This window comes from Lactuca saligna, chromosome 8, assembly GCF_052625555.1.
Source record: "Lactuca saligna cultivar CGN05327 chromosome 8, ASM5262555v1, whole genome shotgun sequence".
In the NCBI taxonomy this organism is placed as follows: Eukaryota; Viridiplantae; Streptophyta; class Magnoliopsida; order Asterales; family Asteraceae; genus Lactuca; species Lactuca saligna.
The window spans coordinates 7,331,771-7,403,859 of record NC_136424.1 but is presented as its reverse complement, the minus strand read 5'-3'; the positions used below and the strand labels follow the sequence as shown (position 1 = coordinate 7,403,859).

Sequence of the window (72,089 nt, the reverse complement as noted above, 5' to 3'; positions counted from 1 at the left end):
ACTATAACGGGTATAGTTTAGAGAGTCAGTTCATACTAGATACAATACACTATAGCATAAGAGAACACACAATAAAGAGAAACTAGGAGGAAGATACAATACACGATAAACAAAAAGAACATACAAAGAAACTATAACAGAACAAACATAACAAGGTGCTATAGCATGGGACAACTACAAGATCTAACTATACCAATGAATCACTAACGCATTATTCTAAACAAAAGGTGATACTTATATTGGGTATACATGATCACATAACTTTAATGTGAAGTTACACAACCTGACAACTCGTTTACTGAAGTCGCGTTTGGTTCCCATAATCTTTTGATAGGGAGAGCGTTTAGTATGGGAACTAGCCTTCACATTATGACCATACTAAAAAAACATGTTTTAAGGTAATTAGAACGATCAGTTTGTCAATTCATAAGACAACTGAGTACTTATATTTTCCCATTACTTTCATAAAGTGATAGTTCCACTTGAAAGTTAATGCAAACTATTTTCGAGTCAAGATAGTTATAAACTAGGGAAAAACTTACATCTTTTCAAACGACAAACAGAGCAGTCGGGCGTAGTACATTCAGTAGAAAGGGACCATAATGCTAACCTTATGATTCCTTAATATATACATCAAGAGATATATATTACAAATATTTGATAGGTAATAGGATGTATGCTTTCTGCTTCATTTCCTGTTCCTTGTTTGGTTGTGGGCTTAGAGCGGATTCACCCAACCTATTATCCATTCAATATTAGTTATATATATGCTCCGTATACATTAAGTCATCATAAGGGGTACCAGGTATGGGTCAGGTCATAGGACGCTGATTCAATGCACAGTTTTATAGTACAAAACATACTTTTCAAATAAGAACTTTGGATATACAAAACTAGAAACTTACCAGTAAAGGGTTTAATCCATTTATTAAACCATCATTTTAAAGGGCCTTAGGTAGTTAACTCTACGATACCTTAGTTTATACATCAAAGGTTATATATAATTAATACCAATAGGTAGTTGGATGTGTGCTTTCCGCCTCATTCGATGTTCCTTGTTTGGTTGTGGGCTTAGGGCAGATTCACACAATTAACTATCTGTTAGATATTAGATTACATATAGCTAGTATAAACTTAGTGATTATAGAAGGAACCACCGTGGTTACTAAATTATTATAAGAAATAAGGGTTTTCTTAAAGAATATTTTCATAAATTATAAAGGAACTATTACAGTTAACTCCGTGAGTACCAAGGGAATATATCAGGGTTATATACAACAAGGATCTAACAACCAATGAAATGTGTGTCATCTGCCTCATTCCCTGTTCCTGGTTTGGTTGTGGGATTAGGACAGATACACACAATTGATTGCTTGTTTACTCTGAGTTTTATATAACTTGTATCCATATTGTACTCATAGAAAGGATTGTAGAGTCATTTTTACTTATCTTTCACCAAGGCAGGAAATATAGGATCTTCTGGAGGAACAAACGAACTTTTCTAAACATAACTTACAACTTCCATAACTTACAACTTGCTACATTGTACAACAACTTTATACAACTTACTTACATCACTAAAATCTTATAAACTCACCAACTTAATTGTTGATAAACTCTTTCAAATAACTTGTATTCTTAGGGAACTAGTAGACAGGTACTCGCGCTGAGAATTCAGAAGATGGAGCAGTATAGCTCCAAATCTTGTTTTGTTATTTGCTTATGTACTCTATGTTTTTTGAACACACACATTGTAAACACTTTCTTTCTAATGAAATGGTTTTTCATTACTTTGCTTACTAGGATATATGTCTTGTGATACTAAACATGACGTCCTCCACCCCGAACGTTTCTGTCGTTCCAGTTTTGGGGTGTGATAGATTAGTTTCAGAGCATTGTTTATAGTGAACTAAGTATATCAACCTATAAAAGATATACAACTATAAATACAATGGGGCTTAAGTGCTCTGGATAATAATATATTTTAAGAATATAACAATAAGTTATAAAAATATACCTACTTGCTTATACATGTACTTACTAGAACAAGTATCACAAGAAGAACAGAACATAAGTATTTAAAGGTTGAATACTAAGGTCAAATCTGAGTAGTTATGTAATCGTATATAGGATCAATATAGCTTGGTCAACTATATTCATTCGAGATGCGACCGACATGTGCTTGGGAGTGATGTAGTGTTGCAACGGTGTTTAAACTTACCTAACTCTATACAAAGGATTTCTAGATCAGAACATGAAAGTTAGAATACTATAGGAGTATTCTATGATACTATAACACGATAACTAGTTTGAAACATACTAAGTACATTACATTAAAATACTATAGGAGTATTTTAAGCACTATATAAATTAACTTATGTGATAACTTAAAAGACCCTTATGGATAGGTCTATAATCTTGTAGTGTATACTTCCAAGGTTTTATATAATTGAGATTTTATAGACTTAGATTTTGTGATCTACGCTTCACTACTTGTTCTTTGTTTGGTTGTGGTTTTGGAGTAGGATCACTTATTCGAAGTCCTATTTAATCTTAAATTATATACAACTTGTATGAATTGTACGATTATAGAAGGACTCTATAGGGATCACCCCATAAAGTTACCTTTAATCTCGTAGATTCTTTAGACACTCCCAATCTCGCACGACAAACCCAAATAGATGTAACCACTTCCTCATAGTAGTCGGCAAAAGAGTCAAGAAGGAACAAGATTAAGTTCAAAAGAAGTTCTCAAGGAGGGATCAACCGAAGTAACCAGAACGTCATATGCGTCAGACTAATAACTAATAATCTTGGTTAACTTAATGAGCTAGTGGGAACACTACTCACCCTATGTGTTAGGATTATTTTCTTTTCATGCAACTGGTAACAGTTATTCAGGTAACATATATTCATTCGAGGATAGCCTTTCTTACTCATAAAGTTTATTCGGTATAAAATCTTTTAAGAATTGTTTCCAGAACCTTGTAGAAGTCAGGACCTGATACATTCAGAGCTAGGATATCCTTGTCTTTCAGCTTTCGGCTTATCTCCACTGCTATAGACTTATCTCATCTCATCTTTGTATTCTTAGCAAAATATGCCTCGCGGTAGACCAGTGAAACGCGTAGTCAACAGTACGACAGAGGATCTGCCACCACAGTTCGACCTAGCTACTTTCCAGGCAGCGATAACGGCAGCAACGGTAGCCGCCCTAACCCAAATTCGCGCAAATGGTATCAATGGATCTGGTAGCGGTGCCTAACCAACCAACCATGGAGATGCCCATGAACACCCCCAGGAGTGTTCATACAAGGACTTCATGAGCTGCAAACCCAAGTCCTTCAATGGAAATGGTGGAGTCATCGCCTTGATGCGATGGTTCGAGAAAACCGATTCGGTCTTCGCAATCTGTTCATGCCCAGAAGGGAGCAAAGTCAAGTTTGTTGCCCACACCTTCTCCAGCAAAGCCCTAACATGGTGGAATAACCATGTTAAGTCACTGACCCTATCAGTGGCAAACTCAATAGGTTGGGAACACCTAAAAGAGCTGATGCGGGAAGAATACTGCCCGATAGGCGAAGTTCAAAAGCTGGAACAAGAACTATGGGAACATACCATGATTGGCTCAGACATAGTGGCTTACACTGATAGGTTTTGCGACCTGGCAACACTATGCCCTAAGATGGTTACTCCAGAGAGTAAGAAGTTAGAAAGGTGCATCTGGGGTCTAACTGACCCTACCCAAGGAGATGTTCTGTCTTCTAACCCAACCGCATTCGATAGTGCCAAACGCTTGGCTCAGCGACTCATCGACCATGGAGGCCGCCATGGCGTGGAAGTCCCAGTTCCCGAGACATCAAAGGGAAATGACTATAAAAGGAAGTCGGGGAACAAGAGGAAGAAGAAGCGAACAACACAGGAACCACCGCAAGAGCAACAAACGAGTACTATGTACGCCGCTACAATGCCTACTGCTCCAGCACCTGCCAGTCGATATGCTGGAACCCTTCCGAAGTATGGAAAGTGAAACTATCACCACACTGGGGAATGTCGGGAAATGCAGTGTCAGAACTGCCACAGAAAAGGACACAAGTCCGTTTCTGCAGGGCACCGGCTCAACCGATCTCACAAATCCCCGGAGTTGAAGAAAACCAAGCCTGCTATGGCTATGGTGAGACTGGACACTACCAGAGGGACTGACCAATAGTGAAGAACTCAGGTGCAGATGGACGCATTCTGATGATCACCGCAGGAGAATCAACCCCGAAGTCGCCAGCGAGCAGCGTTAAGTTTTCGAAATAGTAACTACTTTAAAAATAAATTAATTTATATTTATATAAGATTAAAAATTGGGGAAAACCACTTAAAAAGTAGTTATAGTAACTCACCTATGGAAACAACTCAGAGGATTCAAGAGAACTAAAAGATCCGTTCAGAGAAGCTATGATGGCTTAACATATACATCAGGGTCATGCATAGCTAAGATGTTGCAGACTTAGAGTGAATGATTCCGCCTTAATTCCCGTTCCTTGTTTGGTTGTGGATTTGAGGCAGAGTTACTCAGTCCATAGTCTTATCCATCTTAATTATTCATAACTTGTATATGACAGGCGATCGTAGTGGTACCGAGGAGGATCATGATATCAAGTATCATCACCAGTTATCAAAGCACTTTCATTGGATGTACTCGCACATAGCAGTATGATACGTAGGAGTGTTAACACCAAAGGGAAAAACAGAAAGCACTAGAACATTTACAAAGAATACATTATCGAACACACTAGCGGTACATCATCGTATAACAAACGTTTCTTTCAAATCGGCCAAAACTTTGTTCAGTAAAGAGTCCGTTACTATCATTCGTCATGAGTTGGCGTGGTCCTCACCATACTGAGTTCATATGTTTCTATCACCTCAATCGTCAAGTTCTCGAAACCTTCATCATTCGTATCAGCAGTCCGACCTAAACCTCAGTTTTATCTTTCGCATTCTAAACCCCGAAGTACTTGTGCGAAGGGTACTTTGTCCTTCGAAGCCTTATCGTCAGATGTCCGCAGACCGTCACGAAATACCACTTGTCAAACATACCAAGTTTGATCACAAAGGATAAGGACGAATACCGCCCACCTATCACTATTCAGTGTATACGCGAGGGTGGTATATGATTATGATTACGCAAATCTAGTATGTGTCTTTCCGCCCTCCTGTTCCTTGTTTGGTTATGGACCTGGGGCAGAGTCGCACATCCGACAATCTTACTAATCCTAATTATATACAACTTGTATACATGAGGTAATGATAGATGGATCGAGTATGAGTCCGCTCATGAACACTAGGGCAAAAATTGCCAGGTCTACGAGTGAGTATTCTGCAAATCAGAGGAGCGCAACACCGGTAGTACTTCTAAGAAAGTTAATTTCAGGATGAAATTCCATCTAACGGGGGGATTATGTGACAACCCGGAAATTTTTTGCTTTATAAATCCAACAGTCAACTCAACTGAGTGTCAGACTCGTTCCTGCTATCATTTAGGCTTGTTTAGAGTCCGTTCAAAGGTTCAAAGCTTAGTACATTCAAATGTTGAGTAAAGGATTGGATCGCGTACACGTAAAGCACCAAAATCTAGCCACACACTCCATATGTATGTACTCCCTTCATTTTCAAATCATTCTTCAGTTTCAAGGTCAAGAACATCGATTTCTCTCTCAACTATCATTCGTTTTTCATCTCGATCTTCAAGAAAGTAAGCCTTTCATCCGTTTTTATTTGTTATTTATCCTTTTAAACTAGTAACACCCTCTTGATGCATCCATTAACAACATATTTTGGCTAGATCTTCAAGCCTCACCAAGAACACCAAGAACACACACTTGTTCTTAGTGATTGTGAACCCTTTTGAGCCTTTATATCGTAAGTACTCCTTCCCTATGCTTAATGCTTGTTAGAACACTAGATTATCACATTAAAAATGCCCAGAATTCATGATCATGAGGTGTGTATGGCCATACACCCATGTGTGGTCGTACACCCCTTACAACACCCCTAAAGTGCCTCTAAAATGCCTTTCCAGCTTCAAGACTTGAAGAGAAATTGTCGCACAAGCATTGTTACCCTTGGAAAATGATTTTGTGCACTTGTTACCATGAGTATACGGCCGTACACTCCTTGTCCATACACTCCTCCATGTGGCCGTACACTCCCCTTTAGTGAATCACACGTGATTCCAACACTTGGTCAAAGTGTTTCCTAGTCCTGTGAAGTGTTTCCTTGCATTTGGTTGCTTCTAAACGCTATATTTATGTCAATATATGCCATTATATGTCATTTAGGACTCGTTAAGTCTCGAAAGTTCATTCGTGGAGCTTCTCATCCTTACACGCGTATTCATTTGATTCACCCACATCAGGTGAGTTCATACCCCGTAATCAATCTTTTAAACTGCTTTTAAATGCTTTTAAGAGGGGGAATACAAGTTGAACACAATTGATAATTATGTAATTGTTTGTTAAAACATCTTTCAAAGGTTGCTTATGTCTTTAATAAGGTATTAAAACATTTCAAAATCTCTTTTAAAGTTATGTTACTTTTTAGTTTAACAAAACTCCATTTTTGAAGTACAAACATAACTTAGTAGTAAAATGAGTCTTTTCAATAACAGTTCAAGTAAAACACTAGTAAACTATAATGGGTATAGTTTAGAGAGTCAATTCATATTAGATACAATACACGATAACATAAAAGAACACACAATAAAGAGAAACAAGGAGGAAGATACAATACACAATAAATAGAAAGAACATACAAAGAAACTATAACAGAACAAACATAAGAAGGTGCTATAGCATGGGACAACTACATGATCTAAGTATACCAATGAATCACTAACGCATTATTCTAAACAAAAGGTGATACTTATATTGGGTATACATGATCACATAACTTTAATGTGAATTTACACGACCTGGCAACTCCTTTGCTGAAGTCGCGTTTGGTTCCCAAAATCTTTTGTTAGGGAGAGCGTTTGGTATGGGAACTAGCCTTCACATTATGACCATAATAAACAAACATGTTTTAAGGTAATTAGTACGATCAGTTTGTCAATTCATAAGACAACTGATGTGTGTAAAACGAACTAGTGTTAATCCTAACAAACTCAATTTTAAACAAACACACGCAGACAGTGTACCTATCGATAGTAGTTTAGTTCAAGCAAGTAGGGTATCGAACACAGGGAACGGTAACATCTAAAATTAATACTAATATTATCTAAAGAAAACAATTAATAAAATAGGGAGGGTTTCTCTAGTTTTGCAAGACTAGAAACTTTAACAAGCACTTTAAAACTCAACAAAGACAATTAACAACTAAGAAGAACAAGAAAGGACAACTAGATTCAATGATATAAGAGACTTTTGTTCAGATTTGATTCACGTATTCCTATGGTTGATTTCGTGGCAAGTGCAATGAATTAATATGTCAATGGTTACCGATTCCTAATGTGATTGGGTTCATGTTCATTATTACCAATCCTTTAGTAGACAAGTTAATTCAAACAATGGCCAGTTGATTAAACTAACAAGTTTCCTAGTGTTTAGTTCATGTCAAGTAAGACTTGTAATAATATCTAATCAAATTTGTTCAATTCAATCAACTCATATGTGGTTGTTCATCACACATGCTCACACATTGATTTACCTATTTTCTAGTTAACCCTAGTTTCATATTCATTATTCCCACGCATACAATCTTGTATTCACAAAACTATATGAATCAAGTAATCAAGAAGATGTTCATGCAACTTAATAACCCTAGTTTCATATTCATTATTCCGAGGCATACAATCTTGCGTTTTATTTTCCATCTTTATCTACAATCTTTAAGTATAGAACATTTTATTCATATATTCATTCACTACAGAGTTTAATAAAGGAAACAAGAAACACCCCCTTAGTTTTAATTACTTTACCGATCATCGAGCCTCCATGCAAAGCTTACAGCATAATGAAAAAAACAAAAAACCCTTATGAGGTAAATGCCAATTACGATTCTACCCATTTTCCTCTTGTAGCAATTGTCTCACTTTAATACTTCAAAACATTTGTTTTTGTGTTTCAACATATTATTGATAACATGAAAGATCCAAGCAGTGTTGCATTTTGGTTAATCACAATGCCTCAAATTATGGGAGGATTTAAATATGATGATGAGGTCAAACATAAAATATGATGGTAATACAAGGTTCTTCTTCTTCATATTTATTTATTTACTTATTTTTTAATTCAAATTTATTACAAAATTAAATAGCTTTTTTTATTGATATTAATGTTTCTTATTTAGAAAAATATGTGATATGATCAACTTCTTGATGCTATAGCAATGAGAAAACTTGGATGAGCAGGAAGTGAGATAAATTTATAATTTATTAACTTTAATGAGAAATTAATTAATTACAATTTTGTTATTGAATTTGAAATACAACATAGATTATATCAATGGATCCTGAACGTGCAAGAAATGATCCAGTGATAGCAAAGAACATATGTTATTATAAAACAAAGAGCAAATTAGAGGCAGAATTGATGAAGCTCTATCCACCACCATGACCTCAAAATTGTGTGTGTAGGAGAGGAGGGGGGGGGGGGGAATCAGTATAAACAAAAGTTTTCTCATTTATTTTTAGTAATTTACATATTTGGTCCCTTTATTTAGTTGTCGGTTTTGGTCCCTAAAAGAATCAGGTTGTAGTTTTTGGACCTTGTTTCACTGTTTCATAAAACTTTTATGATTGCCTAAGTTAACAGCCTAACTGTTAGTTTTTTTTTAAATGACCATTTTTCCTTTGAACCAAAACTAAAAAACATATAGCATAACAACAAATTATATATATATATATATATATATATATATATATATATATATATATATATATATATATATATTTCTTTTTTTTTACTTAAGTTTAGAATAAATTACATTTTTGGTCCTTGAGTATACCTGATTTTTTTTTCCAGAAGGTTCTAAGGGGTGTTTTTGGTATTTCAGGATCAAATGATGACTCTAGTTGAGTGCATACTTCTATTATACCGTGCATTCTTACCTGCCCATGTATGGTACCGATTCTTTTTGAACAAAGAATACGGGAGCCTATTTTCATCATTCACAACATGCTTATATTTAACTTTAAAGCTAACATCAATTGTTGAGAAGGTATATTTCTTATTCTTATTCTGTTACTACCGGAGGCATAAGAAAACTTTCTAATGAGGGCTCTCATATCTTTTGTATAATTCGTCTGTTATATTATGTCATGTCATCTCTTGTTTTGTCTATTGATTTTTTACAAAGGTATACACACACATGTAACATCATAATTTCATTATATATAACATCCAATTTTAACATTGAGTTTACTGTTTTCGAAAATAGGATCATAGTTACCAATTAAAAAGATAGACCCAAGAACCAAACACAACATTAAAAAACAACAACAACAACAACAACATTGTACATAGTATTCAACAAAGAACCATACGAATGAGTAAAAACATATAAATTCGTAAACAATATCAAATTTACAAATTAAAAGGATTTAAGGAAGAAGTACATACATTTATTCAACTAATCAGACTGATGGGAAGGTTGAACTTTTTTTTGCATTTGTTTTCTGCAGAGGAATTATGACATAATGTTTGTGAAAATAAATTATTAAAAAGGTTAGATATATATATATATATATATATATATATATATATACACACACACACACACACAAGTGAATATGATGAAAATTAGCAGGTAATCAATTGAAATCCCATTTAAACTTAAAATAGAAGATATCATGCTTCAAAGTGTATTGGTTCATAATAATATCCAAAACTTTTGAAATTTGAAATTAATAGTTTCCGAGATTTCAACATATAATATATTTGGAAAGCAATTTTGAATGGAAATAGAACCTAAATTTAAGGTTTACATTAATAAGGAACCAATTTTGTAGTTGTAAGTTTGGAAAGAATTCAAGTATGATTTTAATTCAATTCCTACATTTAATTTCCTAATATAACGGGTTGACTTCTTGTTGATCAAGGTGACGTAAGCAAATTGATCTAAGGGTGTAAAACCTATAAAGAAAACACAATCAACGGCTCAGATTGTTTTAGATGATGTCATAAGGTTTCTCTTTTAATAATATTTAGAGATTAGAGATTATAGAAACTAAAACAAGAACCAATTTTAACATCGTAATTTCATTATATATAACATCCAATTTTAACATTGAGTTTACTGTTTTCGAAAATAGGATCATAGTTACCGATCAAAAAGATGGAACCAAGAACCAAACACAACATCAAAAAAAAAAAAAAAATCAAAAACAACATTATACATCCAAATTATACGTATTCAACAAAGAAACATATGAATGAGTAAAAACATATAAATTCGAAAACAATATCAAACTTATAGATTAAAAGGATTTAAGGAAGAAGTATATACATTTATTCGACTAATCCGACTGATATGAAGGTTGACGTTTTTTTGCATTTGTTTTCTGCGGAGGAATTATGACATAATGCTTGTATAAATCGATTATTAAAAAGGTTTGAAATATATATATATATATATATATATATATATATATATATATATATATATATATATATATATATATATATATATACAAGTTAATATGATGAAAATTAGCAGATAATCAATTGAAATCTCATTTAAACTTAAAATAGAAGATATTATGCTTCAAAGTGTATTGGTTCATAATAATATCCGAAACTTTTGAAATTTGAAATTAATATTTTCCGAAATTTCAACATATAATATATTTGGAAAGTAATTTTGAATGGAAATAGAGACTAAATTTAAAGTTTACATTAATAAGGAACCAATTTTGTAGTTTTAAGTTTGGAAAGAATTCAAGTATGATTTTCATTCGGTTCTTACATTGAATTTCATAATATAACAGGTTGACTTCTTTTTTATTAAGATGACTTAAACAAATTGATATTAGGGTGTAAAATCTATAAAAAAAAAAAAAAAAAACAATCAATGGCTCAGATTGTTTTTTTTAATAATATTTAGAAATTTATAATTTGTAAGCATACATATACTCGCAACAAGAAAAGATATTTGTGAGTGTGAGCCACACATCTATCTTTTTCCACAAGAATCGTCAATCATGGCTGTTGAATTGTTGGAGACTCTGAAAGAAGCCATAACCGCATACACCGGACTCTCTCCTAATGCTTTCTTCACTGTACTCGCTGCCGGTGTTGCCATCTATTATGTCGTCTCCGTTTTGTTCGGAGGATCCTCCGATCATCAACCACAACATAGGCCCAGGTCTTTCGAAGAAGAAGTACAGCCTCTCCCGCCACCGGTTCAGCTCGGCGAGATTTCCGAGGAGGAGCTAAAAGCCTACGACGGCAACGATCCCGAAAAGCCTCTTCTTATGGCCATCAAGGGTCAGATCTACGATGTTTCACAAAGCAGGTATATCATCTGAATCTTGTTCTGACTTTTCTATATTCGATTTCTAGGTATTTAATTGGATTTTGGATCGTGAAAGAAACTTTATGAAGACTACTTTGGAACATGTTTAATTCCCCCTTTTTGATATTATTCATGCTTCACCTTTTGGGAGAAAAGCATATTTCGTATGAGATTACCATCTCTCCTCTTCTGATCGTAACACACTAACACTTACAAATTTAGCTCTACTCCAAAGTACTTACTTTGATCAAGTATACTAATAATTAGGGTTTTAACCATGATTTTAGGTGAAATTTACGCCTCTCGCCTATTAAATCATAAAATCAAAATTGATTTTATCAGGATTCTGGTAACGGATCCGTAATTAGGGTTTTAAGTTACCCCTTCCGTTTTATTCTCGTTGAAATCAGAAGATGCACTACCACCCAATCTGTTTTGTATCCATGGATCTATGTTTCTTTTTCTTTTCCCTTCAATTACGTTATAGATGTTCTTCATAGCTCACTACATGAGTAGGTGTCTATAATCTCGGGATCTCCTTCCCGGCTTTGCACATTGATTTGTATGAACTGGATCCAAATTCTTCTAAAAGACAAGATTCCTGGATGGATGATGGATGATGAATGATCTTGGCGTACTTGTTTAGGTACTTCTAGTAGGTACACCAGATTCCAGAATGATGTTTAGTTCTCACTTCTCACCTACTCTTTTTTATTAATCGTACAACCGAGTAGATATTCACCTACCATGTGTTGCAGTGTCACAATCTCCATGATTCGTGGTTTTTTTCAGGATGTTCTATGGGCCAGGTGGGCCATACGCACTGTTTGCAGGAAAAGATGCTAGCAGAGCTCTTGCAAAAATGTCATTTGAAGATAAAGATTTGAATGGTGATCTCACTGGTCTTGGTGCGTTTGAGCTTGATGCATTGCAAGATTGGGAATATAAGTTCATGAGTAAGTATGTCAAGGTCGGATCCATTAAGAACTCAGAAGCTTCAACCGCTGAGTCAACTGCAACTGACTCAGCAGCTGGACCCACTGAGTCAACTGTAGCAGAACCTGCTCATGTTTCAGAGCCCACAGAAGAAGATAAAGAGGCTAAGGAAGTGAAAGATGAGTGAAGTATTTTTATGATGGGGGTGAGGTAGGGTTTGGGTGCCTATGAATTTATAGTTGTAACTTCTATAATTAAGTATAGATTAATGACTTGAGATGATCCTACTTATTCCAAATTTGTTGTGTTTCAATAATGTGGAGTTTATGCAGAATCATGGTCCTTCTATGCTAATTGAGTAATTTCAATCTTGGATCAATCTTTTAGATTTGATGTCATCCAAACCTGTATTTTCTGTGCTGATTGTTTTTTTTAAGCAAAAATCTATACAGTTTGCCGACTACCTCTGCAACCCTCTGCAGTAAAAGAGGTGGACCTAACGATTACAGACTGTAATAAAAAACGTGTTTTTTTTTTTTTTTTTTAACATTTGTATGCTGCTGTAGATATTAAAAAATTAAAATAAACTGATTTTATAATCTAAAAATAGTTTTTTAATACCGAAAATTTAATAATGTAGAATATTTCAGCAAGAATTTACGATATTTCAGCAAAAATAATGTTATTTTAATAAAAAATAATGATATTTTAGCATATAAAATAATGATATTTAATCAACAAATTATTATTATTCAATATAAAAAAAAATATACTGAGATTTCAGAAATATATAATCAATATTTTAGCAAGAAAAGAAGAAGATATTGGAAGAAGTAGGAAGAGACAAAACAAGTGTTGCGCCAAGAAGAACACGCGTAAATGTTTTTTAATCTGAAGACTTCTGAAAACCAAACAGTTGCAAGATGAAAAGTGTGCTGCACCGTGCAACAATAAGAGGTCTGAAGAGGTTTTTCCAAAAAACAAACAGCACCTAAGCTAGCGTTTCAATTAAAGTTACAAATATATGGACTTCAATGGTTGCAACCATGCTAGCGTTTCAATTAAAGTTACAAATATATGGACTTCAATGGTTGCAACCAATTTTCTCTGAAAAGACTAAAACTAACAAATACAAGCATATATAAATGAACCGAATTGGTTTGTAAAAATTTATATTAGATAGATGCTATGGTGCATTTGGATTCAAGACCTAGCAAACTTGTAGTACGTTCAAATTCAAATGACTAAAGTCACTAAATGATCTAACTTGCATTAATATATACAAAGATAATATTTTGTTTAATTATAAAAAACACATCATAATCTATCATATTTTTGTAAATGATTCAATTATTCGATTCATTTACGAGTTATTGTTATTGTAGCACCACAGACTACTGGTTTTGTCTTTAGTTGGTCAGTGAAATTATTTAGGAGTATTATGGGTCCCTAAAATTATATATGACTTATTAAATAAGACATCGGCTATGTTTGACATTGGTTGAACGGTTGTGGTTCTTAGGTAGATGTGATTATGGGTCTTACTCTTGTCCACGCAAGAGCCACTTATCCTTAGCTTATTAAAGAGGGATCACAAACCCAAAACCATGAAGCCTTGGTAAATAACAATTGTTTCTTTGTTTCGTTGTACCTCACGGGTTAAAATTGAAGAACCCTAAATTAACCGACAAAAATGTCTTTTCCATATAGTCGAAGCTCATGGATGAACAATGATTTAGAGATTTGTGTAAAAGTAACTATTGAAATATGTTAGTCGTTGTTTTTGTTTTCATAGAGCGAAAGAAAGGATGTCATGGAGCTTCGACAATCCCCCTCGAAGGGTTTTCATTTGTCCATATCATTATTAAGTTGAGAAAAAGTGCTTTTGATGTATTGATTTGTTGTTATGTCCATATGATAAAAACCCAATTTTGTGTTTTTGTTCTTTAGTGTCGCATAAAGCATTGTGATAACTTTGAATGGCTTGATGAACCACTACTTGATGAGCACTAAAAGAACATGACAAGGAAGGTAAAGTTTGAGCTTAACACCATGGAAGAGTCGGGGTCTTGATATGACCATATTTAACGATATATTTTATGTCATTATCCTAATATATTTGAGTAAAAATGTTATATTTTAAGATATATGATACTTAATACGCTTTAAAATGTTCAATTACAGTTAAAATGAGAGTTGGAGAAACGAGCTAAAAAGACACAAAAAAGATGTTGTTGGACAGCTTGACCCTTCGTCAGTGTTTTGACCATATCTCATGACTCATAACTCCAATTGACGAGATTCAAAATGTTCTGAAAACTAGACACAATTTTGAACGACTTTTGTGTTTTGAGAAAATTCCAATTCCCACTCAACACGATGTGGTAAATGGATACTTCGCGATCGTTGAGCTAACTTGGAGAATACGGGATATCCACGAATATCACAACGTGGTGGCTATCAACCATGTCGTGATGACGTTAAGCCTAAAATTACCCTTAATGACATAACCCTAATTCGTTCCCTATTATTATAAACCTCATAGAAGCTGTTTTGAGGGTCTAGAAGGCGGTCAGAGGGCCGTTAAACTGATATGGAGCGAAGATCTAAAGGATTCGAGAGCGGATTCATGTCGAGAATCATTCAGTTTGCTTTATGATCATGATTAGTATTCCAATTGCATTCCTACTGTTTTTACTTTCTGAATTTAGGTGTTAAAACTTGTTTCTTTTGTTTGGAGTAGATAAAACTCGAATTTATGTGTTGATTTCAATGATTTTGGATTTTATTAGTTAGATTATTAATTGTGTTTAATTGATCATCACCTATCGTGTTAAAGTTATGATTTTTATTGTCTATAGCTGAGTTATGTGTATTTAAGACGACCAATCTAATTAAATTAACTTGAATCTTAATTAGATTATTGATGCAATATAGGTTATACTTATCTAGCTTCAAATTTATAAACCTAACTACTTATCTACTAATACACCTATAGGCATTGTACATATTCAATTTATAGTATAGTAAAGTAAGTTGAGTATCGAACACAGGGAACAAATTCAGTATACTAAAATAATTACTAAAAATCAATTTGAAAACAATATATAAAGAAGGGGTTTTATATGATTTTGCAAGTTCAGATTAACTTAAATCACTAAACTAAGAACGGTTGTTATCAAGGTATTAAAATCACTTCCGTTTAGTTTTGAATCCACCTTTTTCCTATAGTTACTTCTTATTTATGGATTAACAAAGTATGTTACTACAATAGATATTATTATCAGTCTTGATTAGATCTCCTAATTTTTTTTTTATCAATTCATGTGTAACGTCCCAAAAATTCAAGACATAAAAATTTTGTTTTCAGGTTAATAAATCGTTAATACATATTTTTCCCATAAAACCAAGGTAAACCTGTTTTAGCTAAACCCCATCAAATCAGAGTAATTCACAAAATGCGGAAACATGTGGTGTGTGCTCTGCAATCATCCCAAGCCCTTCAATTTGAAAATCGGAGTACCTAAAAGATAAACTGAAAACTATAAGCACAAAGCTTAGCGAGTTCCTCAAAATACCATACAACATACAACCACAAATTATCATGCGACATACATATAGTTGCCATGGGCTCCCACCATGGTCTTTATCTGATATGTCATGGGCTCCCCTCGTGGTCTATACCTGCAATGCCATGAACTCCCCCCATCGTCTGATATACAAATGCCACGGGCTCCCCTCGGGGTCTTCCATGCAAGTATCACAGAGACAACTAGCATACCACATAACATGTAATGGGCCGACATTGGTGGCTTCGACCCATGGATATAGTGAGAAGACTCACCTCGCACTATTGTATCATACAGCTTCACCATTGACTGTTGTCCGGCAGATCCCTGAACTATCAATAACAAAAAAAAAAACACCCAATTAACAATTGGGTCCCAACTCATAACCACAACTCCATGACTGGGTAAAAGGACCATTTTAGCCCTAACCTAGCCTTGTCCATATTTATGACCCAACTACAATCCGAGAGGCCCAAAGGGCCACAAATCAACCATTAGCCCAATTTTCCAAATTGAGCCCAAACCTCATACATGGCCTTGCCTTAAGGCCCACCTATTCTCTTTAGGCCCAAAACCAAAGGGTCCATAAAGGCCCACTAATGGTTCAATTTTCCAAATTAGGCCCAATTCCATATGGTCCTTACCCTATGTCCATACTTCACTTGATTACAATTCAGATTACCACAATTACCCCTTAGGACAAACTTGCTTAAAGTCATAAATCAAAAGTCAAATTCTACGGTCCAAGTTGACCTAACTCGTCAAGTTTCTCCTCCCATTGAGCAGATCGGGAAAACTCCCATCAACTCGTCGAGTTCACCAATGAACTCGCCGAGTTGATGTCACACCCCAAAATCGGAACAACAAAAACGTTTAGGGGTGGAGGACGTCATGTTTAGTATCACAAGATATGTATATGGTAAGCAAGTAATGAACAACCATTTCATTTAGAAAGAAAGTGTTTACAATGTGTGTGTTCACAAAACATAGAATTCGTAAAAAAAATAACAAAACAAGACTTGAAGCTATAATGCTTCATCTTCTAAATCCCCAGCACGAGCACTTGTCTAATAGTCTCCTGAGAATACAAGTTATTTGAAAGATTTGATCAGCAATTAAGCTGGTGAGTTCATAAGATTTTAGTGATGTGAGTAAGCTGTGAAGTGTTGTTGAAAATGTATAAGTAAAGGTGATGTAAGCTGTAAGTTCTGTTTTGAAAAGTTCTCCTGTTCCTTTAGAAAATCCTATATTTCCTACTTAAATAAAAGTTAAGTAAATTGACACTACAAGCCTTTCTATGGGTACTAAGTGGGTACAAGTTATATAAGTCTCGGAGTAAACAAACAATCGATTGTGTGTATCTGCCCTAAGTTCACAACCCAATGAGGAACAGAAAGTAAGGCAGATAGCACACATCCCATTGGTTGTTAAATCGTTGTCAAATATAACCCTGGTGTATTCATTTGTTACTCATGGAGTTAGTTGTAATGATTCCTTTATATCTAATGAAAAGTTCTTTAAGAAAACTTATATTTCTTATAGTAAAAATAGTGACCACAGTGACTACTTTTATAATAGCTTAGTTTATACTACTATATATAATCTAATATCGATTAGAAAGTTAATTGGGTGAATCTTCCCTAAGCCCACAACCCAACGAGGAACAGAAATTAAGGGAAAAATACACATTTAACTACCTATTGGATATTAGTTTTATATATAAACATGGTGTATAAACTAAGGCATTATAGAGTTACTCACCTAAAGTCTTTAAAATTGTACCAGTTTAATAAAATGGATTAAACCCTTTACTGGGAAGTTTCTAGTTTTAAATACTCAAAAGTACTGACTTTTGAAAGTATGTTTTGTACTAGAAAACCGTGCTCTGACTCTGTGTCATATAACCTGACCCATACCTGGTACTCTTATGATGACTTAATGTATACTAAGCATACATATGTATAGGATCGGGTAGATAATAGATTGGGTGAATCCATTCCAAGCCCAAAACCAAACAAGGAACAGGAAATGAAGCGGAGAGCACACATCCTATTAACTGTCAGACCTTATTGGTATATATGTATCTTGTGATGTATACATTAAGGAATCATAAGACTAGCATTATGGTCCTATCCTTTAATAGTAGCCTTCTACCAAGGAATCTTCTGATCTGCTATACCCGACTATTCCTTTGTTGATTTGTAAAAAGTATATTTTCCCTAGTTTATAACTATCTTGACTAGAAAATAGCTCAACTTTCAAGTGGTACTGTCACTTTATGAAAGTAATGGGAAAAGTAAGTACACAGATGTCGTTTATAATGACATACGGATGTACTAAATAACCTAAAAACATATTTGTTTTATTACGGTCATAATGTGAAGGCTAGAACCCCTACTAAACGCTCTCCCTGTCAAGAGATTAAGGGAACCAAACGCGGCCCCTGCAAATTCTTGCAAGCCGTGTAATTCACATTAAAGTTATATGATCATGTATACCCAATATAACTATCACCTTTTGTTTAAGACAATGAGTTAGTGATTCATTGGTATAATTAGATCATTTTTTGTGTGTTCTCATGCTATAGCAACCTAACTTGTTTGTTCTGTATGGTATTGTTATGTATCTCTTTTCTGTTTGTTTGATTCTTGCATGAACTGACTCTTTGTGTGCTTCATTGTACTAAAAGTAACGAATAGCATTCTCCTAAACTATACCTATTATAGTTTACTAATGTTCTACTTGGACTGTTATTGAAAAGACTCATTTATCTACTAAGTTATGTTTGTACTTTAAAAACGGAGTTTTGTGTAACTATAAAGTAACATAACTTTAAAGAGCTTTGAAATGTTTTGACAACTTATAAATAACATAAGTAACATTTTGAAAGATGTTTAACAACAAGCATTTACACAATTATCATTGTGTTCAACTTGTATTCCCCCCTTTAAGCAGTTAAAACAATTAAAAGATTCATCATGGGGTATGAACTCACCTGATGTGGGTGATTCAATCGGGTATGCGTGTAAGGATGAGAAGTTCCACGAATGAAGTCCTGAGACACAACAAGTCCTAAATGACATATAGGGACACATATTGACATGAATATAGTGTTTATAAACAACTATATGAGAGGAAACACCTTTCGGGACTAGGAAACACCTTGATTAAGTGTTGGAATCACAAGTGATTCATCAAATGGAAGTGAAATGGCATCTAAGGGTGTTTACGGTTTTGTAACCAACTCCACTTGAGTTTACGGTCGTAAACCCATGGGTTTATGGCCATAAACTCATGGTACTTTGACCATTTTGTGATTTGAAGTCTTACAAGTCATTCCAAGCATTCCTACTTCATGTTTAAGCCTTAAGAAGTGTTTGTGGCATCAATACACTCCTAAATGGAGTTTTCGGACCATAGAACACTTCTCCATGTGCTTGCGGCTGTAAACCCATATGGATGATGGTATTTTGATTGTTTTGAGTCCTAAACACATCAAGGTTAAGATCTAAACTAGTTTTCCAAGGCTTGGTAGGGACTAAGGCACATATTGGCACCATTTTTAGGGTTTACGGTCCAAGAACATTGTAACGACCCAATTTTCACATCAAATTTTTTTTTTGTTTAAAAACGTTACTTTAGAAAATATTAATAACTAAAACATCATTCGATCATCCATAATATAAACTGAACCATGTCTGAAAACCAAAACATACAACTAATCAGAATATCAGAGTATCAATCCCAGAAAAGCTCGTAAATGCGGAAACCGAAGAGTGTGTGTGTGTGTGTGACATGCTGCTACCGCGTCGAATCCTTTCCCCTAGCTGAGGAGGTACCTGAAACCATAACTGAAACTGTAAGCACAAAGCTTAGTGAGCTCCCCCGTAATACCCCATACCATGCAAGCATTTAACAAACAACATGCAATTAGGAGATACGGGCCACGCCCACACTCGTGAAGATACGGGCCCCGCCCACACTTCGCTTTCTGAGAGATACGGGCCCCGCCCACACTCGTGAAGATATGGCCCCCGCCCACACTTCGCTATCTGGGAGATACGGGCCTAGCCCACACTCCATTCTCGGAGAGATACGGGCCTCGCCCACACTCAACCGCCAAATCATATCATACAAGTATCACACAGATAACAAGTGTAAACAATTCTATCATACTGGCATATATCATAATCAACTCAACTAAGAGATACGGGCTCGGCCCACACTCTAATACTAACGTCTCGTCTATACGGGCCGGCCTTGGTGCCTTAGACCCGCTACTACTGGAAGGAAACTCACCTCGAAATAGCTGTTGGTTTGTGTGGGAATTGATCACCTACTACTGCTGCTGCTGCTCCGGAAACTCCCCGGCTGTAATTCCCACAATATACTTAATCATACACTGCTAACTGTCCTTTGGGTAAAAAAACCATTTTACCCCTGGTCTAGCCCTAAGCCAATTCGAAGTCAACTTTTAGTTGACCCGACTCGCCGAGTTGTATGAACAACTCGTCGAGTTCATCTTCATCCGAAGAACACATATGCTAAGACTCGCCGAGTTGTATGAACAACTCGCCGAGTCTGTTCTTGATCTATGAAGATTGCCTTGGACTCGCCGAGTCAGGGCATTGACTCGCCGAGTCCTATCATGAGTGAGTTCAGCTTCCAACTCACCGAGTCACCCCCTGTGACTCACGGCTCAACTCGATACATCATAAAGGGACCAATTCAGTGACTCGTGACCAGACTCGTCGAGTCACATATACGACTCGCCGAGTCGCAGCCATGCATCCATCAAATACACCGATTTGCTCGATTCCAGTCCATGCCATTCACAGATCTGGGCTTCTAGGACACAAATCACACGTAAAGTTTCCAACTTTACGTGTAGATATTCACCAATATGGATTTTAAGGCTCAAAGTGCACCAAAAGAGGTAGATCTAGGCTTTTCATGCAATATAACCCCATAAAGGCATTAGATCCAAGCTCCAGGGACTAAATCATGCCTAGATCTAAAGGCTAACAACTTATTACAACCCACAAAGCACAAACAAGCTTGGGGAAGAGCCCAAGAAGGACTCCCATGAAGCTAAAAGAGATTACAAGCTTGAAAACAGAGGGGAAACGAGCTATACCTCAAGGAAAACGTTGAGATGCACAAACATGCCTGGTCTCCTTCTCCTCTTCTTGATCAACTCTTCTTTCTCCTCAAAATCTTCAAGAACACTCCAAAACACTTCAATCTCTCAAGGAAATAAGGGTATAAACGAGGTTGGGAGTTATGGGGGTGAATGGGGACGAGTTTGGGGCGGAATGAGGGTTTAAATAGGGTGCAAACCCTTGAAATTTAGGGTTTCATCCAGCAGCGGTGACTCGCCAAGTCCGGGATATGGACTCGCCGAGTCGCCAACTTAAACGTGTCCTGATTCTCGTCCCTACTCGGCGAGTCGGACCTATGACTCGCCGAGTCCAAGGCTAAAATAGGGAAATACTCAAATAAAATTCACATACCGGAAAACCAGGTGCTACAAACATCTTGGACCGTAAACACCCTTGATTTTGCCTTTCTTGGGTGTTTTCTTGATGATTAGAAGTGTAACAAGGCTTATGACACTCTAGGATAGAAGTACTTACTAGGTAGAAGCTTGAAATGGAGCTAAAAGTCCAAGAACACTAGTGTGTGTTCTTGGTGAACTTGAAGATCTACACTTTTGGAATGATTTCATGGATGAAAGTGTGTTAGATCACTAGATTAAGGTAGATATCAACTAATTAGGGCTTGAAACACTTACAATTTGAAGATCAAGAAGGAAAATTCGGATGCTACTTGAGAGGATTTGAGTTTGGATCTTGGAATTGTAAAAAAGTGATAAAAATAACTAAGTCTTACTTATATAGTCATTAGGGTTTACGACCCTAATACCATTTGGGCCATAAACTCCAAACTCTTGGGTTTTTTGTAACCTAATTGATGTACAATAAACACTAGGGCATCCTCTCTCCACTTATCTCTTGAAGCACTAACTTTAAACCACTCAAACTTATTTCAAAAAGCTTGACAGTTAGCAGAAACAGTTTTGACTTCTATTGAAGCGGATGGTTGTACATAATATAAATTTTTGGGTTGTCACATCATCCCCCCGTTAGAATGAATTTCGTCCCGAAATTAGCTTTCTTAGCATTACTACTGGGGTTGCTCTCTTCTTATTGGCAGAATACTCACTCATAGACTTGGCAACTTTGCCCTTCCGTTCATAATAGGATTCATACCTGGTCTATCTATAATTACCTCATGTATACAAGTTGTATATAATTGGGGTTAGTAAGAAGGTCGGATGTGCGACTCTGACCTAGGTCCACAAGCCAACGAGGAACAGGAGAAAGGGCGGAAACACAAATACTAGATCTGCGTAATCATAATCATATACCACCCTCGCATATACACTGAATAGTAATAAGTGGGTTGTATTCGTCCATAGTCTCTGTGCTCGAACTTGGTCTGCTGGAAGAGTGGTATTCTGTGATAGTCTGTGGGCATCTGACGATAAGGCTTCGGAGAACAATGTACTCTTCGCACGAGTACTTAGGGGGTTTAAAATACGAAAGATAAAGTTTAGGTTTAGGTCGGACCTTCGATACGAATGACGAAAGTTTCAAGAACTTGTTGATCGAGGCAATAGAAACATATGAACTTAGTATGGTGAGGACCATGCCAAATCATGACGGAAGAAAACAACGGACTCTATACTGAACAAAGTTTTGGCCAAATGAAAGAAACGTCTGATATACGACGATGTATCCCTGGTATGCTCAATTCTGTACTCCTAGTATGTTCGACAATGCACTCCTTGTGATTGTTCTCGCGTTTCCTATTTTCTATTTGAGTTTAACACTCCTACGTATCGTACCGCTATGTGCGCATACATACGAACAAAAGTGCTCTATTAACTGTAAGGATACTTTTATACCATAATCCTCCGTGGTACCACTACCATCGCCCGTCATATACAAGTTATGAATAATTAGGATGAACCAGGCAGTCGACTGAGTATCTCTGCCTCAAATCCTCAACCAATTAAGGAAAGGGGACCTAAGCGGAGTTACTCACTCTAAGTCTGAAACATCGTATTTGTGCACAACCCTATTGTATATGGTGAGCCATAATAGCTTCTCTAAGGGATCTTTTAGTTCTCTTGAATATTGTGACCTATTTCAATCATGTGAGTTGTTATAGTTGCTTTTAAGTGTCGTCCCCAAATTTTAATCTTATATGAATATAAATTAATTTTAAAAGTAATTACTATTTTGAAAACGTACCACTATTTGTCGATAACTCCGGGGTAGATTCTCCTGTGGTGATCATCAGAATACGTCCATCCGCGCCTGAGTTCCTTATTATTGGGCAGTCCTTCTGACGGTGTCCAGTCTCACCACAACATAGTAGGCTTGGTTTTCTTCAGCTCCGAGTACTTGGGAGATCGGTTGAGCCGGTGCCCTGCAGTAACGGACGGTGTGTCCCTTTCTGTGGCAGTACAGACACTGCATTTCCCGGCATACTCCAGTGTGGTGAAAGTTGCACTTTCCACACTTCTGAAGGTTTCCAGCATATCGACTGGCAAGTACTGAATCAGTAGGCATCGTAGCGGTGTACATAGTACTCGATCGTTGCTCTTGCGAGGTGTTTTGTGTTGTTCGCTTCTTCTTTCTCTTGTTCTCCAACTTATGATTATAGTCCTCTTCCCTTGATGGCTCGTGAATAGGGACTTTTACACCATGGCGGACTCCATGGTCAATGAGTCGTTGAGCGAGGCATTTAGCACTATCGAACGTGGCTGGGTTAGAAGACAACACATTTCCTTGGGTCGGAGCAGTCAGACCCCAAATGTATATTTCTATATTCTTTCTCTCCGAGGTAATCATCTCGTGGCATAAAGCTGCTAGTTCGCTGAATCAGTCAGTGTAGGTCACTATGTCTGAGCCGACCATAGTAAGATCCCACAGCTCTTGTTCCAGTTTTTGAATCTCGCCTAACGGGCAGTATTCCTCCCGCATTAACTCTTTTAGGTTTTCCCAACCTATTGAGTTTGCCACTGATAGAGTCAGTGACTTAACATGGCTGTTCCACCATGTTAGGGCCTTGCCAGAGAAGGTGCATGCAACAAACTTCACTTTGATTCCTTCTGGGCATAAACAGATTTTGAAGACCGACTCTGTTTTCTCGAACCGTTGCATGAGGTAAATGACTCCTTCAGTCCCATTAAAGGACAATGGCTGGCATCTGGTGAAGTCCTTGTAGGAGAACTCTGTCGGGCGCACAGGGACCTCACCAACCCACTCTTTAAGCTCACTACTAGCTCACACACTCAACCTTGAAGGATAACAGACGAAATTAGGGTTTTTCTGGACAAGGGGGTTGGTAAAGAGGCCAATCAAGAGAGTTAATGTCTTTAAATAGGGAACCAAACCCGACAATTAGGGTTTCCTTCACAGCCGCCAACTCGTTGAGTTGGGACTCCCTGACTCGTCGAGTTGAAACATTAAAACTCGCGGACACAAAATTCTCAACACGACGAGTTGGAGCTCCCTAACTCGTTGAGTTCCCACAAAAACTCCAATATTTTGAGGAATGAATAATACCTGGACCAAGCATTACAAATCTCCCCCACTTGAATCAGACTTCGTCCTCAAAGTCGCTCTTTACAAACACTCATCTCAAAACAAACAATCTTGAGGAACACAAACAAAAATTTTGCGCAAAGAAAAACTTTCTCAAAACATCTGAAACCTAAACAAAACTTCCATTCTGAAGACACTAATAAAACCTTTAGCCCTTGAAAACCACTTCTATCTTTCTGAGACCCGCAATCTACAATGACCTGACTACCCGACAGATTGCCCATGCTGAAACAAACCATGCTAACTCTCAACGAATAACAAACCAATCCTAACCCTTCCAATTTTGATCATACAACGGCCTATCCAGGTCTAATGAATACAGGCTCAATGAAACTACCCTAACAAATAGTTCTTCAAGCCTGGAAAAGAACGATTTCTCAAACTTTTGAATAAAACATAATCCTATCTCGCCAAAATTTTGAAATCTACAGTCTCAATGGTCTGGCTCCTTGTCAGATCTCTCACACCGAACCGATACCATGCCAATCTCTTAGAGATTCGAACCAGCAACACTTCAAAGGGAATAAGGTCACAGACCATATATAACTACAGAACATTTATACTCGGCAGAAGGCTCAAATAATCCTTCGAGTAGAAGATTCATCCCTACAACAATTAGAATCAGATGAGAGTTGAGCAACAGGTTCAAATCAATTACTCTGTGATTATTTAATCCAACTGTGAGTGACTTAACTTTTCCCAAATGCCCAAATACATCACAAACGAAAACCCAAATCACTAATATTGCCTGAAACACTGATACTACTTTCCATAATCCACCGAGACCTCCCTTGTCCCAACTTGTCTGCCAATTATCTGAAATACCACGTTCCTTCCCGGTTGCTGAGCCAAAAAAGCTCCCACACAGTCGTCCCTCGCGGCTCCTGAAAGAAAGCCTCACAAGCAATAACTACCCAAACCATATCATCATCAACCCGACACTAGGTTGAATGCTACATACCAACTGTAGTCTTACCTCATACTTGGTCTCCCATATCCTACCATATTCTGATTCCAAACACGTCGAGGCCCTCTCACAGGCATAACCAACCCAAAAAACAACATAATGACACAGATGCTATCAAAACTAAACCCATTCATTACCCTCGAACCCTACGATTGATGCCCTTGGCATAAAGATACCCCAATTTATATTTCATTGAACAGAAATCTTGATCAGCATACGTGCGATACACAACTCGATATCTTACCCAAAATTAATTCAGTACTTCGCTCGCAACCCGATATTCACAAACCTGCACTTGCATTTCCCACCATAAGCTTTCGATTCCCGACATCCCTCACCTGACCGATAAATAATTACTCCCAAACCAACACTGAGACTACCAGTCTTGCACATGGCCTAACCACCAGGTTCCTAAGAGTCCAAATAACAAGGCTTCGTACCCGTAACCCTTATGCGTCGCACACCAATCCCTCACATGATCCTGCAACTCAAGATCCAATACCTTGAATCAACGGTTTCTACCAGGACTCACCTGATCTACCATAAACACACGAGGCACAACCATCAAGGCCACTCTGGCTCGTGGGCACCACCCACGGGCCCCAACCATCAATGCCACTCTGACCCGACCCCACGTCGGACTCCAATGATCCTCAACCTAGAACAAAGAATAATTCCTCGATAACCCTGGTCGGCAAGCCTAAGGCACAAATTAATTCCCCTTCCATGTTCGTAACCAAACATAATAATAGTTTACCTCGAGCTAATGAATGCTCCGATCTCATCGTAGTCTTACAAACTTGCCAACCAACCAGAAGTTCGGTTACATATTCAAATCCCACCTCCTACTATGATAACAATGGAGATGACGACTCGCGGTTGGGAGTTTCCTGAACTCCTAGCAACACAAACCTCAATCTGAACAATCACTTACTTCTCCCCCACTTGGACTCGATAAAGCTTTCTCACATCTTAATCCTTATGGAACTCCTATCCATCTCCCTCAAACATCATGAACTGCCCATTCCCTGAGCTGAACCAAACCAACGTTCCATTACTAGCCAAATCATTGATCTCCTAATTCCTGAAACCCTGAAGAATACTCATGAAACCTTAACCAGACTGATATTCCAAATCACCTCCCACGATACCAATTCCTTAGTTCTTACGCTTGCGACTAAAACCGTAACCCTTGCCCTGAACCGACGAACCTTCATCCCGGCTCCCATTCTCGAAGAATTTATGAATCCTAATCGTCTACAACTTGAGAAAATATGAAACTCCCCTGACATTCCGATGACCAAACAAATCATGCAATTGACACCATATATTCATGTTGCCACTCATCTCTTAACAACAGTAGCATATGAACCTAACAATTCTTCCATACGCAACTTCTGCTCTCACTGGAACAAAATACAAAACCAATGAACCCTGCCGATTACTGAAAAACCAACCTGCAAAATCCTGACCAAAGACCTTCTACATAATACCCCTGAACTGATCTCGCCCAAACCAAAATTACAACCGAACATATTTGAATCCGCTACACGAGATACAACCCCTCAATAACCTATAAATAACAGAGGACTAAAAGAAAGATAACGCTTACCCAAAGCAATTCTAGGCACATAAGCATTGATATTAACTGAAGAATATGCAAAATATAACATACTCGCAAAACAACCTACTAGAATACGAGACACTGCAATGACCGGCTTCTCCCTACTGGGCTCTTGCCCTACTCTCACAACTACTAGAGATATGCAAAATAACAGGAGCAGGTGCACTCACTGATCCTCCTTTCCTCCTCGAACAGACGACCCTCTTATGGCCAACTAGATTGCAGATAAAATATAACCAGCTTGCCCCCTGAGGACAATCCTCGTTGACATGATCAATCCTGATACGCTCGAAGCAACTCAGTCCCCTGGAACGACAAACTCCATCGTGCAATTTCCCGCATTGACCCTAGTCGTGCTGACCTTCCAACCCTGATCAGAAGTCTAATATCTCTTTTCATGAATCTCCACTATATGCCCTGATCTAATTGATAAATCATCTCCTGACGTAGCACTAATAACATCATCATCCACCTTACGACCAACCTCTTCTCATCAATCCTGCACCCTGACCTTTAATAGGCAGGAACATATATGACCTTCGCCTCCTCTGGAAAACACTTGTCCTGAATGTGTTAGCCATAACTGCTAACCACTTTCTACGGGGTCCCTTTCCCCATAGAATGCAGGAGCTCCACAAGCACGAAATTCACGGGATGAAAGAGTGCGAGCCCCAACAATAACCATAGCCTCATCACAAAACACTCCCATATACTCATCCAAGATCTCCAAAAACCCTTCCTTTCCTGGGCCAACGATCACAAGAATCTTCACCAAAATACCACGTGTAGTCTCCGACGAGATGAATTCTCGCATCTGCTCACTAATCGACTCAGTACCCTTACTTGAGCTGAAACCAAAACCTAAGCCTCCTTCCTAGAAGCTCTTTACCAAACTGAAATACAATCATGCAGAAAACCACAACATACTCAAGAATCCCTTCCCCTAAATTTCTTAGATTCCCCAAGTTTCTAATCAGTTTAGATAGTTAATTTAGTTGTTAGTTAAATGAACTTTTATAATAAAAACCCATTTTCATTGCTTTCATTTATTTAATGTAACTTATAGTAAAATATTATAATATTAATTCACTATCGTTCCTCTTGAGTTCGACAATCCTACTAATCAAAACTATACTATACTCGATCGGGTTCACTACCTATAAAATATGGTTTAGATGCGATAGACTAGGAATTATAAATAAAAAACTAGTGCATTAAAATAACACATCAGGTATGATGGGAAGGTTTAGAAGAAACTAAAGGAGGTTGGGACAACGTGGATTGAGGATCATGTGAAGGAGGTTTTGAAGCCGAAATCAAAAGTGAATACATTTAAGGCTAAACTAATATAGACTCAAACAATTATGTTTATCCTTGTCTATGATATATGTTGCATTGTGTTGAATATTTGGATGTGAGGAGTTAGTTAGGGTTGAAATGTTCAATTTTGGGATGGGTTAAGTTTAATTTGTGATGAGACCTGATGTGAGGGGTAGTATATGGGTCGAAATACTTAGTTGATGGTTGGTAGTTTTGTAGCGGTTATATGTTGGTGTCCCCTTTGGTTTGGCTGTAAAAAAAACATTTTTGTATATCAAAAACCTAGCTTTTAACATGGTTCATGCATGAAGTTGTAACAAGCAAAAATTTTTAACTAAATTTTCACTTTTAATTTCATAAAAAAAAATGTCATAACATTAATTCTCAAAATCAATCAATAAGTTTTTCAAAACAATTTATCAATCCAGGACCACCATTCTATCTTTATGCAGGTGTAAAATCATGCCGGAGCCTTCCCGCGATCCATGGAAGTACCTGAAACACATACACATAACACGGTAAGCATAAAGGCTTACTGAGTTCCCCAATATCATAACATTAATTCTCAAAATCAATCAATAAGTTTTTCAAAACAATTTATCAATCCAGGACCACCATTCTATCTTTATGCAGGTGTAAAATCATATCGGAGCCTTCCCGCGATCCATGGAAGTACCTAAAACACATAACACATAACACGGTAAGCATAAAGGCTTACTGAGTTCCCCAAGATACCACATACACATACTATCCACCTTAGGCTACAAGACCTTCCGGTCACTGTGTCTCAGTGGGATCTTCCAAACCCATAATCCGACCTTTCGGTCCTACCATGCTGACCTTCTGGTCCTAACCCTATCGACCTTCCGGTCGAATCCTGTTTGACCTTCCGGTCCACCCCATACAACATATACATATCATATCAATCATATAACTGATACAAGCACATAAGACCTTCCGGTCATACATAGTTACCATTCCAGGTAAAGTATAGTGAGAAGACTCACCTCGTAACTAAAAGATAACAGACAAGCTCTTGGGATCCTGAACTAGCCTCAACCTATCATAATAGACAAACATCTTAATCATTATCCATCCTTTTATCCTTTTTACTCCTAAAGCCATTTTGTTCTCTTTATGTCTCTCGGAATCGGGTAAAAGACCATTTTACCCCTCCATGGTCTCATATGCCCCTTATTGACCCATCCCATAAACTAACCGAAGTCTGCTTTATTCAATATGTCTAGGCCGATCTGACTCGCCGAGTCTAGTCACATTTCTTCGAGTTTCGCCCTAGAGTCCACTATGTCCGTTGAGTTGCCCCTCAACTCAACGAGTTCATACTGGGTTGAAGATATCAGGACAAACCTGCTACGACTCGTCGAGTCATCCAACAGACTCAGCGAGTCCATCCCATCGAATCCTCATTCAGCCATTTGAGGTCAGATCCGTGGCTCCTAATCACGTAAAGGTTCGATCTTTACGTCCATGTATTGCACATCTAGCTTTATTTGTCAAAATGACCCTCATAATGGTGTTTTATGCTCAATAATCTTATGTGACTGCATAAAGCTTGAATCATAGGACCCTCTGGACCTCTAAAGGTCCAAATCTGTAGTCTAAGCCTCAAGGGGACCTCTTATACTCAATATCTTCAACTAAAAGAGGGTAAAGAAACCCTAATTTCATGATATCTACTAATCATACGAAAATAGGTACAGATTCATACCTTAAACAGCAACCTAGAATGGGATAAAAGTAGATCTGAGCTCCTCTAGTTGATTTAGCTTGAACAATCTTCTCCTTCCTTACAAGAATGCACCAAGATGATGAAAATGGCTCCTTATTTCTCTCTAAGCTCTCTGGATCGATTAGGGTCTCTCAAAGGGAAGTGTGGCCGCAAATGGAGGCCATAAGGGCCTTTAAATAAGTCACAAACCCGGAAAATTAGGGTTTTCCTCAGCAGCGCTGACTCGACGAGTCAGCTCTCCGACTCGTCAATTCCAGTCATTAAAACACGTCACCAGGCGCGATCATACTCGACGAGTTGAGGAACTAACTCGTCGAGTCCCTCTCTAAAATCCCATATATATAAATAAATAAAATACCATGAAAAATCCAGATGTTACTAAAGTGTTCGAGGAATGATACACCCTAAATTGAGTAAAATCCTTACCAATGAACTCGTGGTAAGTAAATAAGAAGTTCTTGCCATTAGAATAGGTGAAGGGATTTGTAATGTAGAATACTTCTTTGAAGTTCATATCAACTTTGAGATAAAAAAGCATTTGAATTAACATATGATATTCTGCATACAAGCTTTTTATCATTAGAAACGCGTAAGCAATTAAATTTATGAAAAGAGGTTCAAAACCTACAATTACTGACAATTCCAAAAAAGCCCTAACTAGATGTTTTTTTTTTCTTTGAAAATATTTGTGTATATAAATGAGGCCTATTCGACATTAATAGTTTTTTACGGCCAAAAACTTTTTTCAAGATTAGGGGCCGTTTGTTTTGCACTTACCCGGATTAGTTAGAGCTGAATGTTGACTCAGTCAATAGTCAGACTGTGGGCCTCCAAAACTGCTGACTCAGTTAGCAATAGCTGACCAATGGGCTGACTCGGTCCCCTACAAAAATAATGCTAAACGGAAAAAACCCCATCGTCCCATTTGTGCCCTTGCGCCCTCATAGAAATCACACATCTTCTTCCCTTCCTTAATCCGACTTCGGGATTTCCATTCCCTCCACCAGGTTTGTAAATTTTATATAAGTTTTATTATCTACATTATTTATATAATAAGTTTTTCAATCATCTACAGATAAATATTACCTTTGTGATGCCACATACACCAACACCCGTGGATTTATGGCTCACTACCATAATACTAGGTATTGGTTAGTCGATTTTCGAAGAGACATAACTTTAACTAAGGAAGAAAGGCTCAATAATGGTCCTGCACAACTTAGAAATATCATTGAACGTGCATATTGTGTATTCAAGACGAGATTTCCAATTTTAAAACAAATAACTTCTTATTATTTTCCAGTGCAAAGAGATATAGTCATTGCTTGTGTTGCGGTCTATAATTTTATAAGTAAATATAATATTCAAGATGACTTATTTACGAACTTTGAACAAAACACTATGATTATTCCTATTATGGAAGGTAGGAGGAAGTGAGGGCCAAAACATACAAGACATAAAATGAGGTTCAGAACCTGTTGAGTATATAACTACTTTGTGCGACCAAATTGCTAATAGATTAATTTTAAATGGCTAATGTTAAATTTGTATGCAATTTATTAGGTACCTTTTGATTTTGTATGACAAATTGCATTTGGATTTTATATGACACTTTGTATTTGGATTTTAAATGATGTATGTTTAATTTGGATTTTATGTGATAGTTTTAGTTTTTATAATTATTTTATCTAACACAATCGACAATATAAAGGTAATATGATCATTTTCATGATTCAACACAATCAGTCAAAGAAATAATCAAACATAAACTCAGTCAATGTGGACCCAATCAACATTTCTAACTCAGTCAGCTTTAACTTAATCAATAACTATCAAACGACCCCTTAATTATATACATATACTCATACGTGGCTATGAGAATGGTTGAAAATCTTAATGAATCTTAATGACATAGCCACGTAAGTGTTGTTACCAAGTAATCGCATCAATTATCTAGAAATGTCTATTGATTATAGTTTTTTTTGGCTAATTGATTATAGTTTTTTTTGGCTAGGGACCATGATACTCAAAATTAACTTCAATGACCAATTAAAGACGAAATCAATATTTGTGGTGCTAAGATAATAATAATAACGACCCTTCATTTTAAGGGCCAAGTATGAAAACTGAAATTAGATCAGGGTCAAATACTCAAATAGCAGTTCATCTATAGAAGGGGTTAGGGTTCTTCAGTTTCCCGCCAAATTTAGTCCCAAATCGGTCGAACGCACTCCAAAGCCTTAAAAAACCCTAAAATCTACAATTTCTAATTTACATTAACCAGTAAGGCACGAGAGAGATATGGAAATTAAATTGAAGTGCAGCTGCGGCGAAGCGAGTTGCCCTGAGTGGGCAATCATCGAGTTGCAAGGTGTTGTTGAAGTTCAACCAGCCTTCCAAGAACGCCTGCGAAATCTCCAAATTGGTATTCTTTGTCGCCCTTCTTCTCAGGTAAATTAATGTGCGCATGTGTAAACATCTTCAAGTTGTCTAATTACTTGAAGATTAATTGCTTAAAAGTTACCAATTTTACCTTCGATACAAACATTATGTCGTCGATTCCCCTGCACCAAGCATCACGTTCAATTTTGATTTTCTTCTATTTAGAAATTGAGAATGTATAGATCGGAGAAATCTCAAAAGGGTTTGTGAAGTGGTTTGATCTTTAATCATTTGGTTAATTACCACAAACTCTGATCTTACTCTCTTAACTGGTTCAGGAAAATTATACCTTTACTGTTGGTTATCATGAATTGTCCGGGTCAAAGATCCCCATGAAGAAACCATTACTGGTATTGAAGAAGAAGATAATAAAATCTGATATGGAAATAGACCAGAAAGATGATGATGATGATGATGATGATGATGATCATAATTCATCACGGGTGGAACTAGAAGTTATTGGTATCATTCGTCAAAGAATTTTATTCAAGACCAGACCTAAAGCTCTTATCACCAGTAAGTTATAGATTCATGGAGTTTTGCTTAAACTTTTGAAGCATATTATTGAAGCATGATATGGTTAAATTTCCTGGTTGTAAAATTGTAATCTTTGTAATCATTGAAGAATCATATTTCTTGTTACAGAACCACTATCTCCTGTGAAGAAGATGAAAGCAACTGCACCAGTTGCCATTGTTGAAAAGCAAACTTGACTTGAATCAAGAATCTCGGACAAATATTTGTATGTGATGCTGTTCAAGAAAAGTGTGTTTTGATCATAGTTGTAATATGGTCAAATGCCTGCAAAATAACTCAAGTCCAATGTTTGTTCTATGCTTGTAATCTAAATACATGCCATCTTTAAAACCGAGTTATGTTAATCAATCATTACCTTATCTCTCTTTTAAAGAGAATCTATTTTGATTTGAACTACTATGGGATTCACAATGTTTGTTGTTGTATTTTGATTGGAAGATATATATGATGATAAATTCAGATTTAAAGAAGTTAGTAAGATAGTAACAATTAGAAATCATGATTGGCAACATTCAAAAAGCTGAATCTATGTGAAATGAATATGGTTTCCTAAAAATAGAAGGCCATCTGAACATTGGCTAATGGATTGGATGAACTTAAGAACTAAAGAGTGTTCTTAGCTTTAAGGTGAAGTTAGCTGAAGCATTTATCAAACACTCACTGTAGGGTCTATTTGAAAATAACGTTTACTCAATTTTAAAATAAGGTGTCTCAAATAAGTTGTGGAATGGTCCAAAATATCACATACTAGAGTCTAGAGCATTATTTCTCAAAATATTTTTTTAGAAGTACATGGATAAATCTGTCAATATCAAAGGCAAAACTAGATAAAGTAATGTCTATTATTTCCTGGGTTACTCTATTATTTCTTGAAGTGACTTCTTGTCTCATGTTCACTGTCTATTTTTTTTTCACGACAAATGTTATCTACTCCTAAACTACTTCTAATTCGACCTATGTTCCAGACGAGACTTGAATCTTTGACCTCAAAGAGAAAGGACAACATCTAATATCGTTCGATTAGAAGCACTTGAACCCTTGACCTCATGTTCACTATTTGTTATTACAAATATTTGCCATATAGGTCACATGTCCAAAGTAGTATGCTAGGTTAAGAAACATGTAAAATTGAGGTCTTATAACAAGGATAATGTTGAAATTGGTATTTAAACTGCCATTCAACTACTCATTTAGTCACTATGTGATTGTGATCATCCTCAACATCAACATCATCATCGTTTTCACAATCACAATCACAATCACCAACACTAGCACCACCATCATCATAATTATTTTATGATTTTCTAAAGTTCTTTTAATCTGTTTGTTTTTAGTATGTTACATCCTTATGATTTACTATAACATCTCTCTCTCTCTCTCTCTCTCTATATATATATATATATATATATATATATATATATATAACATTTCTTTAACATTTTAGGTTTCTTAAGTTTTGTAATTTCTTTTCGTTTTTCAAAACTTCCGTATTTTACAATTTTATTTTTTACTTTGTTTTTATAGTTTTTTATCAACAAATTGTGTTTACAACTTCATTTTTTTTTTCTAACAATGCATTTATCTAACTTCACTTTTACATGGCTTTTTTTTAACAATGTTATTTTTTCACTTCTTCTATATATGTTTTTCACAACTCTGTCTTTTATAACTTTACACGTTTCCACACTTCATGCTTGAGCAATCAAGTGATCACAATCTTGTAAGGGAAAAAAGATAATCACTTGATGGATCAAGGAAGTGGTGCGACAACATGTAAAGTCATGTAACACAATGTTGTAAAAAAATATATGAAATGAAATTGTGAAAATTATCGGTATATCTTCTAAAAGGACAAAATGAATAAAATTTTAAAATGTGATTTTTTTTGAAGATAATAAATACTAGGTTAAACATTAAAAAAAATCAAAATATAAAATATTTTATAATATCATCCTTTAACTTTATAGATAAAATTATAAAAATTACCAATCTTCTAACCCTTTTATACATAAGTATATAAGTCTAAAGATATTTACACTCTAGAGAATATGTAGAAAAATAAATTACCTTATAAACACCTTACACAATCTTTAATATTATTTTATTTAAAAAATGGAAAACAATACTAAGAGTGTTAATTTCTAATCCTAGTTTATTTTTAACATTTATAATACTAGAAAGAAATTTTCAAATATATTCATTTCTCATAATTTGTAAAATTTTTAGTAATACCCCATCTACTTTATAAAATTATCTAAAATCTATTTGTTATAATAACTTTAAAATCTATATATTAAATAAATATAACCAACAAATAATTCGTATAAAATAAATTTTTTTAAATTAATTATGCTACTAATAAAAAACGTTTTATTAAGTAAAATAATTTAATTTATAACATATTAAAATAAATATACACACTCATTTATAAAAAAATATTATAAACTCAAGAAAAATATCATAAATGGTCTCTGTGGTTACCCAAAATCTGAAGTTTAGTCCCCGTGGTTTAAAACCCTCATAGATGGTCCCTGTGTTTTCAAAACTTTTGATGTTTGGTCCTTTTTGATAACTGGGGTTAAGTTTATTCATTAACTGAAGGGTATTTTTTTCATTTCACAACCACAAGGACCATTTATGATGTTTTCTTGTTTTTTTAAAAAATAGAAAAAAATAAACATAATTAAATATATAAAAGGTCTCTCTCTCTCTCTCTCTCTCTCTCTCTCTCCCTCTCTCAAGAACTAGGGAGATCTTTATAACTCTCCAATCTCCATCCCCATGATGCATTCTAATCACAAACACCAGATCGAAAAACCCATCATTCATCTAATATGTTCTGAAGCGCAAAAACACCATATACTCCACCTCTCATTCCTTTGTTCTTGTTCTGAAACATGCAACTCAAACCGCCATCACCATAGGAGACTGTTGCTTTGTGTGTCTTTGTGTGTTTTCATTTCTAAAATCAATTTGGGTGTATTTTCCTTAACTGAAATCGACAAAATAAAACTGTGAAGCAGAGATCAACCTTTCATTCACCATTATTAGACCCCATTCCATTGTCTTTCCTTCCATTTCTCAACAACCATCACATGATGGCATCGACGGTCTAAGAGTTAACTATTCAATGTGCACTCCGACCACCGTTAATTTGCACTCCGACCATAATAGTTATATCTGATACGAATTTGGGGAGGGTTCACCATCACATCCCTCACCAGATCTTCATCGTTTTAATCATACATCACCACTCCTCTACCTCCATTCGCACCATCGTTTTTCTTCAAGTTGTTGGGATACATACGAAACAACCACCATTGTTCTTTGGTAGTGATGAAGAACACCACCAGAACATCCCTTGTTCAGCATCACTTTTAAACCACATGTTAACTTTTTGCACACAAGACGCAAACAACAAGCACCCTTGATATATAAGCCACCACTAACACCATCATCATCATTTTCAATATGAAATGCAATATTCAATTCAATAATCTGTATAGATAAGAAGAAAGGTACGCACGAAAGGAAGATAACCGAGAGAGAGAGAGAGAGAGAGAGAAATTACTTTCCATTATCCTCAAATCTGATTTAGGGTTGCTAACGAGAAGGGATAGCGGTGGATCTGTCGATTTAATGTTTTGGAGGTGGTTCGTGTGTCATGTCTGACCGGTAGAGAGAGTCAATGTAGACGATAGGGTAGGCGATAATCGGATCGGCAAGATCTTCATATGAGTCACAATCTTGGAGCGTTATTTAGGGAACAAACAGATAGTTTAGGTTCGAGTACATTCCATCAGTACTCAAGCAAGTGGGCAATGTAGAGGGGATGAAGGAAGATGGATATAAGAAATTCAAGTCGCCATTGAAGGGGGTGGAAGGAGAAGGGAGGTGGTGAAGATGAAAGTGGAGTCTACCATATTAGGAGAGAGAGAGAGAGAGAGAGAGAGAGAGAGAGAGAGAGAGAGACCTTTTATATATTTAATTATATTTAATTTTATCTTTTTTTAAAAAATATGAGAAAACATCGTAAATGGTCCCTGTGGTGGTGAAATGATGAAAATACCCTTCAGTTAACGGACAAATTTAACGGAGTTAGTAAAAAAGACCAAATATCAAAAGCTTTGAAAACACATGGACCATCTATGAGGTTTTTAAACCACGGAGACTAAACTTTAGATTTTGGATAACCACTGGGACCATTTATGATGTTTTTTCTAAACTCAAACTTTAAAGAACAAATATATGAAGTGAAGTAAATGTAACTCTAAATTTAAAGTTTACTATTTATAACACTATAATTAGCATAAAAATAGAATAAAATTAAAGTGACTAACTCTATTTTACAAAAAAAAAAAAATAGGGTAACTATAATTATATATGCGAGTTGCAAATGTTCCAAGACATATAATGTTATCGTTTGCATCTTACATGAAATATGCTTATTTGGATTGTAACGATGTAGAGTAGGAACTAGGCCGATCCGACCGTACCCAACTGACTTTCAAGATAAAACCAAGATACCACAACGAACCGAAGAGCGCACTTTGGTTGGATACTTTGGCCGAACATCGTATCAATCAATATAATTTGTCCGTCTGTCTAATCAAACCTACAAATGAGGAAATATGTTTACGATATGAAAAATTCAATACTAACCTTTTACCACTAAAGATACAACGTATTAGCTTCAACTAATTTCTACATTACGTGTTGATTCAACTAATCGTTTCACGTTCTGTGATCACAGACTTGTCGGAACAAGAACGTCTTCGTCCCTAACCAACGAAGTTCCGGTAACATGAGCTTGTTGTTGAAAAATTGATTTTTATTGAAATTCAAGTTTATTATTGATATAGGATTATATGATATGATATAACTTCTTGTAAACACTCTTTCGTTAGCATTTTAATTAAAGTTATATTTCGTTTACTATTTATACTTACATTTTCCAAACAAAACTCGCGAGGAAGATATGAAGCAAGGCAAGTGGATAATGATTCTAGTGGGCCAAGCCGTATGAAATAGGAAACAGCAGCACGCATCTTTTTGTGGAACAACCATCAGCCGCCGCCCACCGTCGATCTTCACGGCGCCGGTTCAACGACTTTATCGCTTCCTTATCGGAGGTAAAATGAACTGATTCTATCTCCTGTATTCCGATTTTTTGACCTAATCGACTCATAAATTTATCCTTTAATTTTTATTCGTTCGGTGTTTGATGGCAATCATTTGTGTATGATGATTTCTCTTCCGAACTATCACTTATAAGTTTTATATAACGTCGGTTCTGGTTGACTGGTTTTGTTTCTTATGAATTTGAGCTATTTGTTATTGGCCCCAATTCATAAATTCCGTATATGTTGTTAGGTTTCCGGGGTTTATATATCTGAATGATTTGATGAGTGACTCTCGAGTACATGTTCAGGTTTCCGAGTTTTGATTTCATTTTTCTCCGGCTGTACTCCGGCCACCTGCAATAGTAGGTTGGAACGGTTGGACGAACTTCCCTTCCTCATCCGAGGGTTAAATATGTTAGAATAGTGTCCATTGCTGGTCGATTACAAGTTCTAGCAGAATCATTTCTATTTATGGTCACTTCCATAGTTCCATTTCATCAAGTTTTGCTAACTATGATCTTAAATAATTCCTTATGTATTTGATCACATAGCAATGTACAGTTGTTTAGTACAAGCTTCTGCTTGCTATGGGCTTTGACACCCACTAGGTTTATTCTAAGAGTCATGTCTTCAGTGATTGATTTCCAAGTACTACCAAAATCATTTTAGAAGAGATGTATGTTCTCCGAGATACTTTTTAAGGGTTTAAGTGCCTTGTTCTTGTTATTATTTCTGGAGAAAAAGTGAGTAATTTGGAAGGTTATCGTGAGAAGCCACAAAACTTTGTCTTCTCAAGTTTATCTGTTTTTTCTTTTTTTTTGAGAGAGAAAGGGAAGGAACAGGAGGAAAATTTGTGTTGTTTTTTCTCTCCTCCCAAATGTGGAAGATTTGCTGATTTGGAAAGTAAGGAATGGAAAGGTTTTTATAATTCATATTTAATCATCTTTCCATACAAATATATTTCAAAGAATAAGGTATAATTTATAAAGTGTCTTTCCCTCCAAAGAACAGGAAAAAAAAGAACAATCCATGTCTTCGTGTCCTTATCTTTTGTAGTGCCTTCTTATGTTTTACATACATCTATGTCTTTCATTCCAGTTCTTTATTTTAAATGCTTTAACACAAGCAAATACACACTTTATTTTGGTGAATATAACTTTCTTATCATGCAAAAACAAGTTTTCTGAGACAATATTGAGCCACAATTATTTTTTTTGCATCAGCAATCGGGGGGTTATTCAGACAACTCTTTTTCAATCTTACAATTCAGAAGCTCAAGTACAACAGACATGAGGTAAAATTGACATAAGCATATAATTATAAATATATATATTCCTTTATGAGTACACCCATACTAAAATAATATTAATATTGATTTTTTTTTTTTATTGTTTAAAAAGCCGTAGGAGAGGTGTGAGATGGGATGAAGCCAACCTTGGTGAAATTGAAGCAAATAAACCTGTAAGACAGAAAATCACAGAACCCAAAACTCCATATCATCCTATGATGCATGATACTGATGGTATTATAATTATACATATTCCCACATTCCATTAAATTTAAATTAATTATTAATTTGTTACGTAAATTAATTCAAGTGTTGTTGTAGGATCTGTATCTCCTATTGGGGGCTCTGGTAGTTTCCTTGAAGGAGATGATAACAGCAACATCAGTCTGAATGCTGAAGCAATTTGTTCAGCACTGAATGAAATGGCATCTTCTAGTAGCAACAGTAACTCTCATTCTGGATGGACTTCTTCAGATGATGAAGGTGAAGCAGATGCCATGGATCATGATCTAGGTTCTTCCTCCTTCCTTCATCCTTTTCTTTTCTTTTATTGAAATTAAAAAAAAAAAAAAAAAAAAAAAAAAAAACTCATGATATGATGAAGGTTCAGGTGGTGCAAGAAGCTTTAGGGAGAAAAGAAAGGCGCACTATGATGAATATCGCAAAGTGAAAGAGTTACAGAAGAAGGAATCAGTGAAAAAGGATGATGATGAAAAGCAATCCATTGTTGATGGTGTGGGAGATATAAATATCACGGAATCTTCCAATCATGCCTAGCAATACCATTCTTCTCCATATATCAAACTTCTACTTTTCTCCATGCAAATTTCTTGTGTTTTTTTTTTCATAGAGTGAATATAATGCTTTTAGAATATTGGGATAAATGAAAAGGCATGCGAATTTCTTGTTTTTATAAGGCATGTGATGATTATGGAAAGGTGACTAGGAAAGTGTCTCACAAAAAAGAGATGGTATGGTATGGTTTTAGTGTGTGCATGGGATAGAGTGGTACTTGAGGCTTTGTGAGCTGTAAATCTTTTGTAAAGTGTTGCTAAACTCTATGTTTAAAATTGGGGCTTCGAAGGTAAGTTTGGGACTGTTGAAATTGATCCAATGCATGCTAGTTTATGCTTAAGACGTGATGATTATAGATTGGTGATACATATTTTCTTAGGATGGTTTATTATTATGTTTTGCTATTGTCCAGGTCTAGAATGAACACATCGTTCTCTGAGTTTTATTTTATTTTATTTTTATATAAATGAAGGGAAAGGGATGGAGGAAAAAACAAATAATCAAGGGTTATTGAGTTGGTTTGGGATGGAATGGAAGGGTGAGATTTAAGTCTTTTTTTTGTCTTACCCTTCTAAAAGTGGGCTGGTAAAAAATACACATACATTGTTTCCCCTTCCCTTCCATCTCTTACACCCCCCCTCCCGAGTTCAACTTAAAGAGAGAAAAGAAAGGAAATGGAAGGAAATGAGAGGAAAGCAAGAGAGAATGGTGCTCCTGAGTTTCATTAAAGGAAGGAAGTAGAAGGAAATGGAAGGAAAACTTTCCCTCCTACCTTTCCTCCCGATTTGGGAGGATTTGAAAAGAAAAAACAAAATGTTTAACTTTCCTTCCATTTCTCTCCAATTCGGGAGCACAAATGACAATTTCTTTTTCCTTTCTTTTCTCTTCTTTTCTCTCCTTATTTTCTTTTCTCTTCTCTTCTTTTCTTTGCTATAACTCGGGAGCAGGGTGTTAAAAAAAACTGAAGAACACATTTCTACGCTAAATTACTTTCGTTCCTTTACATTTCACTTCCTAAATAAATTCAAGAAGAAGGTTGAGCATCGGAAAGACGGAAAGTAATTATATAATAGGTATGAAGCTCACGAGAAGTGATGGCTAAACCTTGTTGTGGAATTAAAGATAATGAAACCAAGGCGAGTTCTTGGCTATTTTGTAGGACTAGGTGCACATGTAGTCGAATCTAATGCTTGATTCTACATTGCCTTATTCTTATGTATGCGTGTTGATTTTTTTTTTTTTTTTAATTTAATTTAATTGTTTTTTTATAATTACAATCGCATGTGATGTTTGCATTATGGTTTGTGATATAGTTTATAGATCGAGATATTGATCATAGCATGACTAAATTTTCATCCCATTGATAATATTGTGCGATTTTTTTTAATCCCGTATTTTTAGTTTTGGTCAAAGAGACCTATAATCCAACCATTATGCATAGAGACCAATGAGGTAGCCAAAATATTAGGTAAAATGTTCTTTAAAAAAAGATAACGACTTAAAGGGTAATTTATTTTTTGATTTGTATACATTTAATCACTCATTTTTTACTATGTTTTTCCATTGAACTTGAATTAAATATTCAAAAATCATCCTTATGACCTGCTATAAAAGGTTTAGCTGATTTCTGACGTATGTGACAATTCCGACAAGGCTTCGATCATCTTCTCTAGTGATTATGATTTTTCCTGTGATCACCGATAGAGAAAATAGGTAAAAATACAGGGTTGGAGAGGGAAACAAGAGAGATCGAAACAGGGGAGGAACCAGAGATCTGATGGCAGAACAACTAGGAGGAAAAGGGTTAGAAATATGTCGACATTGGAGGGTGTTAGGGTTCCGGCCAGATGCAAACAACCATGACAGAGGGTGATGGTAGGTGGTTTGTGGTTATGAAGGTCTTGGTTGTAATGGTGGATTGGAGGTTGAAGAATATGAGCAGTGAACAGTTTTAATGGTGGTTGGAGAAGATGACCAGAACTCGCTGAAAAACACATTTTGGCTGGAGACTCGCTAAAGCTGTCAAATATGTCGAAAACCTACTGCAGCAGATCATAAGAATGTTTTTTTGAACAAATCAAATAAGTTCAATATGAAAATATGGACACAAAAAACTCGGTGACTAAATATGTACAAATAAAAAAACTGATTATCTTTTTAAGTCATTATCATTTAGAGAACGACAAATAAATGATATGCTTTATAAATATTTATGTAGATGATGATAGATGTTTACTTATTACAGAAAATATTAGAAATGTTTTTGTATTCGAAAATTTTGAATTTTTTTTATGTAACAAAATAAATAAACCTTTATAAGAATTTAACAATTATGAATGTTCATATGCATAAATTTTAAAAATTGTAGACAGTTTTTTTCTTCACATTTTAAATTCATTTAATATATATAGTTGAAATGACAAAATATGTGACAACATATCTTTACCTATTTAATTTCTTGTTATAAAGTAACATTACTTTTTGCTTATTAATTTAAATTACTTTGGTTTTAGAGTAAATTACAAGGTTTGCTTTTATATATACTAGAGAAGGATTCCGTTTTGCGGAAGAAGGATTCTGTTTACTTATTACAGAAAATATTAGAAATGTTTTTGTATTCGAAAATTTTGAATTTTTTTTATGTAACAAAATAAATAAACCTTTATAAGAATTTAACAATTATGAATGTTCATATGCATAAATTTTAAAAATTGTAGACAGTTTTTTTCTTCACATTTTAAATTCATTTAAAATATAGTTGAAATGACAAAATATGTGACAACATATCTTTACCTATTTAATTTCTTGTTATAAAGTAACATTACTTTTTGCTTATTAATTTAAATTACTTTGGTTTTAGAGTAAATTACAAGGTTTGCTTTTATATATACTAGAGAAGGATTCCGTTTTGCGGGAGTTGGATTTTGGTTATAGTCAGTGAAGTAGTTAGGACAAATAGAAAAGAACATTGCTATTCTTTCACATTACCAAAACCATGTTAATTCTAAAATTGGATAAGAATTTTAAAACTATAATATACCTAAATAAGAAAAGTTTGAAATTGTAATTACGTAAATTGGAAGATTTTGATACTACAATGCCATAACATGAGGGACACTGCAAATGATTTGGATGCAACACCGATTTCTTTCATGGTGTCATAATAGTGAGTCACTAAAACCATATCCATCACATCTTTAGCTCTTGTCCCATGAACATTAACTGAAAACCCCAACTGACTCTTAAACCATCCACAATTTCATGTCTCTGTCTTTGTCATGCAATACCCAGTCCAGACAAATACTTTGACTCAGCCTCTCCTTCAGCCCTCTTTATCTGAAGTATCTTCTCTACCTCACCTTTCTCAATAGCTGCCAACCTCATCCATGCAGCTATATATAGGCATGCAAATTAAACAATTAATTAATTGATCTCAAAAATTGCACATAATTAATGATGAAAACTTTACCTATTTTGATCTCATTCATTGCTTTCTTCACACGTTCATATGGTTCTATATCGACATTTAATGTTTGAACAATCTCAAACCCATATGCAGACATTGCCTATAACCAACATCTACATCAAAAACGTCACACTCAATGGGGTGCATGAACATCTAATGACTATGTAATCATTCAATCATGTTACATTTTCCAGTTCAATGTCAACAATGTTGGAAATTTCCATGAAACAAATAACAACCTAACATCAATTAAAAAGTAAGATACGCAAAAAAAAACGAAGAATAAGAAACAAATCCTCAATTACTTTTGATAAAGTTAAATTACCATATGGTGGGGGTTGACAATAATACCCAATTGTTGCGGGTGGTATAACCCTGGGAATTGCATATGTCAAGATTGTTACAGTATGTGAACGTAGATACGTTCCATTTGGCGTTTGTGCTGCCATGTTGTAGTATGATGCTGATTAGAGACTTGGAATGTCCCTTGGATTCATCCAAAGTTAAGATGTCTCTGCATGGAATGGAATTAGTCATTGCATTCCATTGTATGAATGGAAACTACTCTTTATGTAAATGTTACTATAAATGGTAAAAACCAATAAACCATGGAAATATGTAATATCGAATGAAAAATGGAATTAAAATTGAAAAAAAAAATGCAAAGTGGAGAAACGAAAGAGATAAGTGGTTGTGGAGAGTAAGATAAGTTATTTGTAAGAAATCTCCCAAACTGATAAAATATTTCAATCCCATTTTTGTTCTTCTCGATCCCAGGATTATTATTGTATTGTATATTAGCTTCTAGTATTCACCCAACTACCAATTTTGCACACATTTGATATTAAAAAAATCAACAAAAAAGAATGGTGAGAATGAAGTTGAATGAACCAACCTTATCAATATCGAGAGTTGGGCGTGGATTTGGATTCAGAGACTCAAGCACCTTCACCATATCTTCAATTTTTGATTTTTTCTCACATGGAATTCCAAAAGTGCCTCAATTGTATCCTATTACAGGAATTCAAAACGAACAAAAAACGCCCTAATAAGGATTCTAATTGTCGAAGAATCAAATCATATTGTTACTTACCTTCCGTAGCTTTATTAATGTCTTATTTAAGTCGAATGATTGTTGAATAATCTAGTGGAGACTCTTTACTTGATGTCTCTTCGTCTCAATTGGCGCTTACAACATTTTTATAAGTTTACTTGTTATCTTGTGTAGTAGAGACCCTCCCTTTTGAATCAAGCCATCTATATTTTTATTTTACCCACATATCCAAAAAAATACATTAAAATAATATTTTTTTGGCAAAGTAATATGTAAAAATGAAATCATTTTTACCAGATACTTTAAATTTGGTCAATGATCAATTTCGTCATTTTGGTCAAAATAATCATTTTAGTCATTTTACCATATCAAACTAGTTAAACGAAATAAAAATAACATTTTTTAGTCAAACCATGTTAAAAGAAAGCCTTTTAATAAACTTGGTAAGTGTAACAACTTAAATATAATTTTACCATTTCAGTTAAAATGACCATTTTAGTCATGTTACTCATATCCAACAGCTAAAACATAATAAAAATATTTTTTTGAGCAAGTCAACCATTGAATAATAGGTAAAAAAGAAAGTATTTTGACCATTTTGGTCATTCTAACCATTTAACTAAATTTTTTCCATTTTTGTGAATTTACTCATTTAAAGTTAGGTAAAACTTAGACCTGACAATCGTATCGTGTTCGGGTTAACGGGTCGCGGGTTGGCGAGTTAAAATATACCAACCCGAACACGACCCCTTTAACTATACAGGTCACGGGTTGGCGGGTCACAGGTTGACGAGTTTGGAACATAAATCATATATGACCCGTCAACCCACTTATATATACTGGTTCACAGGTTGGCGGATTCATGGGTCAGATTTGGGTTCATGTGTTCCTGGGTCAGATTTCATTTGTGTGTGTAGAATTTCAAGGGTCATGTGTAACCCTAATCCATACCCATATGCTTATGATCCACCCATGTGATTTGGATAACCACTTCATGGAGTAACCCATAAGCCCATCACAAATCAATCACGGATAATTTGTAGAGGGAGGGGCTGCATGGTAATTATTGGGACTTAAGTTGAAGGGTTATTATGATATAAAGTTATACATAAAAAAGCATAGAATATACCATATCAATACAAGCACTAAATGAGTTTATCATTTTGAACTGTTGACTTTTCTTAACTTTAACTTGACCAGAATTTGACGGTTGTCACATCTACTAAGAGGGTAGTCTGATATTTGTGAGAGATAGAGTACTTGTGACTTGGGTCCTAGGAGGAGGATTTGGGAAGTTTCACATGTTCAAAAATTCTAAACCCTAACCAGGGTGAGTGAGGTAACGACTCTATAAAGCACTATTACATACCATTCGGAGGTGTAAAACAATTATAACAAGGCATAATGGGGTTTATGTCACACCCCCAAACCGTCAGAAATAACGGCGGAAACGTCCAGAGGCGGGTGACGTCATGCGTAGTATTACAACAATCGTATCATAGCAATCAAAGTAAACACAACCATTATATTACAATATGAATATTTACATCTGTTTGAAAACATAATTTGTATACATCAAAAGTAGTAAAAGATAAAGACGAGACTCCAAAATGTTCCGTCTTCTCCAAAAGCTGACAAAGATAACTGTCTATCGTTGTCCTGAGAATACAAGCGGTTTTGAAAACATATCAGCATAAAGCTGGTGAGTTCATAAGTATGTTTTTGTATTAAAAACTAGTCACTGAATTTGTACAAATGATTTCTTTTCATTATAAGTAAAATATCGTTTGTATCGAAACACTGGTCACTCACCAGTAAGTAATGTATGTTCTGTTCGAAAACCTTGGCTTCCGCCGGTATGAAAACATGTTTCGTTTGAAAACCCTGGCTACCGCGATTATGTAAAGTAGTATTATTACTTAAAATAAAACCAAAGGTTGGATCCCTGGAATACCCTCCAGTGTAGTAAGTGGGTAGTCTTATTAATTAAAATATAACTATTGAAGAAGGAAAATACCGTAAACAAAGGTTAGTTGATTCTATTGTGAGTTCGTATAACCATGATAATACGACTGATGACCTCCATGACGTTCCTTCAGGTGTCAGATGTTACAAAATTTGTCACCCCAGGCATGCCTGCCTAACTGTAGCTAACAATTCATGTGTGAGATTGTCGGTCATGAATAAATCTATTCACAAATCTCACGCTCTCCCTCCAAGAGACTCTGGGTATACTAAAAGTAGAGGATTTACCAGTACCCCGAAGGGTACTATGAAAAGGTCTCATAATCCTGTATTAACTAGTTTACGTGTTGTTCTGTTGTTCTCGTGTTGGAAATCGTTTGTATATGTTGTAAAGTATAAATAATTATACAAAAAATAATTATTTAGGAAGATACTCTTGTTATCTGAATGTAATATGGATAAACTAAATCTACCATAGTTTAGGTGTTTGAAATCTGTAAAACCGGTAAAGAATTCCCCATACTATACCTGTTATAGTTTGAATGGTATGTTATGTTCATGTATTGTTCTGAAAACTATGCAATTATGTTTAGAAAGCGTCCCTTATGCTCCGCATATTACAAGAGGGATAAATTATCTAAAAGTTTGATGTAAAACCATTGTAATTGCATTAGTTTTTAACTTGTGAAAACCTTTATGTTTGGCTTGTATTCCCTCCCTGAAAATGTTATAAAAACTTATAAAAGCGTAGGGGTATGAACTCACAGTTGGTTGATCGCAAGGGATTGAACTGGAAGATCCTTGAGTCGACGCACGTGGCACTTAACGGAATCCTAATGTCAATAAATACACGTATGTATCTAAATTAGCAATTTCGTTAGATAAAGTGTCAGGTAAACACTTGGTTTCGATTAAGAAATGTTACCGGGACTTGGTTGGATCGAGGAAAATGGGATTTTCCCCACGAAAGAGCTGTTTACGGCCGTATATGGGGTTTACAGCCGTGAACTGGGTTGTGGTCGTATATGGAGTTTACGGTCGTGAACAAGGTTTACGACTATAAATTGGGTTTGCGGCTTTTGAAGATCTGAAGGATTACGGCTGTAAACTCAAGAACAAGGGTGCTTGTTTTTGACAAAAAAGTGTTCCCAATGTTCCCAAACGGCCTCAAATGACGATTTCCGACCTTTTTCGGGTGAAAGAAGGGCTTTTTGGTGTTTACGATCAAGCTGTTTAAAGAGAGAAATGGGGTGTTTCCGGCCAAGAAGGTTCAAATGAGGGTGGGGGTCTTGTACTTATAGGCTGGGGGGTATGGTCGGTGATGGGGTCCACCTGGAACTGACCGTAAACAGGGTTTACGGCCGTACACGAATTTAGGGCCATAAACTCGTCTTGGCCGTGAACTCGTTTTTCGAAGAATCGAGAGTTTTTTCACGTAATTTTAGGTTTTTACGACTCGTATGTAATTATAACTATAACCTTAGTTAATTTACTTAACCCAAGAAGTTGACGGAAAATTTAATAAAATTTAAATTTTATTAACAGAGGTGGGTTAAAATAACAGAAGAAATTTCGGGTTGTAACATCATCTCCCGGTTAGAGGGAATTTCTTCCCGAAATTCGAAAATAGATTACAAATCATGGATTTGGAAAGAGATGCGGATGCTTTTGTTTCATCTGATCTTCGCGCTCCTAAGTGAATTCGGGTCCCCGCTTGGCATTCCAGCGAACCTTCACTATCGGGATGCGACTTTGTTTCGTTCGTTTGGTCTCTCTATCCATGATTTCGATCGGTTCTTCCACAAAGTTTAAGTTTTCGTTGATTTCAATCTCATCGAGATGGATCACAAGGGTCTCATCGGATAAGCACTTCTTAAGATTTGAGACGTGGAAGACAGGATGACTGTTGTTAAGGTCTTGGGGTAAGTTTGTAGGCTACGGGACCGATCATAGCAAGGATATCGAAGGGTCCTATGTATCTTGGATTTAGCTTTCCATGCTTTCCAAAGCATATCATTCCCTTCCAGGGTGAGACCTTCAACAAAACACGGTCTCCTACCTGGAACTCCAAGGGTTTTCGTCGCTTATCGACGTAGATTTTTTGTTTGTCTTGTGAGGCTTTCAATCGTTTTTTGATTTGTATAATCTTTTCTGTGGTTTCACGAATGATTTATGGGCCAGTCAGAGTGCTATCTGGGACTTGTCCCTTGGCCAGCTGTGTGTCACCCACTTCAGCCCAACACATAGGGGATCTGCACTTACGACCATAGATGGCTTCAAAAGTCGCAACCTTGATTCTGGTATGATAACTGTTGTTGTAGGAGAATTCAACCAAGGGAAAATGGGTGTCCTACGACTAGCTAAAGTCGATGACACATGCTCTCAACATGTCTTCCAAGGTCTGGATGGTTCTCTCACTCTGCCCATCTGTCTGAGGATGGTAAGCTGTGCTCATATCCAGCTTAGTTCCAAGAGCCTTCTGTAGTGACTACCAAAACCTCGAAGTGAACCTGCTATCTCGATCAGAGATAATGGACACAAGCACACCGTGCAGTCGAACTATCTCTTGAATGTAAATCCGTGTGAGTCTCTCTATTTTGAAAGTCTCCTTGATTGGCAGGAAGTGAGCGGATTTTGTCAATCGGTCAACTATTACCCAAATGGTATTGTACCCACTCAGAGATCTGGGTAATTTGGTAATGAAATCCATGGTAATCCTCTCCCACTTCCACTCAGGTATCTTTGGCTGCTGCAACAAACCTGAGGGCTTCTAATATTCTACCTTCACCTTGGCGCAAGTCAGACACTTGTCCACGAAGGTATCGATCTCCACTTTCATGTTTGGCCACCAATACAACTTCTTGAGATTGAGATACATCTTTTCCGAACTTGGGTGAACAAAGTATCTAGTCTTGTGAGCTTCATTCATGACAACCTCTCTGCAACCCCCAAACTTTAGGATCCAGATCCGGTTCATGAAATAATAGACTCTGTCTCCCTTGATCTCTTGTTTCTTTTCCATTCCTCTCAAGGCTTCACTCAGCACGTTCTCTGGTTTTTTGGCTTCCAACTGATCCTCTATGATTTGTGCAGATAAGTGGGAATGGATAGTCATGGTTAGTGCTTTCACACTGCAACCTGAGTACCCCTTTCGGCTGAGGGCATCTGCTACCATATTGGCCTTGCCGGGATGGTAGCGTATTTCACACTCGTAATCACAAAGTAACTCTACCCATCGCCGTTGTCTCATGTTCAACTCTTTCTGATCGAAGATATGTTGTAGACTCTTGTGATCGGTAAAGACGGTGCACTTGGTTCCATAGAGATAATGTCTCCATATCTTCAATGCAAAGACCATTGCTCCCAACTCCAGTTCGTGAGTTGCATGATTGACTTCATGTGCTTTGAGCTGTCGCGAGGCATAAGCAATAACTTTTCCTTGCTGCATGAGCACACAGTATAGGCCCTTATTGGATGCATCACAGTAGACAATGAAGTCCTCTATCCCTTCGGGCAAAGACATGATAGGTGCACTACATAGGGTCTGCTTCAACGTTTGGAATGCAATGTCTTGCTTTTCACTCCAAAAAAAGGGTACACCTTTCTGAGTCAGAGTGATTAAGTGTTTGGAAATTCTAGAGAAATTTTGTATAAACCTGCGATAATAGCCAGCGAGACCCAAGAATTAGCGGATTCCTGTGGGCGTCTTCGGTGTTGACCAGTACTCTATCGCTTTGATTTTGGAGGGGTCCACGTGTATGCCTTCCTCGCTTACCACGTGACCTAAGAAAGTTACTTTTCGAATCCAGAATTCGCACTTGGAGAATTTAGTGTATAGCTTCTCCAACCTTAGAGTTTCCAACACCAATATCAAGTGTCGTCTGTGATCTTCCTCGCTTCTGGAATAGACAAGTATATCGTCGATGAACATGATTACGAACTTGTCTAGGAAAGGACAGCACACCCAATTCATTAGGTCCATGAATACCGCTGGTACGTTGGTTAGACCGAAGGGCATTACTAAGAACTCGTAGTGACCATATCGAGTTCGGAATGTTGTCTTAGGAACATCACTCTCGTGGACTCGCAACTGATGGTACCCTGATCTTAGGTCTATTTTGGAGAAGTAGCTAGCTTCTTGAAGTTGGTCGAAAAGGTCGTCGATCCGAGGAAGAGGATAATGGTTTTTGACGGTGAGCTTGTTCAGTTCACGGTAGTCAATGCACATCCGAAAAGATCCATCCTTCTTTTTCACAAATAAGACCGGGGCTCCCAGGGTGAGGAACTCGGTATGATGAATCCTTTGTTGAGTAGCTCATTGAGTTGGATGTATAACTCTTGCATTTCTTCTGGTGATAGGTGGTAAGGGGATTTAGCTATAGGGGTAGCTCCGGGAATTAAGTCGATGTGAAATTCGACTTGGCGCTCAGGAAGGATTCCCGGAAGCTCTTTAGGAAAGACATCGGGAAGGTTTCAGACTTCGCGGATGCTCTCGAGCTCCTTAACTTCCTGCTTCTCGTTAACAACATGGGCTAGGAATGCATGAAACTCCTTTCGCAGAAGTTTCTAGGCATTGATGCATGAGATGATACAGAGGTTTGAACTAGGTTTATCGCCATAAATCATGAGGGTTTCAGTAGAGGGAAGATTGAGACGAATAAATTTTTCGTAACAAAGGATATCAGCGCGGTTGGGGCTCAACCAATCCATGCCGATGATGACATCGAAACTCTTTATGGAGACCGGTATAATATCGATTGGAAAGGAATGATTGTTTAGGGTAAGGGTACAACCACAAAATATATCGTTACTTCTCTTTTTCTCACTATTAGCCATCTCGATGATAAATGTTTCGGTTAAATGTTGAGGTTTATGTTTGAGAAGATGTTTGAATGCATGAATAACAAAACTTCTCTCCGCACCATAATCGAAAAGAATGCATGCATAAGAGGTGTCGAGGAACAATGTACCCGTAACAACTGTGGGATATGCAACTGCCTCCTCTTGTCCCATAGTCAGCACTCTCCCCGTGTTGCCAGTTGTTGTTGCCTTGGGGCAGTTTCTCCTGTAATGCCCAACTTCCCCACAGCCATAATAGACTTGACCAACAACTGCTCCAGAGGCCTGATTGGTTGGTTGGACTGGAGTTTTGCAGAAATGAGCTGTGTGTCCCTTCTTGCCACAGCTATTTCAGAGCATTTCTCGGCATGAGGGGGGGGGGGTTATGATGATAGTTGCACTTACTGCACCAAGGGAGGGTACCAGTATATCCGCTGGTAGGTGCTTGAGTTGCATGAACAACGGCAAGAGTAGTAGCAGCGTGAACTACCACTGTATGTTGTTTCTTGGAGGGCTCCTACAAAGGTTGGCCCTTTCGCTGTTTCTAGAACTTTCTCTTCTCGCCACTTCCCTTAGCTGGTTTGGGAGCGGCTGTCACTTTATCAAGATCATCTCCGTGATCTATGAGAGTTTGCGTCAGACAATTGGCGCTGTCAAAAGTGATTGGCCTAGCAGCCAAGACATTTCTTTGAGTTGGGGGCATCAATCCCCAAATGTATCTCTCTATCTTCTTGCTTTCCGGGGTGACCATTCCCGGGCAAAGAAGTGATAGGTCTTCAAACCTAGAAGTGTAGGCAGCAATGTCGGAACACTTCATCTTCAAGTTCCATAGCTCGTGCTCTAGTTTGTGCATCTCGTCCTGTGGGCAATACTCAGCAAGCATGAGCTCTTTCAAGCTCTCCCATCCCATAACATTTGCTACCGGTAGGGTTAGGGATTTGACCGGACTATTCCACCAGGTCAGTCCTCTGTCTGTGAAGGTGCAAGCAACGAACTTCACCTTGGTCGCTTCCGAGCATGCGCAGATCTCAAAGACTCATTCGATCTTCTCGATCCACTGAGTTAGGGCAATGACAACTCCATTGCCGTCAAAGGATTTGGGTTTCGTGTTCATAAAGTCCTTATAGGAACACTCCTTCGGATGTCCCTGACCACCTTCCAGATTGAGGGGATGGGCAACACTTCTTGACCCGCTAGAGCCACCAGAATTGATCTGTGACATTGCGACAACCACAACGGTAGTAATAGCTGCCTGAAACATGGCGGGATCAAACTGAGGAGGTGGTGGACCTAGATCTGTCGGAGGATTGTTGTTCTTTCTATTGGGTCTTTTCTTTGGAGGCATCTCTTTCTATATTATAAAGAAGAAGATGGTAAGTCTGTTAGACTTTCAAATCAAGAGATATAAAACAAGGTATATCTCTATCTGATAGGTAAAGTGTGCTACCAAGCGATAAATAAGGAAAAGTTACTAATACAAGTAAACTATCGCTAAGAAAGAATGAGTTGTAACACTTGGAACAAACCTTTACAATGTATTTGGTTCTGACTAAAATACCCTATAGGATTTTAAGTTATCTGTTTTGTTGTATCGATATCTTGTGGTAGGAATACTTGGTAAGTTTTAGGCCTGTTGCAACACCACAGTCACTCCCAAGCACATGTTGGTCATGTCTCGAATGAATATAGTTGATCAGGCAATATTAACCCTAGACATGATTACATACTGCCCAGGTTTAAACGCAACATCCAACATCCAAATACTTTTGTTCTATTGTACTTATGATATTGTTTCTGGTATGTAGGTATACTTGTATACTTCTTGTAAAATACTTATATTTTAAAAGTATACTTTTAGTTCAGAGTACTTCAGCCCCTTAGTGTTTATAGTTGTATACCATGTAAGGTTTGGTATACTTATTTCACTATAAACAATATCTCTGATACACATCTGTCACACCCCCGAACCATCAGAAATAACGGCGGAAACGTCCGGGGGCGGGTGATGTCATGCGTAGTATCACAACAATCGTATAATAGCAATTAAAGTAAACACAACCATTACATTACAATATGAATATTTACATCTGTTTGAAAACATAGTTTGTATACATCAAAAGTAGCAAAAGATAAAGACAAGACTCCAAAATGCTCCGTCTTCTCCAAAAGCCGACAAAGGTAACTGTCTATCGTTGTCCTGAGAATACAAGCGGTTTTGAAAACATATCAACATAAAGCTGGTGAGTTAATAAGTATGTTTTTGTATTGAAAACTAGTCACTAAATTTGTACAAATGATTTCTTTTCATTATAAGTAAAATATCATTTGTATCGAAACCCTAGTCAATCACCAGTAAGTAAGATGTGTTACGTTCGAAAACCCTGGCTACCACCAGTAAGTGATGTATGTTCTGTTCGAAAACCCTGGCTTCCGCCAGTATAAAAACATGTTTTGTTTGAAAACCCTAGCTACCGACCAGTATGTAAGGTAGTTTTATTACTTAAAATAAAACCAAAGGTTGGATCCCTGGAATACCCTCCAATGTAGTAAGTGGGTAGTCTTATTAATTAAAATAAAACTATTGAAGAAGGGAAATACCGTAAAAAAAGGTTAGTTGATACTATTGTGAGTTCGTTAGATAAAGTATTTGGATGTTGGATGATCGCAAGGGATAGAACTGGAAGATCCTTGAGTCGTCGACATGGCACTTAATGGAATCCTAATGTCAATAAATACAAGTATATATCTAAATTAGCGATTTCGTTAGATAAAGTGTCAGGTAAACACTTGGTTTCGGTTAAGGAATGTTACTGGGACTTGGTTGGAATGAGGAAAATGGGCTTTTCCCCATGAAAGACCTGTTTACGGCCGTATACGGGGTTTACGGTCGTGAACTGGTTTGCGGCTGTATATGGAGTTTACGGCCGTAACCAGGGTTTACGGTCGTAAACTGGGTTTGCGACTTTTGAAGATCCAAAGGATTACGACCGTAAAATCAAGAACAAGGGTGCTTGTTTTTGACGAAAAAGTGTTCCAGAAGTTCCCATACGGCCCCAAATGATGATTTCTGACGTTTTTCTGGTGAAAGAAGGGCTCTTTGGTTTTTACCGGTCAAGCTGTTTAGAGACAGAAAGGGGTTGTTTCCGGCCAAGAAGGTTCAAATGAGGGTGGGGATCTTGTATTTATAGGCTGGGGGTATGGTCGGTGGTGGGGTCCACTTGGCACCGACCGTAAACAAGGTTTACAGCTATACACGAATTTACGGCTGTAAACTCGTCTTGGCCGTGAACTCATTGTTTTTCGAAGAATCGAGAGTTTTTCGCGGAATTTTAGTTTTTTCTGACTCGTATGTAATTATAACTTTAACCTTAGTTAATTTACTTAACACAAGAAGTTGACAGAAAATTTAATAAAATTTGAATTTTATTAACGGAGGTGGGTTAAAATAACGGAAGAAATTTCGGGTTGTCACAGTTTACGAACCTTGCATTATTGGGCCAAACACAATTGAAGGCTACACACGAAGTTCCTCTCAATTTCTCCCAATCTATCTCAATCTTTCCCAGATCTCTCTCGAAATCTCTCCCGAACTCTCTCAAAACTTCTGATAGTGAAAAATCACAATTTCCAATGTTTATATGATCATCCGTAACATCCCGAACCTTCCTTTGCTCAAAACAACTTAAAACGGAAAAAGGAAGTCAAAAAGGGGCCTGGAGGTTCACTATAAGTTCACAGGTCTTCGCAAGTCTCAACAACCTTCACAATTAGAAGGAGGTTCGCAGCCACCGAGGAATCTTGCATTTGAACCCTCCCTTGCATCAAGCATCTTTTCGGACCTGACAATCTTCGCATCCTCTCGGGCTCGTTCGCAGGTCTTCGGCAGAACTCGCATCCGAGCCTTCCCATTCGCAGGAGATCCTCTCGCATCCGAACCCTCTCACAACAAACATGCACTCGCATTCACACCACTTCTCACCTGCAAAACCTCTTGGATCCTCAACAACCCTGACTGGTTCGCACCTTCTTTCCGGTTTTCGACTACTTTCGCATTTTAAGGCCGTTTTTGATGATTTTGACGGGGGATTTTCACCCAAACTTGTATTTTGACATATTAGACCCCATAAACTCATATTTTATTCCTATTTTGGGGCAAATTATTATTATGGATCATATCTTTGGTACAAGATATTATCTATGGGTTGTTGACTTTTCCAAGAAGTTATGATACCAAGTCATCCCCATATCCACTTTATGTCACTATTCACACCTTACCTAGTCAAATCATTGTCCTTTTATGAGCTACCTAACACTCCATCAGTTTTCTTTCATCAACTCAACATAAAACTCTATATTCTATCCATTTCCCAAAATTCTCTTTTACTTTATCGAAAAATCTAACTCTCTCTCTCTCTCTCTCTCTCTCTTCCTTTTTTTTTCTCTTTGGAACTCAAACATCTAGCAAGTCATGAGTTCTTCCCTCACTCTTGGTAAGTTCTTCACTATTACTCTTAAATATTTTATATTCCTTCACTTAAATCATGGATTTCTTACACAAATATTGTCATATTTGTTCATAGGACCTTCAGATCCTTAAGTATTCTCCAAGTCTTCTTGACTTGGAAACCCATTTTTCTTTAACCATCAATCTCAGGAAATCACTCAAGATGAGTTCATACCTCTTATTTTCACGTTTAATTCTATTTTTATGGGGGAGAATACAAGTTACAACATCAAAAACATGCTTAAACTCAAATGACAGCTTTCAACAGAAAAGTTATGGCTCAATCACAAACTGTTTTGACCATCTTAAACTCCATAACTTTCAAAATTGTTCAATATGAAAATATTTCAGGTTTATACATTTCAAATTACTACTTGCACATGTTCATACAATTTTTCTACAATTTATGGTGAAATTTTCAAAACTGTCTATCACTACAGTAAAGATTTCGGACCAATCAGTGAAAATGGTCATTTTGACACTAGTTAGAAATCATTAAAAATCATAATAAAAATTGTGAGTATACTAGACACATTTTATGAACTTTTGGAGTTTATGGATTTAGATTTCGACTCACGATGGTTTTCCTGTGATTTTTACAAAAACAGTGACAGAAAAGTAAAACTAGTTACAAACAGTTTACAAGTTTACTAGCACTTTGTAATGTGTTGAGCAAAATGTTTATCAATGATGACTACAAATTTAATTGTATTTTATATTAAGTTACACTTAGATAATAGAAATACTCATTCATTATAAGGGTTCTTAGTCATTACAAGCATACAAGATGAAGTATAATAAGTATAGTTTTTGATTTGTTAAATTACTATATATTCACTATGAAAAGTGTTCAATTATCACCACAAAAGGGTTTTTTCATTTACTACGTACATTCATGATAAGTTATAATAGGTATAGTTTATGTTACATCAACTCTATGAACTTACTAAGGAAGGTTATATTCCTACTACCAAAAAGGATTTTCAATTACACTACATGTAAACTCGTTAAATCCGGTTGTGAGGCACTACTTCATTGTACTCTTAGAGTACTGGTTAAAATATTGTAGTTATAACTAAAGTCTCTTGTAGGGAGAGCGTGATACTTGTATATAGATCTATATTGGGATTGACAACCCACATCTTAGCTACATGCAACAGCTAGACCGACAGATCTGGGGTGACAAATATCATAGCATTCCAACGCCTGAAGAATGTCGTAACATGTTACTATGTCAAACAGTATGGTCATAATAACTCACATAGGGAAATAACGACACACATAGTTTATGGGGATCTCTATATTCAAAGGGGCTTATCTTTATAAAATTGCTTACACTATTATAAGTATGGTACAATACTTGTACATTTTGGTCTTTGGGTCTTAAGACTACATCTCATTTCATAAGGAAAATATTGGATTTTTATTGTACATACACTACATTTACAAAGAATGGTTTTCAACTCTATATACAAAAGCTTATGCACTCACCAACGTAATCATTGACACTCTTTCAAAATTTACTTGTATTCTCAGGCAATCAATAAAAATAGGTGACTACCAGCTTTTGAGGATGAAACGCTTCGGCGTTAGACAAAATATTTTATTATTATGTTGTAATCGATTTTGAAACATGTAATCTTATAAAACCATGTAACTTTCTCAATTATATTTATGATGGTTGTATTTACTTTGAACACTATTATATTCGTTGTTGTGATACTATACATGAAGTCCTCCATCCCTGATGTTTCCACCATCCTTGGTTTGAGGGTGTGACAATAGACCCCTCTCAAGCTCATATAGGTGTCTCTCCTAGATTTTCTATCAACTCAAAAAACCTCTCTAGGTGACTCCTGCTAAAACTCTTACTCAACTCATACTAAAAAACACATCACATATAGCAACAACTCCTAGGCTAAGGCATCACAAATCAGGCAACTCTAGTCCTAAAATATAGAATACCTAGCCTACCCTTTAGCATGCTTAATAATATCTCATAAATATCTCACAACACAGAAAGTAAGGGTATTTTGGGAAATCACCGTTCGGGCTCTGACTGATTGTACACACTGCTCCAACTCGTTTTCTCTTAAACTCTTTCTCATTTTAGAAAAATTATTTCTTTTGAAATTATTTCTTAAATCCTCACTTTGAGTCCAAACACACCCGGAGGTACATCTGAATCCCTCAAACCAAGGCTCTCATACCAACTTATAACACTGTAAATTTTCAAACCTAAATTTTCATTTTAAAACACAATAAAAAACATGTCACATTTTCTAAAAATCTCAAGTATCAATTTATCAACACATATTTCAAAAATTGTTTCTCAAAAATCCAGGATCCTCCAAAACATATCTCTTGTGTACAGTCAAGCCGGTGCCTTCCTGCGATCCTGAGAAGTACCTGAAACACATAACACACAACACGGTAAGCACGAAGCTTAGTGAGTTTCCCAAAATACCACCCACGGCTCGTTAGCCACTTGAGGCTATAACTCAATAAGACCCTCCGGTCAATGTGTCTCAGTGGGACCCTCCGGTCCTACAGCTCGGGTGGACCCTCTGGTCCTAACTCAGATGGACCCTTCGGTCCTAACTCGGTAAGTTCAAAATAATACACAACATAAATCACATAGACATAATGTATGATATCACAATACTCAATATAAACACATAAGACCCTCTGTTCACACAAAGATTACCACTTTAGGTAAAGTATAGTGAGAAGACTCACCTCGTAAGTAAGCAAGTAACAACCTCGTACACGTAATCTCGAGCTAGCCTCCGCCTAACAGATAGGATAATTATCTCTAATTAATAGTCTATTCATACTCAAAATAAACCGAAGGTTACACACTCTCTTTCTAACTCTTAAGATGGGTAAAAGACCATTTTACCCCTCCATGGTCTCCATTACTCATGTTTGATCAAACCCTAAAGTCAACAGAAGTCAAACTCGAGTCAACAGTCCATGTTTGACCCGACTCGCTGAGGGCATCCATGTGACTCGTCAAGTCTACTCGTTTCCTCACAAGTATCGTGAAGGTCCAACTCAACCCGTCGAGTTGACCCCCAACTTGCTGAGTTATCGCATGATCAAACTCATCGGGACAAACCTTAACCGACTCATCGAGTCAGCTCATGGACTCGACAAGTCCCTTAAATCTGATTTCTATTTCAGAGGTTTCAAAGCAGATCTACCACTCCAAACACTAGATCTAGCATCCCAAGACTCGATTGTCACGTAAAGCTTCGATCTTTACGTTCATGCATGGCATATTTGCTCCATATTACCAAATACATGCTCTCACAAGGTCTTAAGCACAGAAAAACTCTTTTGGCTTATTAAAGTTAGGACCTTTGGACTAAAGGGACCTCACAATGTCCAGATCTGAAGTCTAGACCTCCTAATAGACTCCATGCATTCATTGTCCCAACCAAATGTGGTAAAAGCCCTAACTTCCATACTCAAAAGATCTAACTAAATAAATGAGAAATGTGCAATCTTTTACCTTCCACAGAAGCTCTAAGTGAAGGAATTGTTGGATCCCATAGTATCTCCTCATCCCTTGCTTGTATCACCCTTCTTTCCTTCTAAAAGTTTCACCAAAATACTTAAAAGTTAGCTCAAACACTCTCTCTTAGATCAATGGACGATTAGGGTTTCTCTCAGTGAAGTTGGGTACCCGGTGAGGCGTAAATGGGGACATAAGTTCTCTTAAATAGGCCCCAACCCCGGGATTTAGGGTTTCATCACACAACGCCTACTCGACGAGTCGACTCTTTGACTCGTCGAGTAGGTTACTAATCCCACGTACCTAAATATGACTCTACTCGACGAGTTGAAGCACCTATTCGTCAAGTTGCTCAATAGGCCTAAAAAAATAAAATAAAATAAATAATATACCTGAGAGTCCGGATTTTACATTTGAAGGTTTCCCCTTGAAGATATTAATGTTCTTGGATGACAATTGAGAGCAAAATGAGAGTGTTTTCAGGAGAAATGAGTGAGAAATGATCAAGTTTTCGAGGAAAAACCTTTATATCGGTTGGGTTTTCGGCTGTAAAAGAAGTTCTCGACCGAGAATGGGTCTTCGACCGAAATCAGTTCTCGGTCCAAAGGTTTTCGGCCGAAAAGGGTTTTATGCGAGGGTTTTCGATTCCGAGGAAAACCTTAGTTTTTGTGTGTTATTGATTCCGAAACTTATATAAACATTATTTATATAATTTAAGTTATTTTCTAACCTTCAAGAATTTACGAAATAAATAAAACTCAAAATTTTATTTTTCGGATGACTTTTTATTGACCGGAAGGTATCGGGTTGCCACATATACAAAATTAACAACTCATTTACATGTATAAAATTCAGATGTAGATAAAAAAAAATCATAATTCACAGTTTAATAAAACATTTCGGACACTAATTCAATGTTTAATTCAATATTTCAAACACTAAAATTCACAACTTAATGTATCAAAAAATCAAAATTCATAGTATAATACACATTTCAGACATAAATTCATAGTTTAATACAAAATTTTAAACATTTATTCACAATTTAAAAACTTACAGATCTCGTTAATACATTTAATCAAACACCTTATCTTGATATTGTTTTCAGATATAATGTGATTTATAGATAATTTTTCGACATGATATAAAGTTTTTGAATTTTTTTATGAATATAGTATAATTTTTCGACATGATATTTTTAAATCATATATACTACTTAAATTTTATCAAGGTTTCCTCTTTTAAAATTATTTATGAAAAGAATACATTCATCTATTAAAAATTCTGTTTGAAATATATAACATCTCAGAGTAAAACGGTCTTAGATTTTATCAAGATCCCCTCTCTTAAAATTATAACATCTCAAAGCAAAACCGATGGGTAGAGATGGAAAACCGATGGGTAGAGAGGGGTTTCCTTTTAAGTAATTTATTAGGTCAAAATCTCTAGAGGAAAGTAAATTCATGGCAACCTATTATCAATTGACACGTATTTAGATCCAATGAAGCAAAAGAAACTTCTCGAAAACGAATTCTATTGACGTAACTTCTCGTGCTTTCTTTTACCTCTGTCCCACACGCACTTTTCTCTTTCTTCATTCAATGTAATAATACTTTTTCTCTTTTCTTTTCTTCAACTTTCTACCCCTTTCTCGGTCGTCTTCCTATTTCTTCCATACGAACATTCTAGAATCGTCAAACATAACGCCCTAATTCTGCCGATCTCTGTATTCTCCGATCAGATAGTTTGATATTCGTACACTGACATACGCGTCTCTTAATCGGTATGTTCGTTGATATATATATTTTTTAATTTTTTTATTATGTTCGAGTTGTTTTTGTTGAAATTTAGATATTTGTTTGTTAAATTTTGGATTTGGTATGGTGAAGATTGTTCGATGAACATGGCTCCTCCGCCGGTGGAGAGGAGCGGCGGAGAGTCCATGGCCGCAGATACGACATCCAGATCTCTTCCGACGCCATTTCTGACGAAAACTTACCAGCTTGTGGATGATAAAACGATCGACGATGTGATCTCTTGGAACGAAGACGGATCTAGCTTTGTCGTTTGGAATCCTACCGAATTTGCCAAGGATTTGCTACCGAAATACTTCAAGCACAATAATTTCTCTAGCTTTGTCCGCCAGTTGAACACCTATGTAAGTTTAATGTAAACTGCTTAATTAATTCACAATCAGACGTTTTATTTTTATTTTTTATGGACGCATATTTATTTATTTTCCATTGTACTCGTAGGGATTCAGGAAGCTTGTACCAGATCGATGGGAATTCTCAAACGATTGCTTTCGTAGAGGTGAGAAACGTCTGTTATGCGACATACAACGTAGAAAGATCGCATCTGCTTCACCAGCGCCAGCCATTGCTGCTACTCCGGTGACGACCGTGGCGGCGTTATCGCCTGTTCATCCTGTAACCGTCTCTCCCAGCAATTCAGGCGAAGAACAAGTAGTGTCGTCGAACTCGTCTCGAGGCGCTACAACTTATTTATCTCGAGAAACAACAGCTTCTGGTGGAACTAACGCGGAACTTATTGATGAAAACGAGAGGTTGAGGAAAGAGAACGTTCTACTCAACAAAGAATTAAGTCAGATGAAGAATCTATGCAACAGAATATACATGATGATGTCAAATTACGCCACTAATTACAATAACCCATCGGAAGGCAACACCAATACCTCACAACAACAGACGGTTACGGCGGAAACAACCACCGTGACACCACTAAATCTCTTGCCGTTAAAGCGTTTATCAGAAGACCGAAATGGCAGCGGTAGTCGTCGACGATCACCAGAACCTGAGGAGGATATTAGTCCCAGATTATTCGGTGTTCCGATAGGTGTGAAACGGGCGAGAGAGGGAAACGATGGTGAAGCGGCGGAGCAGCACCATGAGTTGCAGTTGCAACAGCCGAGGGTCCACGTGAAATTAGAGCCGTCGGATGATACCGCAAAGGGGGTCGGTAACGGTGTTGATTGCAAGGAATCCAGTTGGATGATGAAACACTGTCAGCGGTCGGATCGGAAAGTGTTATTATGATCCTGTTGGGTTATAAAATCTATCTTTGTCATTGTCATTGTGGGGTCAGGTACAAGAAACTTCTTAGGCATATTTTCAAATATATCCTTCATTAAAAAATAGATTTTCTAGAGCCTAGTAATCATCCCTAAACCATATCGATAGACATTTTTAGCACATGATATTTGTTAGGGACAATATTTATTTACAGGTAGACAAGCTTGCCTTGATATGTGTATGAAAAACTTGAAGATAGTTTATCTAAGTGATAGAAATGATGTATTAGTCGAGAATTGTCATACAAGTCAAGACTCGTGTGTAATTTCAATGTTGCATAATATATACTTTATCATATAGCTGAGAAAAAAAAATGCAAAAAGAATCAAGTCGCGTAGAGGAAGTTATGTAAAAACGATGAATTAGCAAATTACATCAAAGCGCTCCAAAAGAGCAAAAAGTATCATCGATTAAAAGAGAAAAAAAGGGGCATCGTCTTAGGGTATTTCACCTCATAGCAATCATATGAGTGCTAGGGACTATTTTGAGTGAAATGAAGTGTACTGATAATGATTCCTTGATGGCTTAACAAGATGGAAAAGCTATGATCTTGAGGCAATTGTGTTGTACTGATAAGGTTATGGTATTAAGTTAAAATCGGGGTTTTGAATGATGGTTATTGCACGAATGTTATTTGTTATTTGACATGTGACGAACTTAAAGGGTTAAATAAATAATAAACAAGTGTGCTTGTAAATATTTTATGTGAATTGATATATGAAAGTCATGAAATGATAGAGATTGGTTATGTTAGGTTCTTGAAGATGAAGTGATATGTACACACTTAGACGATGTGTTATGGGTCTTATTGAGACTCGTTGTGGCTGAAATGGACGGCCTTAACGTAGTCGTAACGGGGGGAACATCGCCCCCCTACTTGTTGCATCTCGTTAAGTCAATTCTTGTGACCGTTGCGACGTATTGAAACGGCGAAAAAATATACGTTGGGGAGTTAATGACCGTTGCAAACGGCCAATATTCAAAATAATAATAATAAAAATTTACATTTTTTAACTTTATATATATACTCATTTTAATTCAACTTTTACATCTTTCTATTATTCTATATTTTATACACTTTCTTAATCAAAAAATGGATATCATCAAACCCAAACACACAATCAAACACAACATAGTCTCTCGGATTGGTGGATTATAAAAATTATTTCAACCTTTTATCGTCTCAAGGATCACCACAAATCTTATACCAATGCGCCATTTTCAATCCGGCTTCAACACCACTATAATTTTCCAACTCACCTTACCTTCAACAAAAATCTATTTGGTCAAAATCCAAATTTACAACAAAATATTTTCCTTATTTTTGCTTCGATGCAACAACCAACCAACCAACCACCACCTACAACACAACCATTGGTTGTAGTGGAAGTAGGAGGTAGTAGGAGAGGGAAAGGGAAAGGAAAATCAATAGAGGTTGAAGCAAAAAATGCAGACATTTCACAATGGTAGACACTGGAGGAGGAATATGCTGACGGCGGCTTGATGTACTACTTCAAAAGACGAACTCCACGGAAATGGAATGAAGAAAGAAGCTTATTGGGGGCGGTCTGCGACAAGTTTCACACTATTTTGAAGAAAAATCCGTATCGCAATAATGACATGTGAGCAGCAAATGGAGTCAAATAACTAAGCGGTGCATTAAATTCAACGGTATTTACAACCGGCTTGAGGCGCCACAGCAAAGCGGAACCAACAACTTCGATTTGTTCAAATCTGCAAAAAGAACAATATCGGGCCGAAATTGGACATGTTTTCGAGTTTGAAAAATCATGGGAGTTGTTGCGAGCGGATCCAAAATGGAATAAAACGCTTACATCGTCGGTGGTTCAATCCAAAAGATCTCGCAATTCGAGCTCCGTCGACATGTCGGACGCACAGACTCACATCGACCCAAACACTGACACCGATGAGATCTCGAATGATATCGAGGAGATATCCCCACGACGACGACTGCCCGGACGCGACAAAGCGAGGCGCGCTGCTAGGCATGCAAAGGAGGTTGAGGCGAAAGCAAAAGAGGTGGCAGAAATGAGAGCGAAATTCGACGAGCACAATTTATTAATAAAAGAAAAAAATGACTTGAAAAGTCGTCATTTGGAGTTCCTAGAAAGGCAGGCACGTGAGAAGCAGGGGCAAAAAGATAGAGAACTAATGACACAACAATTGTCAATTCTTTGGACTAGCGTGTAGGATTTGGCGCCTCAAGAGCTAGCGGTGGTACAAGCAATGAAGGATCAAATTAGGAACAAGTATTTGGGTTAATTTGGATTTTAGGAGTAATTTGAATGGTGTTTTATAACATCCGGTTTTCCAGGTATATAAATTTAAGTATTTATTTTAAGGATTTTGGGTGGACTCGACGAGTTCGTGCCTCAACTCGTCGAGTGGGATCGCAACTTGGTGACGTGTTTAATGAATGGACTCGACGAGTCGGATATTTGACTCGCCGAGTCAACGCTGCTGAGGGAAACCCTAACTGCTCGTGTTTGTGGCCTATTTAAAGGCTCTTATAGCCTCCATTTGCGGCCACACTTTCCCTTGAGAGACCCTAATCGATCCGAAGAGCTGAGAGAGAGAGAGAGAGAGAGAGAGAAATCTAATTTCTTCATTTTGGTGCACTCTTGCAAGGAAGAAGAAGAGGATTCAAGCTTAGCTGTCTAGAGGGGCTAAGATCTTTCACGAATGTTTAGTAGATCTATTGAAGTTAGGGTTTCTTTACCCTCTTTTAAGTTGAGTTATGAAATATGTGAAGTCCCTTTGAGGCTTAGACATCAGATGTGGACCTTGAGAGGTCCAAAGAGCCCCAAGAACCCAACTTTATGCAGTCACATAAGAATATTGAGCCTAAGACACCATTATGAGGGCTATTTTGTCAAATAGAGCTAGATGAGTGATGCATGGACACAAAGGTTGAACCTTTACGTGATTAATGAGCCTTGAGTGCATAGATCCAAAGTTTGGGAAAGTATCTTGCGCTAAATCGACTAAATGCAAAAGAGTCTGAATAGACTCGCCGAGTCGAGCCGCTGACTCGGCGTGTAGCCCAGGGTTTTATCCCGATGAACTGAGTCAGATGGTGACCCATCGAGTTAGGGGTTAGCTCGTCGAGATGGAGCTTGCTGGGGTTGCCATGAATCGACTGGACTCGATGAGTCTAGTCAAAGTTGGACCGTTGACTGGAGTTAACTTCTGTTGACTTTAGGGTTTGGTCAAAATGAGTGAAAGAGGTATGGGAAGGGTAGAATGGACTTCTACCCACTTTTCAGAGATAAGAGTAGAATATTAATTAGAAATATTAACTTGTGATAGGCGGAGGCTAGACCGAGGATTTCGGGCACAAGATTTTACTAGCTATCTTACGAAGTGAGTCTTCTCACTATACTTTACCTAGAGTGGTAACTATGTGTGACCAGAGGGTCTTATGTGCTTGTTTGAGTTATGCATGATTGTGTGATATGTATTGTATGCTATATTATTTGTTGCTTAGACCGGACCGGAGGGTCCAACGAACTATGAGGCCAGAGGGTTGATATATGCATATTTAGCTTAGTATAGATTTTTATCAATTATTAGCTAATTATTTGCATAATATGGACAAAAGGTACTTAATAATGTCTAGATTATATTTTCAGTCCAGAAGACATGCTCGGAAGCAAAAAGAAGGAAGGAGAAGCAATTAGAAGCTGGAGAATGAAGAAAGAAGAACAAACCTGGAGCTACTCGACGAGTCCAGATTCTACTCGGCGAGTTCCAATGAATGTTCGCGAAGTGATGTCCAGAATCCTTGCCGTACACGTATTTCTCAAAGGAACTCTCCGAGTTGGGTACCTACTCTCCGAGTTGCCCGTGTTTTAAGGAAATTATAAATAAGAGATCCAATACCAAATTGAGGATCTTTTTGGCTTTTCTGGAGAATAACTTACGACTAAGGAGAACCTTGGAGACCTGAAGAACCCTAATCTTTCATCTTTAGAATACTCAAGGTGAATTCGGTTATATTTTCCACTTATTCTTAGAATTGAACCATGTTTAGATTAACTAATTTCGTTTTTAGCTTCTCCTATACTTTAATCATGAGCTGATTCGTAGTTTCCGTTTAGGAAAGACCAATTTACTCCTATGGTTGATTTATACTTTGATTGATTGATTATTGGTGATTTTATTAAATCAAGCTTGTTAAAGACCCTTATGCATTAACCATAACTATTTTCTAGTTAATAGGAAGACAATTAAGCTGCATGAACATCTCTTAATTGTTGACCTTATATGATTTATGTGAACACTTTATTATATGCCTAGGATTAGTGAATATGAAACTAGGATTAATTAGAGAACGGGTAAATTAATGTGTAAGCTTGTTTGATAAACCAACACACAAGAGGCTAGTTGAATTACTAATTTGATTAACCAACTACAAGTCTTATTTAATCTGAATAATTGAACTAGGGAATTAATTAGTTTAAACACTTGATCGCTGCTTGAATTGATTAATTTTCTAAGGTTTGGTAATAGCGAATGCGAATCTAATCCCTATAGTCGGTAACCAGTAGCAATTAATCTATTACTTTATCATAAAATTAACCATAGGAGTGAATTGGTTGGACCTAAACATAAACCCTTTTATTAAATTTGGTGAATTTTTACTTGCTTTTAGTTGATTAGTTAATTACGTGTTAGGTGGCGTGTTTAAGTTTCTAGTCTTGAAAAACTAGAGAAAACCCTTCACATTTATTACTATTTTAGTTAAAACTAGTTATTACTTTAATTTTCGTTCCCTGAGTTCGACACCATGCTTATCTAACTATACCACTAAAAGATAGGTTCACTGTCTTTGTGTGCTAAATCTATATTTTTAGAGTAGGAATAAAACCAGTGCATTTTACACACATCAAGGGTTCTCACTCAAACCAGAACAGATGGTCCAACGAGCTAGACCGGACCAGAGGGTCCAACGAGCTAAGGGACTGGAGGGTCCCGCTAAGACACATGGACCGGAGGGTTTTACAGAGTATAGCCTCGAGTGGTGAATTTGTTGTATGTGGTATTTTGGGGATCTTAATATGCATTCGTGCTTACCGTGTTATGTGTTATGTGTTTCAAGTACCTTGGGAGATAACGGGAAGGCGCCGGTATGATTGTACACACACACGCGCAGTCAAGATGGAACATGTTAGAGGATCCTGAATTTGAATAATTGTTTTAAAAACTTGCTGTCTGTTTTTGAGAATTAATGATAAGACATATGTTTTATGAATGTTAAAATTGAAAATTTTGGTTTGAAAAATTATGTCGTTACAAGTTGGTATCAGAGCCTTGGTTTGAGGGATTCGGATACACCTACGGGCATATCTGGACCCAAACTGAGGATTTGAGAAAAAAATTCAAAAAAAGAAATATTTTTTCTAAAAAGAGCAAAAGATTCCAGAAAAAAAGGAAAAGAGCAGTGTGTACAACCAGCCAGCGCCCGAACGGTGATTTCCCAAAATACCCTTACGTTATGTGTTTTGAGATGTGTTATGCATTGTAGAGTAGGCTAGGTATTCATATTTGGGACTAGAGTGGTCTGATTTGTGATGCCTTAGCCTAGGAGTTACTGCTACTGTGAATTTCTTCGAGTGTTTGTAGGTAGCAGAGAGGAGCTTATGAGAGATCCACTGGGTGGTAGCCTGCGCTCAGCGAGATTTAGAGTAATTGTGATCTAGAATCCTAGGAGGAGGACTTGGGGTGAATACTGATATGGTGTGGAAGGTAGTATAGGGCCCGTACTACTGGAAACACTGGACCAGTGAGCAGCCCAAGTAAGTATCCTTAGGGTACTAAGGAACAAGTAGGGTTGAGTGATTGAGTACGAGAATACTCAAGCGAGTCCCTGATTTCTTTTGTGTTGTGTTTCAGAGACACCATGGTGGGTACGCGCCTCAACCCAGAGAGCAACAGTGTAAGCGAGGATGAGATTCGTAGGATGATTCATGATGAGGTGGTTGCAGCCTTTCGAGCTGAGATACCAGAGATGTTTGGGTCTATCAATACCACACTGATCGAGACCTTTGACTAGTGATACATTGCTCTTACCGATGTTGCTGTTGTTGCGGCCACTGCAGGCGTTACCGCTGCCAGGCTGCAGGGGGGTGACTCGTTGCTGTACCGGGAGTTCAGCAACACGAAGCCACCAGAGTTTGATGGGACTAAGGATCTGATAGACGCGATGAGATGGATCTATGACATTGAGGGATGCTTCTACACATGTTCTTGTCCGAAGCATCTGAGGGTACGGTTCGCGCTGAACCAGATTCGCTTGAGAGCGAAGGATTGGTGGAAGTTTGTGACAACTGACTTTACTACTGCAGAGCTTACCGCGATGACTTGGGAGAGGGTCACCGTTATGTTTCGAGATGAGTACGTTCCTCCGATGGAGACGGAACGGTTGGCCCAGGAGTTATTGTCCCTCAAGCAGGGGATTGAGTCTGTGACGGTGATGACATGGATGTTTCACGAAAGGGTGTTGTTTTGCCCTGAGCACGTGTCTTCTGAGCAGGTATGTATGAGCCAATATTTGAGCATTCCAACAAGAGACATTCGTGAGTTTGTGGTGAACTCGACATACCAAACATTTTCCGAGCTCCAGGAAAATGCTCGGAAGAGGGAGATTGAGCTAGAGACTCAGGCAAGGGAGGAGGTGGAGTCTCAGAGGAGGGATAGGCGGCCGACACAGTCTCAGCCGGTGGGCAAGCAGGTAAAGCCCGCTGATTCGAGATCGGGAGGTCAGAAGGGTCGCACTTGTGGGAAGTACGGCAAGAGCCATGATGGGGTGTGTAGAGCAGGTGTATGTTACAAGTGTGGAAAGGAGGAGCATATCGCGAGGGATTTTCGGTTTGCTTCCATTGCAACCAGACTGGCCATAGGAAGGCCGAGTGCCTGCAGTTACTTTAGGGATCAGCACAGGGATCTGCGCCTTCTGCTGCTCGAGCTTCAGAGGGTTGGCTAGTGAAGGCCGAGGCACCAAAGGCTCACGGTAGAGCCTTCCAGTTGACATCAGAGGTGGTCCGTGCAGCACCAAAAGCTGTGGCCAGTATGTTCTCTTAATTATTCTATTATTGAGATATGTTATGCTTATATTGTGATATGCATAGGTACTTTTCTTGTGAATTCTAGGCCTGCTTTGGTGTTATTTGACTCGGGTGTGAGTTGATCTTTCGTATCCTTAGCATTTAGTCGTCACATCAGTATCCGACGTGAGGCGTTAAGTCGACCTTTGAGAGTCTCCATAGCTGATGAGCATGCTGTTTTTGCGACTGATGTGATTTGGGGATGTGTGCTTGAGATTTTTGGAGTCGATTTTCCGATAGATTTAGTGCCTATCGCGATGGGGGATGTCTGTGTCATCATAGTCATGGACTGGTTGAGCCGATTCGAAGCCATGATCGACTGTGAGCATCAGCTAGTGACCATCCGAAACCCTAGTGGGGGAATACTTACAGTATTCGATGAGGGTACCCAATTTGGGTTAGCATTTTATTCGGCTGGTCGAGCGAGGCAAAGCTTGCAGCAGGGTTGAATGGGATTTCTAGCGTATGTGTCACATACGCGGGATGTTATAGAGAAACCGAGTACTATCGCTGAGGTTCTGGTGGTGAGTGAGTTTCCAGACGTTTTCCCCAAGGAGTTACCAGGTGTGCCTCCCGAGAGGCAGGTGGAGTTTCATATTGATTTACTTCTGGGGGCGGCACCTATTGCCAAGGTGCTCTATCGCCTTGCGCCGCCAGAGATGCAGAAGTTATTCTCGCAGTTTCAAGAGATGTTGGGGAAGGGATTCATCTCAACGAGTAGCTCTCCATGGGGAGCACCGATCCTTTTGTCAAGAAAAAGGATGGCTCACACCGGATGTGCATTGATTACCGGGAGTTGAACAAGCTGACGGTTAAGAACCTTTATCCACTCCCGATGATCGACAATTTGTTCGATCAGTTGTAGGGTGCATCTTGGTTTTCCAAGATCGATTTGAGGTCTGGTTATCACCAGATGAGGGTTCGTGAGGAGGATATTCAGAAGACATTATTTAGAACTCGTTATGGGCATTACGAGTTCGTGGTGATGCCTTTCGGGGTCACCAATGCACCAGCAGCGTTCATAGATCTCATGAACTGGGTATGCAGGCCTATGTTGGATCGTTCGGTGATCATGTTTATCGATGACATTTTGGTATATTCGAGGTCTAGAGAACATCATGAGGAGCATTTGAGAGAAGTCCTAGGAGTATTGAGATCGGAGAGGCTTTATGCCAAATTCTACAAATGTGATTTCTGGTTTTGAGAGGTCCAGTTCTTGGGACACCTCGTTAATCAGAATAGGATTTTGGTCGACCCGGCCAAGATTGAGGCGGTTATGAGCTGGGAGGTGCTGAGATCCCCTACTGAGATCAGGAGTTTTCTGGGGTTGGACGGCTACTATCAGAGATTTATTAGAGATTTCTCCAAGATCGTCGTTCCTCTCACCAAGTTGACCCAGAAGGGCATTGCTTTTACTTGGGGTCCTGAGTAGCAGACCTCGTTCGAGACTCTTTGCCAGAGATTGTATGAAGCTCCGATGTTAGCCCTTCCTGAGGGAATGGAGGACTTTGTGGTTTACTGTGATGCATCTATATTAGGGTTAGGAGCGGTGCTTATGCAGAGAGGGCACGTGATAGCATATGCATCAAGGCAGCTGAAGGCTCATGAGACGAGGTATCCCACCCACAATTTAAAGTTGGGGGCAGTAGTGTTCGCCCTTAAGATATGGCACCATTATTTGTACTGGGTTCGGTGTACCATATACACGGAACACAAGAGCACAAGAGCTTGAAGTATCTGATGGATCAGCCTAACCTGAACATGTGCTAGAGAATATGGTTGGACGTGGTAAAGGATTACGACTGTGAGATTCTGTATCACCCGGGCAAGGCTAACGTGGTAGCCGATGCCCTGAGTCGCAAGATGAAGAGTGACTCGATTCAGGATATATGCATGAGGATGACAGTGATGACTCCAATATTGGATACCATTCGAGAGGCCCAGGCGGAGGGCGTGAGACTAGAAAACCGCAAGAGGGAGCGGGTGAT

General features: G+C 37.3%; 4 protein-coding genes across 5 annotated transcripts; all 4 read left to right on the top strand.

The window, feature by feature from the left end:
* Nucleotides 1-11,122: 11,122 nt before the first annotated feature.
* Nucleotides 11,123-12,820, top strand: LOC145011476 (membrane steroid-binding protein 2-like). Its single transcript, XM_078970205.1, has 2 exons — nucleotides 11,123-11,505; nucleotides 12,298-12,820. The coding sequence occupies exons 1-2, from the start codon at nucleotides 11,192-11,194 to the stop codon at nucleotides 12,626-12,628; spliced, it is 645 nt and encodes a 214-aa protein (XP_078826331.1). The 5' UTR covers nucleotides 11,123-11,191; the 3' UTR covers nucleotides 12,629-12,820.
* Nucleotides 12,821-32,465: 19,645 nt separating this feature from the next.
* Nucleotides 32,466-33,693, top strand: LOC145012020 (chromosome transmission fidelity-like protein). The gene is made up of 3 exons (XM_078970784.1): nucleotides 32,466-32,800; nucleotides 33,070-33,307; nucleotides 33,437-33,693. The coding sequence occupies exons 1-3, from the start codon at nucleotides 32,651-32,653 to the stop codon at nucleotides 33,502-33,504; spliced, it is 456 nt and encodes a 151-aa protein (XP_078826910.1). The 5' UTR covers nucleotides 32,466-32,650; the 3' UTR covers nucleotides 33,505-33,693.
* Nucleotides 33,694-38,273: 4,580 nt separating this feature from the next.
* Nucleotides 38,274-40,844, top strand: LOC145012467 (protein phosphatase inhibitor 2-like). Of its 2 annotated transcripts, none has more exons than XM_078971271.1 (5): nucleotides 38,274-38,460; nucleotides 39,675-39,745; nucleotides 39,852-39,973; nucleotides 40,061-40,252; nucleotides 40,350-40,844. In XM_078971271.1, exons 2-5 carry the CDS (start codon nucleotides 39,741-39,743, stop codon nucleotides 40,514-40,516), a joined length of 486 nt encoding a protein of 161 aa, XP_078827397.1. In that variant the 5' UTR covers nucleotides 38,274-38,460; nucleotides 39,675-39,740; the 3' UTR covers nucleotides 40,517-40,844. The 2 variants fall into 2 exon arrangements, with proteins under 2 accessions (XP_078827397.1, XP_078827396.1); XM_078971270.1 differs by having other exon boundaries at nucleotides 38,275-38,460; nucleotides 40,344-40,844.
* Nucleotides 40,845-61,482: 20,638 nt separating this feature from the next.
* On the top strand, nucleotides 61,483-63,269 carry HSFB2A (heat shock transcription factor B2A). Its single transcript, XM_078971272.1, has 3 exons — nucleotides 61,483-61,665; nucleotides 61,772-62,040; nucleotides 62,138-63,269. The coding sequence occupies exons 2-3, from the start codon at nucleotides 61,780-61,782 to the stop codon at nucleotides 62,936-62,938; spliced, it is 1,062 nt and encodes a 353-aa protein (XP_078827398.1). The 5' UTR covers nucleotides 61,483-61,665; nucleotides 61,772-61,779; the 3' UTR covers nucleotides 62,939-63,269.
* Nucleotides 63,270-72,089: the final 8,820 nt, after the last annotated feature.

Excerpts from the sequence above, each read along its gene's own strand:
- LOC145011476 (XM_078970205.1), top strand. The coding sequence starts at position 11,192 with ATGGCTGTTGAATTGTTGGAGACTCTGAAAGAAGCCATAACCGCATAC. Across the intron at positions 11,506-12,297 it reads TACGATGTTTCACAAAGCAG|GATGTTCTATGGGCCAGGTG; the intron begins GTATATCATCTG and ends GGTTTTTTTCAG.
- LOC145012020 (XM_078970784.1), top strand. The coding sequence starts at position 32,651 with ATGGAAATTAAATTGAAGTGCAGCTGCGGCGAAGCGAGTTGCCCTGAG. Across the intron at positions 32,801-33,069 it reads TTTGTCGCCCTTCTTCTCAG|GAAAATTATACCTTTACTGT; the intron begins GTAAATTAATGT and ends TAACTGGTTCAG. Across the intron at positions 33,308-33,436 it reads ACCTAAAGCTCTTATCACCA|AACCACTATCTCCTGTGAAG; the intron begins GTAAGTTATAGA and ends TTCTTGTTACAG.
- LOC145012467 (XM_078971270.1), top strand. Across the intron at positions 39,974-40,060 it reads TATGATGCATGATACTGATG|GATCTGTATCTCCTATTGGG; the intron begins GTATTATAATTA and ends GTGTTGTTGTAG. Across the intron at positions 40,253-40,343 it reads TGCCATGGATCATGATCTAG|GTTCAGGTGGTGCAAGAAGC; the intron begins GTTCTTCCTCCT and ends GATATGATGAAG.
- HSFB2A (XM_078971272.1), top strand. The coding sequence starts at position 61,780 with ATGAACATGGCTCCTCCGCCGGTGGAGAGGAGCGGCGGAGAGTCCATG. Across the intron at positions 62,041-62,137 it reads TCCGCCAGTTGAACACCTAT|GGATTCAGGAAGCTTGTACC; the intron begins GTAAGTTTAATG and ends TTGTACTCGTAG.